Raw genomic sequence first — 72,089 nt, 5'->3', positions numbered from 1 at the left:
GCACCCCCTCCTCTTCCTCACCAACATCACTTTATCTTCCTCACATACATCCTTCCCTCCTCCTCACCAATATGTTCTTATAAACAATCTGGGTTTATACGATACACTTTTCTTTATAGATACACACAGGGGGGTTTAATAAGGGGGGTGTCTCTACCAATCTGAAGCACAAAGCAGGGTTGGTCTCTCTGTGGGTTGTAGTACAAGATGCTACACAAAAGACACAAGCTGATCATGTGAATTATATGTCCAAGTACAGGTTTTCATACGTCATCAGTGCGCACATAGTATGAACACAAACGTGTTTGATAAAGACCTGTGATTGATCTACAACCCCACACAGCTCAGCAAAACACCCTCTTCCATGCACACCAGCAGCATTACAACCGTGAAGGCATGTTTGTCCTGCTCATATCTATTTGTTCTGGCTTATGTTTCCCATTTTTCACTCCCATCCGAACAGTAGGAGCACAGGATAGGAATATTAAAAGAGGAGAGGTGAAGAGGTTATTTATCTGCATGACACAGATAGACTGATGTCAAATCCTTTGATGTCAATCAGATCACAATGTAACCCCCATATTGTTGTACTACACTCTTCTTTATTGAAAGATCGCTCTTAGAAAAACAAACAAACAATTGCCAGCTATGTCAACCACAACCCCTGTATATTCTGGGTTCAACTCTTCAGACACCCCTGTGAAGTGCCTCCTTTGGGTAAGCTGATTATAATAATTGCACACATTTCTATTATTACCGTCATGGAAAATCAATCAGCAACAACTCATGCAGTCTGTGAGAGTAATCATGCTTTTAGTAAGTTCCTTCCTTCCAAGCCATTGTTGCAATATTCTTAATTGATTGATATGAGCAGTCATTAGCCTAAGCATTCATTAGCCTCATTAACACCTGATTTCAAATAGCAAGGTGGAATGCACTAACCATATTACATAACAGCTGATTGAATGTTTTGATGCTCTTCTCTTCATTGGAAATCCTGACAAAAACATTTTTTCTAAAGGTTTTTGCGATGAGATCGCTAACGAGATCGCACATCGGAGTATTTGAACGTCCTCTTGTCACGCTTATCCTGTTCCTCTTCCGTATATTATAGTAAAACTGTGATATTGACAGTGAAAAAGACATTATAAAGGTGCTGCAGGAAGAAGTATACCATTGGGTATCCTTTATTTGGTACAAAGGGACATTATGGAGCATTGCACAGATTTTCAATTGTCTGCGTTTTAACCCAGACTAGAACAACCGAGACTAGAACCTTTGAAAACACCTATGGTCAATTAGGAAAACTCTGTTCCGTTTCAAAGGCCTTTGCCGTTGAGTCCCGTCAAGTTGGCTGCCCGTCAAAATACGATGTCTCTGCAAAACATCCTTGTTGGCCACACATTACCCAAACAATGTAATCGGCCACACACTGACATTATTTCTACAAACATTATTTCTGAAAGAATAAAGCTGATCCATATCGACGATTCAATTTTACGTAACATTAATATAACACACAACTAAACTCTTTATATGAATACACTTGACTATATAGAGAATGAATGGATGTCTGCAGTCGTACTAATAATTCAGTGCGGTTCCTTTCACCGCTTGGTCACATTCAGTTGGAAAGCTGTGGGAAACAGAACTAGGCCACAGAGGCGGGGTAAGGGGTTTAATTAAAAGGGGAGGCTAGCATTAACCAGCAAACAAAACAATGGGATTAGCACGCCCCAATTTAGCTTCCCTGTGGGCTTGAATTGAAAAAAAAAAGAAACGCCGTTGATCAACCTTTTAAAAGAGGGATAAATAGAAAGAACTGAGGTGGAGGTACGTGAATGGAAGAACTTCACCTTACCTTATTGTATTTTAATGTAATGTTGGCATCCTTCATAAGCCCTCTGGGGTTTCTTTTGTTCCACCCATGCATTTATGTATGCCTATGTGCATCTTTTTTAATGTGATTTATCTTGCACAAAAAAATAAAACTAAACTGAAAAGAAAAATGGAAGAAACAGCGTTCCGCTCTCAGGGTGAAGAAACAAACAGTAACCGTGCGACGTGACGCAGTGTTTACGTTGCCCAACCCATGAGTCTCTGCGTGTCTCGCTGTCGTCTCTCAGTGGCTGTCGACTCACCACCTCAAATTCGATCTGGAATAGGCTGAGCTGCTCTTGATCCCAGTGAAGGCATCTCCCATCCACGACCTCTTCAACCGCTCTGTGGTGCATGCAACGAAGAACCCACGGGTGGGTCACTGGATGGCCAGCTTTCCATCGCTGCGCCCATCCACTCCTGAAGATTCATGCTGCATAACATCAGGAGGATACGTCTGTTCCATCTGTTCCCTCGTCTAGACTGCTGCAGCTCCCTTCTGGCTGGTCGCTGGCCGATTCAAGTCACTGGTACTGTTCTTTGAAAGGGTTCCTGCCCATCCTACATCCAGGACATGATGAAACCATACACCCCAGGGCGTCCCTTATGCTTCAACGACTTCATCCTCCTTCAATACGAGGGGACAAGAGGAGAAGAAGGGGAAAGGACATGCCATGTAGTGGCCACCATACCACCAACAAGAAAAAAATAAAAGACCAGCAGAAGAGTGATAAAAACATGCCTCATTTGCATAATTAATATAAATATATGGGTAGTAAGAAATAGTAGTTTGATATCAAACATTTCCAAGTATACCGTTTATGTTTTTGACACTTTATGAACCCCCAATGATAACAATTCGTGGCTACGCCACTGGTGCGTTTCTGCAGATGAATAACATAAGAAGAGTTGGGTCGTTGACTTCACCAGCGCTATTTGTAGAACGCTATAAAATATCGATTGTTTGCTGTTCTGGCTCCACAATGGTCGAGCGAGCTCCCCAGTGACATCAGGAAAGCTGAAACGCTACACATGTTCTATCGCAGACTGAAAACTCTTCTGTTAAGACTGCATCTTGGTCAATAAAAATAATTATTTATCTATAATAGTGTAGGGTTTAAAGCAGTTTGTTTTGCTTATTTGATGAATAATTCTTGAATGATTCTTGCGCTTTTTGGGTTATATTTTACTTGTTTAATGCACTTATTCCAAATCGCTTCAGACCAAATCTTCTGCTAAATAAATATAATGTAATGAAATTGAAAAGAACGGGCGATTGCCTACACCACGATTGATCGACCATGTATTGGACATGTGCACCAGCATAGGCAGAATTTGAAGAGCAGCTGGGGCTCGAAAATATCAGATGGGCCTAGCCCGGTGAAACCCCTCATACACCTCACACTACCTGCGATGAACAACCCATTAATCATCTGAGAATCGTTACAGTCAGCAAGACGAGCAGTAACAAGCCATCACACAACTCCTTCCACTAGCCTGGCAGCAACATAAGCATCCTCACACACACACACACACACACACACACACACACACACACACACACACACACACACACACACACACACACACACACACACACACACACACACACACACACACACACACAGGCTTCTTGTGGCCCTTTTCCCTCCGTGCCGAATCAAACCATGCCGTGTTGATTTGCGTCTCCATTAGCGATTTAAACGAGTAATGCTTGTTTGAGTTTTGCTCTTGATGGACCATCTCACACACCGCACTGATTTCATAGCAAGACGATATTCACTTGCAAAACAAAATAGCAGGACAATCATTTGTGTACTGCCGGTAAAGTGAATCCGTTTTTTAGATTTTTTTTTTTATCCTTTTTATTGTAGGCCTATAGTGAGATAGACATGAAGGTATGGGAGATAGAGAGGAAGATATGCATCAAAGGACCAGGTCTGGTTGTAAATGGTACGTGCTCTACCCGGTGAACCAGCGAGGTGCCCCAAATCATTTAGTTTAAAAGACACTCAACAAAATGATTGCACACTAGATCGCTGATGTTGATGCTATCGTGTGGCACTCATGTTGGGAAAACATGTTGAGCATTGTCCAATGTGTAAACAAGATGAATCTGAATGTAATCTTAATTAATACCCGTGGAAGGGTTGTCGTCTGACTGAGCCTCAAGGGCAGGCCATGGAAGACAGTAGCGTGATTTAGCAGACGCCTTTAGCTATGCTACGTTAGCTATGTCTGAGGTCCTAATCCACTGCTTATCTTGACCGTTTAATCAGATGTGAATCACTTTTTAGCCTCACTTATCTTTTGATTATGTATTCATTAATGCATTGGTCAGGAGACTCCCGGAGCACACGCAACACTAATATCAATTGATTAAATAACTTTTGAACATGCATATATTTTCATGTTCCAGTTAAATAGCTAATTGCAGCTATCGCTTCAGTTTTAAAGTTATTTTTATATCGTGTGTGTGTGTAAAGCATACAAAGTGCAGCAGTAAAATTAACCAACAGTTGAAATCCTCTAGGAACTGAATCCAAGAGAAATTATTTGCAAACAAAGCCTTGTAATAAAGTGCAGTTCCAACTTCCGAGTTACCCAACTGTTCAATTACATTACCCGCGGTTTGACGATAATAATTAGAGGTGTAGAATACGCAAAAAGCCTCTCTCTTCTCCTACCTACTGACCAAGGTGGTAGTAAGTGGCTCAGACAAGAGCCCCAATCACACACTTATTATACCACGTATCAGCAAGGCGGTTTCTGCCTGGTCGGGCTTAGAAGATTTCAACTGAAAGAAGGGGCCATGAAAGTATAATGAGAAGTCATGCCTACAAATCAATGGGCTTCTTCATTCCCCGTTAGACACTGAATGGTAATGAGCTGCCGTGTCGGAGAGATGACGGCGAGACACAAGGAAATGTTCACGTTTCGGGGTCAGATGTCCGTGCGTGTATCGGATAGATAAGGTCCACTTATATTTCCCGTTCTCTGCATTGACTCAAAGCACACTGCTACTAATGTTTTGTGTTTCGGTTAGATTCTGTGCTGTTGTGAACAGGACAGGACAGTGGTTTGAAAGGCAGGGATGCTAGTATACAGCTAGTATGGCACCCATTGCACTCCTGACACTCCCTGGAAGGAGGGATCCCCCACTCTGCATTCCTCCTCTGCAAGATTTCTTCCTTGCTGATTAAGGGAGTTTTTTCTTGCCCCCTGGGGAGCCAGGGTCAGGGTTAGTCATGCATACATGGCCTAAGTCATTTGAGACTGTACCTGTGATTGGGCACATACAAAATAGGGCTATACAAAAAAAAATATCGGTGAATTTGAAGAATTTATGGGTGTCAAAGCGTATTCATGTGCCAGGGTTAGGGTTAGGTTTAGGGTTAGCATACCCTGTTGCACAACCCATTAGTTTGCATCTTAGTTTAGCCACCTGTTTCTTATCAATCCAGTTTCTGTATATTTGCATTGGGTTTGGTGTTCAGCGGTCTCAATGTCCATTCCTGACTTGGGCTGTCACAGTAGGACTACAGGCATATTATTAGGAAACATTTCTCAGAATGCTAAATCTGTATCATCCCCTTGTATTTCAACAACCTTCAGTTTGAGGACTATTACATGCATACATTAATAGCCTACCCTAACCTCTTTGCTGATAATTTATTCATGTGCACACAGTTTAGATGAATGTGTCTTGCTTTGGGGCTTTCTAAATATTCCATTTCCCTCCCTTTTGAATCTACTCTTAAATTAACATTACTGGAATCATTGGAACTAAGAGATAACATCGCATCACTTTGGGGGTCTATGGCTTGAAAGGATGACCTAGTAGTCAATGGTGGGTAAGGTAAGATAATGAAATATTCAAAGTAGCCCACAAGTGAGACACAAACACACGCAAGACAAATTGTTGTCTTAATAATAATAATGGAAGACCTAAGGCCAACATGAGTTCCGTCAAAGTAAAAATAAAGCAAGTTGCAGCATTACTTCAGGAAATGGAAAGGCCAAATTTACAAGAGGTCCACACTATTGTCCTAAGCGCAGGGATGTAGCAACACACACACACACACACACACACACACACACACACACACACACACACACACACACACACACACACACACACACACACACACACACGAGGGGGTGAACCTATCAAAGGCCAGGTCCGAGACAGCTTTGGCAGAGAACAACCTTTCAGTACATTGCCATCGAGGTGCTCTGAGAATCCCCCTGCAGATATCCAGATAATATCCATGTTTGTCAAAAGTGTTTTCCACATGATACAAATTTGAAACGATAGCATAGAGACAAACAAGAGAAAACGTTAGATGTTAAATCCAGAGAAACAAACATCGTGGTAAACTTTCCACAGCAAATGTATAGATATCGAGTGGGGAAACCGCTTCAATAGTCGGTTATGAGTGTAAACAACCAGCCCTGAGGTGTTCACTGCATGCGTGTCAGAGTGATTACATTTACAGTGCGCTCAGTAACAACGTTAGAGGGGGGGAAGGATTTACACAGAGTATAGGCAGTTCTCACACTTGTGTGTCCTCATTCAAATGACCAACACACACACACACACACACACACACACACACACACACACACACACACACACACACACACACACACCCCAGAGACAGCATGCGAGTAGCGTTCCTCTCCCAATTGAGTTTCCAATTAGCAATTCCATTTCACACAGGCGCTGTTGCTGCTGCTCCACTGGTGATTTATTCATGGTGGAGAGAATCCTGCAATGTCAACAATTAGACCCGTGATCACCGCCCAGTCGATCTCAAGGGCAATTCTAGACTGTCGCAAACACACGAGGAAGAGACCCAACCAAATCCCTGGCTGGTTCACTTTTAACTACAGCCAATATCCAGCGATTTTGGTTTTTCCATCCCATAGCCTAGCCTGGCAGCACCATAACCATTCACACGCACAGACACAAACACACACACACACACACACACACACAGACATACACACACACACACACACACCCAGGATCGGCCAATCAGATGTACCAGGCAGCTACGCGCTGGGCTGGATGGTGGCTCCGCTGTGGTGTTGGTGGCTCAGCTGTTGCTCAGCTCACGTTCTTGCTGCTCTTCTCACCTTGCTGAAGCTACAGGTCAGGAAAGGCCGAACGTCCTTCGCTGCTCTGAGACAACGACGGGAACCAACGGGAATGCTTTTGTCATGACATTAGCCGAGCCGATGTGTCTAATACGGAGGCATGAGAGTGCAGCGCCATATCAACAATTAGACTGATGTCTCAGAGGGGCCCCGTAGTGGTTTGATCTTCCCATGGTCAATGCTAATCACATCGTCTCTCGGGGACGGAGCGATGTAAGAATCTGATTAATTAGGGGACGAACAAGCAGCCGCGGGCTGCCTCGTTTGTCACTTTAACCGGATTAACATCGACTGCTACTTCTTCTCCTTCTTCTTCTTCTTCTTCTTCCGTTGAGTGCCGGGAAATCCGCCCCGAGCCGTCCTCGGGTCCCTCACCCAGAATACCACTTTAGGGGCCGGCACCGGCACTCTGGGGGCCATTTAGGTCAGGGAACCGGGGGTGTGGAGGAGGGAGGAGAGGGAGGGTGGGAGAGAGGGGAGGTAGGAAGGACGGGAGGAGCGAGGGAGGTGGAAGGCACTCAGGGGGGGGGGGGGGGGGGGGGGGGGGGGTGTGAGAGAGAGAGAGAGAGAGAAGGAAGGAACGATGGGGGGCTGAGGAAGAGATGAGGGAGGGCGAAGGAAGGCAGTTGGGGAGGGAGGAGGGGAGGGTGGGAGAGAGAGGGGGAGGGTGGAGAGAGAGGGAGGTTGGGGGAAAGAGAGGGAGGATGAAAGGAAAGGACAGTGGGGGATTGAGGGAGCGAGAGTGGGAGAGAGGGAAGGGGGAGGAAGGGAGGATCTAGGCAGTGGGGAGGGAGGGAGAGAGGGAGGGAGGGAGGGAGGGAGGGAGGGAGGGAGGACCCTTGGGCTGTGGTTTCTTTGCCCTTTCATATTTGCAGAGCGTCTTCCCTTCTCCCAATCGTCCACTTCACGTTCTCTCTCTGCAACAAGCAATTGTCGTTCTGTCTTCTCCATCTCCTCCTCGCTACTTGTTGAGACACACTCGCACTCTCTTTTTTTCATCCTCAATTGTTCCTCTAATGTCATCTTTGTGTTTTCTCTGAGTGCTGCATTTCTTCCTCGCTCTTCCTCTCCCACACATACAACCCCTCGGATACACTCACACTCTCTGCCTCACTTCTTTGCATTGCAGGTCTTTCCTACTCCCACATTTCGCTATCTCCAGCATGCCTCTTGTGCCCAACCTTCCTGCGTCAGACTTTTTTGTCAGAGACACTCCCCTGTTCTATCTGCTGGCCTTTCATTATCCTCTTGCTACTATTTCTTGGAATAATATACTACAACATGTATCTAACCCTTTTAATTTATGATCCCATGCCTGTTTTGCTTGTGTCTGGTCTCTCTCTCTCTCTCTCTCTCTCTCTCTCCATCTCTCTCTCTCCCTCCCCTACAACCTCCGTCCAGTCTCTCATTGGTCTGGCATTCATGTTCCCTCATCACCTCATGGGAACAATGTTTTTTGGGTTCAACACACATGGAATTGGGCTGCGTGAATGCGAAGGCACGCATGCATCATCACGTGGTTTCAATATCTACCTAGCGTGGTTTTCAAACAAAAGACATTTAATGAATTAGCTTGGGAAGGAACATCAAGAAGACAAAAAAAAGACAGCGGGGAGATAGAAAGGGAGAGGGGGGAAGGGGTGGTTGATTTATGTTGGCCTTTGATGGACCGAGTAACCCTTTCAAAGTACTTCCTTAATTAGAGGAAGGATCAGAGTGAGTGACAGGATGGACCCTTCCTTTAATTAATCTGTCGTCTCTCTTCCCGCTGGAACGTGTGTGATATACTGAGGTGCATTTCCAACGTTCCTACCCTAGTAGCGTCCTCCTGTTGCGACGATGCTGTACCGCCGCCACAGATCAAACCCAGCCTTTACAGTATGTCTCCGGCATGCACCTGGAACATTGGAGGGGCAGTTCAGTCCAAAGCTAGTTAAGCGGCTCAGTGCTTTCGTGCACTCAACTAAACCACAGGAGAAGAGGCATTGGCGGTTTGCGAAGACTGGTACTTTACTTTATTTCCTCTGTTGAGGAGTGTAGGAGTGAACCGAAGCGCATGAGATCACAGCGCTTCCTTTTAACAGGGGCCTTGTGATTTCCACTTGAAACGGGAACACAGAGGTAATGTCTGCAGCTTTCTTCTATTGATCCGGATCCGTTTTATTTAGGAGGATGGTCGACCGTATACACCAGCCAGGAGGCAGGTAGGAGTTATCGCATACAGTAGAATGTGTGTGTGTGTGTGTGTGTGTGTGTGTGTGTGTGTGTGTGTGTGTGTGTGTGTGTTTGTGTGTGTGTTTATGTTACTCACTTCAAATATAATTTACAAACATAAATATTGATTGACATTAATGCGACATCCACCCTCAGGACATGAACATCCGTCCCCTATTTGACCGGCATCAGAATGCACAACATCACGTCCATGTTCACATTAGCGGTCCGGATACCACAGCTTGGGTTTGATTCCTATGTCCTTAAAACAATGAGATCTCCCCCCTCTGCCTTGCTCTGCTTCAGGGCCGGGTCACTGATCACATGAGCTCTGATCTGGCCTATGTTCCCGCTTCCACCACCTCAGGGATTAGTTTCTACATCTGTCTGATGTAATGTTCTTCAAGGGATGCTACGTGGGTTTACATACGTGGGAGCAAACAAATACCCTGAGGCCAATCGGATCAATTGACCTCGGATGAATGAATGTTGACCAATGCTGTGTTAGAAGAAGTGTGTGTGTGTGTGTGTCCCAGTTTTTGCAGCTATGCAGTGATGTTTTTTTTACGGCCTATGGTTATATTTTCATTTCTGTGACATGAATGCATATTTCCTGTCTGTTTTATACGAACATGAACAAAATAAATGAAAACAATATTCACAACCAGCCCTAAAATGATTGGTTCTTGGTTCCTGTGATAGGAACGGCAATGGGGATGTGTTTAAGAGTCACATTCTCACTTCACCAGCAGAACGTAGACAAATTTGAATTACGTTTTTTTCATTTCCCTTTGTTCTTTTTCCCCATCCCTGATTTCTTAGGAAACAAAGTAGGTCATAAAATGGAATTTAAAGTTCATATGTTAATCAATTTCCTGTGTGTTTGTTACTGTTGGGTAGTTTTGGAAAAAAATATCATCTCCGAATATTTTTGCTTGCCTTTCAATAAAAGTCAACATAAATATCAGGCTGTACACACTTAATTCGAGACATGAGCTTTAAAACTTAATCATTCTGACAGATTATACTTTATGAACCATGTCTTTGTACCTTTGTGAAAGACATTGCGATAGGAGATAGAATTTCATCAAAGAAATGTCAAGTCGTTATAAGGTATTCACAGTATCTTTGGAAGGCTATGGTTATTGTAGGGCAAAATATATTCGCATTCCTGGTAGGTGCCCAAAAATGCATCACTTTGCCTGCAGGAGCCCAAAATAACACATGGACAGACACTGATTGAAGATAAGATGCCGTCCATCCGTCCGTCCGTCGATAGCTGAACACCTCGGAGGACAGCTTGGAGTCCTAGTGTTGCGTTGTTGTTCTTGCGTCAAGCTTGTTACTCCAAAAGACCATCAGCCCTTCTGCACATTGCTTGCTATCCCATGCAACCCAATAACACAAATGCAATGTCAATGGATATAACCAAACCTATATTCCATGTGTGTTGGTGTGTGCGACGGCCTCTCCTCAATTAGATCCAAGCTCAGGCATCAAGGAGATCAGTGGAGCGGATTTGCCTGCTCCTCCGTCCTTCCTTCTGAAGCAACGCTTGTTTGAGCAGCTTAACCCCGCTCCAAGACAGGCCTCAGAGCCGAGAAGGAGGAGAGGCGAGAGGCTACCGCAGTGGATCAACGCACTCCAAGTTTTCTCCCTGAAGAAAGGAATCCAATCTGTGTAACTGGAAGCTCTGATAACTCACAGCTCAGGTTCTGCTCTCCACAGACACTATAGTCCGGGTGTTACTATTAAGGCAGATTACATGGGGGCCTACTATGTACCCGAGTTCAATGTTTCCTAGTGAATACAAGTACGTCATTGGGAATGACAGAAACCAAGAGTTTAACAGCACAGTGATGTAACACGATCCTCCACAAATACTTGAATGTATACATGTCTTCATATCGTTCATTATGTTGGGATAAATCTTCATGTTTTAATATGATGTATGATGCACAACCAATAATAAATGTCCGTCCAATGACAGGCTTTGGCCTCAGGCTTTGGCATATACAAGACGAAATGAAAAACTATATGCAGGATCTGTGTCATCAGTGTTAGTTACACCGTTCTCTGCATATTTTGTGCTTTCACACAAAACCCGACCGTAAGTCGTGTTTTTCCGACCGAAAAGCCTTCACAGTCATCGCCGCGGGCTTCATCCTCGAGTGAGAGAGAGAGAGCGAGAGAGAGAAACGTGATCCTCGGTCGTCCTATGTCAATCTCTCTCTTTCTTTGACTCCCTACCCTCGCCCCCCCCCCCCCCCCCCCCCCCCCCATTCCCCACCCGCCCACCCTGCCCTGCAGCTCGTTTCGTATTCTAATCCCCAGTGCTGCGGCTGCCATATGATAAACTCACCTCTGCCCTCTCAATTCTGTAGGATTATAACGCACCTAAAAACACATTTTTCATTTAAGCCGCGATCGATAGGCTATCTCCCTCCCCAAAGCGAGCTCACCGTGGCTTGTGCGGGCTCCCCACACAATCCAACCACATCTAATTCCATTCCCTGTAATCCTCATCTTCTTAGTTACCTTCTTGCACCGTGAATGCAAGTTTTATAGAGTAATGAATTGGATTCAGTTAAATTATGAGCATTGTTGTGGTCGTAATTGTTGTTTCTCATTAAAAGGCAGAAACTAGTTATCCTTTCTATAGACAATTTGTTCACTTTGTTTGTCCACCCTGATGCCCTTTCCTTTACTTAAATGCAGTGCCTTGGTGACCCAGGTAATGTAGTCCCTATAGCCTATATAACAGCCTCAGAACTTCTTCCAGTCCTTTCCAAATTGTATTTAAATTTAAACAAAAATAAAGTGATATTATCCAATATGGCTGTTTTGAATAAAAATCGTGTATGGCTTCTAAAGAGTTTATGTAGAAGTTGAGTTCAGATTCAAGGGAAAGACGTAAATTAAAACTTTACAGGCAGGAAATGTGCACACAGTTTATGCTGCTCTACTCACGTTATAAATGATACGTTTAAATAATACAAATTATGTACCATATCCTGATTGTACAATACCCGTTAAGTTCTTCATGAGCTGCTGCTCTCACAGACAAAGAGAATACATTCAGATTTGTTTTGTCCAAGCAAAAGCACACAGAATGTAAAAATTCAACAACATTATTTACCATCTGTCCCACCACAGCTGTGTGCTTTGGGCTTAAAACAGCAAACACAACGTATAGAAAATACAAAAATTGCAAACAGCAAAAAAATCCAAACATCCCTGCAGTTCAAGAACATAACAGCAATGCTCCTTTTGAATTAATCCCTTCTAAGCATGCTTTCTATAAAATGATTGACAATATCACGGAAGAGAGGTTCGACCGGCTAATGGGCACTGGGTAATTAGGTTGTCGCTTCGTCAGGGACAAAGGGACCCCTATGGTGCTTCTATGGAATGAGAACAAGTAGTTTGATGTGTAGCATCTAATATCTGCCTGCTGAACACATGTTCTCCTGGTTTGTCCCCCCCCCCCCCCTCCAAAGAAAATGATATTCTCCAATCTGTCTTGCTGCAGAAAAGAACTTGACACCAGGGTCGATCTCCTTTGGGAGGGAGAGGAACTGGGACATGCTGGTGTGATGCTTCATTATCATCTCCTTTAGCCCTGTACGTGCACACACACACACACACACACACACACACACACACACACACACACACACACACACACACACACACACACACACACACAAAGTTAACTAACGGGTTCAATTGAGGGCTTGTTTATAGAGTAGTTTTATATGGATTAAAAGGGAGTGTACAAGAGAGGAACCAGCAACAACACAGTCTCGCAAACAGGTTACGATATAGAAGCCATTCCCAGCATTAGGTTTTACCATTGTTGTGTCTGGTAGACCAGAAGACAAATCGAGGCTCCTGTTCTGGTCGAAGTGCTCTTGTTTGTGTTAAGAAACTCAAACCCAAGCTATCAAACCTGAAAACACCTGGTTGACCTAGTATCTCCACTCATGGTGCGGACTGTTGGATCGATATTACGAGGATATAATCTAGTAGTCTAATAGTCTGTTCCCTTTGTGGATAATCACACCTCACCATTGCTGGGTGATTTATGCCATGTGTATCTGTGAACTTATCTTATTGATCAGGAACAATCAATCAAACAAGCAATATTAAACAAATCCTTGAAAAATTGTCGTTTTAGTTTTGTAGTTCTAACAAAGCAAAAATTGTCCTCTTTAAGTACGCCCTTGAACCTCCTCATTTACCCCCTAGGTTGTGCGAACTCAGGTTCGGGACCACCACTCCGGACCAGTTTGACGTGTGGGAGCTGACAGTCAAGAGCTGATTCCTACGCGACTCACGTCCCTCTGGATTCAAACGTTTAGTAGGAAATGAGTAACCGCGTCTGTCCCTCTCAGGCTGTGATCATGATCCATCTGGACAACCTTGACCAATGGGAGCCACTTATCCAACTCGACTCGCCAGTTCTTCCTCCATTACATAATGCAATCAGAAGGTGGACAAAGCGGCAGAAATGGATGCAAGCCAGCTGTGCTTGTGCTGATGAAAAACACCGCCGCTTTTATTGTGGTTGCAGCCATTTGGCGAACCACAGCGTGAGCCGATCACACACCAAACTAGACACCATTCACTGCTCTCCTGCAGCCAAAGATGGTGGCTCTAAATGGCCGCTTCACTGGACAAAGCCTAGTCTTTGTCTGCAACCTGGATATTTTGTTTTCTTGCCTTGTATTCCTAGTTTATTATTTTAAATTGCAGAGAACCTTCTATAAACTTCCTTTGGGTGCATGCATACCCTCAGAGGTGTAATGCTACGAGGAACGTAGCATTACACGTAGCAGAACGTATCAGTCCTCACTAATTGATGGTGAAGCACATGAGCTTCCCCTAACGTCCTATATGACCGGACAGCAGCGCATGACCTACCTCGCTGTGTGCGATGCACATCTATGAAGCACGCTTTCTTATCTATGAAGCATGCCTTCCACACCTTCTGTCATTTTATCTTCTCCCTTACCTGTTTTCTTCTCTCCTTTATTGAATACATTTTAAAGCTCACCCCCGCCCCCCCCCCCCAAGCAAATGAAATATTTCTGTTGCTCGTTATTCCACGTGTTTCAAGGCCACAACACAGTACCTGCGTTGTGCTCGCTGGCTTGAGCCCAGCCAGCCTATCTCAGATGAGATCATAGCGTAATGGGTAAAGGCACGTTGTTCTTTTCAACAATGTCTGCAGTTATACTGCAGACATTGGGGATTAAACCAACACTTCACTATCCTGCATCCAAAAATGATCCGTTTGCCGTCAAACTCTAATGTTCTTCAGAATGGTCTTTGGGTTAATTCCAGCATCTCTGATGACTAACTTGGGAAGTTATTCTCTGTGAATCCTCCAGCGGCTCAATCGGTGTTAAAGCCCCTCTGAAAGCAATGGTGTATGTTTATGTTCCCTCTTAAAGTTACCTTAATACCTCTGCATGTTAACGCGTCCTAACGACTCACAGAGCAGTAATAGAGCCAGAGTAAAAGCCAGGTGTTCCCATTCAAATAATCCACTTTGATTCCAAAGTTTCAGCGTTGGTCAGCAAAGACTTCCCTTCCTTTTTGAATGTAAACAATAAGTGTTAACCACTCTTCATCTTTAAAAGTCTGCAAGACTATTATTATGTTTTCTTAACTTTAAGTGTGAAAAAGTACACATCACTAAGAACTTGTCTGTTAACAGCGGCGGTCTGGTGCACAAATGGATCTCTGCAGCTTTCAGAACAATTTAAAAGCAATGACAAGCTAATGACAGAAGATAGGGCTACAATTTGCCCTGAAACCTGCAAATTGAAGTGCCCTGTGAAAGCCATGTCGAAGATAAAGGAAGTACCTTCCTTTAATGAATTAACTAAATATTTGATATATAAATGCGATGCATGCAATTCATTATATTAAAGTTACATACATTAAGACATACTGATAAAGATTGAATTTAAATTGCTTCCAACCACTGAATAATGCAAATGCTTTGAGAAAATTTTTGCTCGTTAGCCTAAGTGGATCGTGAAGTGCGTCGAAAGGGCATCGTAGAGTTTTCACCGCGTTTCCCCGAAAGCATCATTGGTAACGAACGTCGTGAAAACGCTCGTAACTAACGAGTACTTCAGGGGTACTCGTAGGACGCTAAGAGCAACATTAGCCTACTATAGCCTCAGTGGCGTCACCATCGGACATTCCGTGTATTGGATGCGTTTTATTAAAACGCATTGCGCCTTTATGTTCTTAGTTTGGTGATTAATAAAGATTATTAATTAATTTATTAATAAAGATGTTAAAATGGCCAAAATAAAACAGTCAAGAAGACAGTCAAGAAAATGTTTGCGCAGGCAGGACACTCAAAATGTGTGAGAGAAAGTGGGGGGATTTGTGCAGACTGTGACATAGGCTACTCATAAAACATAGCCTAAAATAACCCAAAAAATTAAAAATTTAACAAAATAATGAAAAGAAGTGAAAGAAAAAAAAAATAAAATAATGAATGAAAGAAATGAAAAAAAAAATTAAAGGCAAAAGGAGCAGGCAAAACGCTGGGATATGATGGGGATTGGTCACGTTGACGGGGATGTTTAGTGACATGGGGAGGGGGGGGGGGGGTTAAAAAAAAGCCGCGATCACTCTTCGGCGTGATTCCAAACCCGCAGCGTAATCCGGGAGGCCGTCCCGAGACGACAGACATTGGGGATTAAACCAACACTTCACTATCCTGCATCCAAAAATGATCCGTTTGCCGTCAAACTCTAATGTTCTTCAGAATGGTCTTTGGGTTAATTCCAGCATCTCTGATGACTGACTGGGAAGTTATTCTCTGTGAAACCTCCAGCGGCTCAATCGGTGTTAAAGCCCCTCTGAAAGCAATGGTGTATGTTTATGTTCCCTCTTAAAGTTACCTTAATACCTCTGCATGTTAACGCGTCCTAACGACTCACAGAGCAGTAATAGAGCCAGAGTAAAAGCCAGGTGTTCCCATTCAAATAATCCACTTTGATTCCAAAGTTTCAGCGTTGGTCAGCAAAGACTTCCCTTCCTTTTTGAATGTAAACAATAAGTGTTAAACACTCTTCATCTTTAAAAGTCTGCAAGACTATTATTATCCTTTCTTAACTTTAAGTGTGAACAAGTACACATCACTCAGAACTTGTCTGTTAACAGCGGCGGTCTGGTGCACAAATGGATCTCTGCAGCTTTCAGAACAATTTAAAAGCAATGACAAGCTAATGACAGAAGATAGGGCTACAATTTGCCCTGAAACCTGCAAATTGAAGTGCCCTGTGAAAGCCATGTCGAAGATAGGAAAGGAAGTACCTTCCTTTATTGAATTAACTAAATATTTGATATATAAATGCGATGCATGCAATTCATTATATTAAAGTTACATACATTAAGACATACTGATAAAGATTGTATTTAAATTGCTTCCAACCACTGAATAATGCAAATGCTTTGAGGCAAACTAATTTGAAAATCACCTTAAAATTTACTTTTTAGCTCTGTATGTACTCATTTTCCCAACCAATGTTAATTATTCATTTTAGCTTTATTCTGCATTTAAATAAAGATGACACATCTTTATGCCTTCTCCTTATGAGCCAATCAGGGGACAAGATATTCTTTCAATTGTTTTGGCTGTTCTATTGGTCTACTGGATTCCTTCCAAAATTCAATCCTTGTTTATTCAGGTGATGGACCTCAAGGCTAGGGCAACGAGAGAGAGAGAGAGAGAGAGAGAGAGAGAGAGAGAGAGAGAGAGAGAGAGAGAGAGAGAGAGGGAGAGGGAGAGGGAGAGAAAGAGAGAGAGAGAGAGAGAGAGAGAGAGAGAGAGAGAGAGAGAGAGAGAGAGAGAGAGAGAGAGAGAGAGAGAGAGACACCTGTATGGAGCTAGAGAGACTTAGCAGGAAGCGTAGCAGCCCTAAACACGCAGGAAATGTCTTAAGGCCCAGTTTGACCTCTGACCTTTACCCACCTCCATGTTTATACCAGGAAACACGTGCGTTATTAAGCAATCTACAGGCTCCAAAATAATAACAGAGGTGCATAAAGACCCCCACCCAATAGGCGAAAAAACTTTGTTTGTTCATAATGAGTCTGGCGACTGTGTCGGGGAGAAGAGAGTGGGGGGAGCGATCAGGGCTGGAGTCGGCTGATTGTCCTGTAGTGTGTGTGTGTGTGTGTATGTGTGTGTGTGTGTGTGTGTGTGTGGGGGGGGGGCCTGGCTCAAGATAGGCGATTTTGCCACCGCCTGTGGAGCCTGGAGGGCAAAGCCTTTTATTAAACCGCTTTGATATTATCGGGCCCGACTCGCATAGTATGGGAGGGGGGGGGGGGGGGGGGGGATTACCGAGCCTGAAATCAGTGATTAAGGTAACAACAGCCATTGGGGAAGAAACAAATGGCCTGTCCCTCCGTAACGGATTGACTCGTATCTGGATTCAAACGTAATCCCATCATTTTCTTCCTTTTGATTTAAAATGGCTTTAGCCGCCGCTTAAGTATTTACCAGAGAAACAGGTCCTTCCGCCTGACCTGCATAAACGCTGTCTTGAAACACCGTCTTGAAACGGCGTTTGTTTCTGTAGAAAAGACGGCGTCGTTCGTTAGAGTGGCCTCGATATTTACAGCGGTCATGATACAAATAGCCCTTGTGGACCTCATTCCCGTCCAGGTACTGAGACGCTTTCCTATGAGATCTAACCAGTTTTCAGAGAGGTCGTGGATAATTGGAAAGTAGAGACTTCATATGGGAACCCCCCGCACATTCCCAGTTCCCTGGTGCGGACCACCAACCCGCTGGCCAGGCAAGACCGATGTTCAAGACCAGTCGACTCTAAAAGTCACAGAGCGGGAAGGAGCCTTAATGAAATTTAGGCTGAAAAAAATACCTGATGGTGTGAAATCTGTTAGGAAGCAGTTGAAAGGGTTTGAAATGCGGCCAAGAAGGATAGGAACCACGATCAATAACACAAGAGCCTCAAGCTTCTGCTCATAAAACCACTGACCGGATAACTTGCTCTGCTAGGTAGTGCGAAATTGAATAGGAAAATAAATATCTGCTGGTGTTGTTCCAATCGTCTGCCTTGTGTTTTCGAGAACAGACCTGATATGTCTTTTATAATCAACTGACGTTACCCTCCAGCCCGGGTGCTGTTGCCCTGGGGAACCCCGGCAGACTTCATCACCGCAGTGACCTCTACTGTGTATTTGTTTAACATGGGGTGTCTGGAGTGGGATGTCAGGCCTGTGCCGATTGGCTGATGCCTATTGGTTCAGGAGGTACTACTGGCCTTGACAGTCAAGATGTCAGTCACCGTGTAGTCCTCCATCACCACTTAGGGAAAGGCTCATGCCTCAGACCGGTCAGAGGTCAGCATGCTCAGTTGATCTATTGAATCCTGGGTTTTCGCCTTAGACCCTCCAGATTTATAAATCCAACCAATCCAGACGATTCTTAACGATAAACGCTCTCCAAATTAAAGTATTCCGTCCCTCTCCACATTCAACCTGCTGTAAGAGAGAGGTGTGTGTGTGTGTGTGTGTGTGTGTGTGTGTGTCTGTGTGTGTGTGTGTCTGAATCACACCAATCTTGACCTGAGGATTAGGATGCGGGACGAGAGCCGAGGGGGATGTATCCGAAAATGTAGAAGGTGGCAGATAAACCGGGCTATACTCACAAACCATCTTCCCACACACACAAACACACTACCATCACCCCACATGCACACTCCCATCTCTCCACATGCACACTTCCAGCCCAATCTCCCAACACGTACCCTCCCATCTCCCCCCCCCCCCCCCCCCCCACACACTCAGACTCCCATCTCCACAAGTTTGTCCAGTTCTTTTCCCCAACAGAATGATGTTGAGCTGAGTTTCCCTACCCAAGCTCCAGCATGCAGCAGTACCTGCCAATCAGCTGCACACACCAGAACAACAACCACCGTCACGAAGACCAGAACAAAACAACAACCACCAGAGCAACGACCATAGAACAACAACCAACAAAACAACAACCACGACAACAAGGAAAACCACCACCACAACGACCAGAACAACCAGTAAAACATCAACACTGACTAAACTACAATAACCACCAGAGCCATAACCCCAACAACCACCAGACCAACAACAATCACAGCAGCATCATCTTTCTCTAGATACCAGACATCCAGCCAAGCTCCGGTCTGACTCCTCAGAGGTCTGGGCCTCGTTTCCCGAAAGCGTCGTTAGCCTAAGTGGATCGTGAAGTGCGTCGAAAGGGCATCGTAGAGTTTTCACCGCGTTTCCCCGAAAGCATCGTTGGTAACTAACGAGTACTCCAGGGGTACTCGTAGGACGCTAAGAGCAACATTAGCCTACTATAGCCTCAGTGGCGTCACCATCGGACATTCCGTGTATTGGATGCGTTTTATTAAAACGCATTGCGCCTTTATGTTCTTAGTTTGGTGATTAATAAAGATTATTAATTAATTTATTAATAAAGATGTTAAAATGGCCAAAATAAAACAGTCAAGAAGACAGTCAAGAAAATGTTTGCGCAGGCAGGACACTCAAAATGTGTGAGAGAAAGTGGGGGGATTTGTGCAGACTGTGACATAGGCTACTCATAAAACATAGCCTAAAATAACCCAAAAAATTAAAAATGTAACAAAATAATGAAAAGAAATGAAAGAAAAATAAAATAAAACTAGAACTGCAAGCAGTTATGCAGGGGTCCAAGAAGTGTGCATTTCGCCGGCACAACGCGACAAGAAATGTGCGTTTCGCCGGCACAACGCGAAGCATGTGTTCAAAACGCTACCCTGAACCTGTGGATATAAAGGTTTTGACTGTGGGAGCTTCGGTGTGGGAGTTATAGCCTAAAACGCGTTTTCAGAACATTGGCCAAATAGGAGATAGACAATGTCGTCGTTTTTTGGCGCCGCCCTGTGGCGAAATTTTCCAAGGACAATTTTCCTTTGCCAAATAACTCCCGCCCACATTAATAATTCTTGGCCATATTTTCTATATAGACTCGGGTTTGCCCCTTGATGGTTTCCCTTGAGTTTGAAGAACATTCCTTTGGCCAATTAGAAGATATACAATTTCCTCGTTTATTGCGCCCCCTAATGGCGAAATTTTCCGAAATTTTTATCGAACGACATTAAGGTTAGCACCAACATGTGTGTAAAATGTGGACTCGATCCGATGTCTCATTTTGGATTTCTTTGGATTTTTGCTATTCCACGTCTAATTTAGCTAATAAACCAATATTCAAAACGCTACCGTTTCGTCGTTGAAGGTCGGATCAAAAAAGTTTCGTGCATTCTTTGCGTGTGTGTCTGAAGATGTTGTGTGCAAAGTTTGGTGTTGATTGGTCAAGAAATGTGGGAGAAGTAGGGAAAAAACAGTTTTGCGTTTTTTGCAATTTTGCGAAAAAAAATTATAGACGCAAATGGGCGTGGCCTATGCCAAAAGATGCAGCAGACTCCAGTGAATATGTGCGTACAAGTTTTTGACTGTGGGAGGTTCGGTGTGGGAGTTATAGCCCCAAACGCGTCTTTCCTTGGTATAGCGCCACCTAGTGGCCGGCGTGTCTGGATTTTGTCGTCTGCCTAGAACTCAGGGACCTGGATCTAGTCATGCAATTGGCGTGTCGGCACCATTTACGGTTTGGGCTGTGGACCCACTTCTAGGGGGGAAAAATAATAATAATAGGAAACTAGAACTGCAAGCAGTTATGCAGGGGTCCAAGAAGTGTGCATTTCGCCGGCACAAGGTGACAAGAAATGTGCGTTTCGCCGGCAGAACGCGAAGCATGTGTTCAAAACGCTACCCTGAACCTGTGGATATAAAGGTTTTGACTGTGGGAGCTTCGGTGTGGGAGTTATAGCCTAAAACGCGTTTTCAGAACATTGGCCAAATAGGAGATAGACAATGTCGTCGTTTTTTGGCGCCGCCCTGTGGAGAAATTTTCCAAAGAGAATTATCCTTTGCCAAATAACTCCCGCCCACATTAATAATTCTTGGCCATATTTTCTATATAGACTCGGGTTTGCCCCTTGATGGTTTCCCTTGAGTTTGAAGAACATTCCTTTGGCCAATTAGAAGATATACAATTTCCTCGTTTATAGCGCCCCCTTAGGGCGTAATTTTCCGAATTTTTATTCGAACGTCGTTAAGGGTGGCGCTAACATGTGTGTTAAATTTGGACTCGATCCGATGTGTAATTTTGGTTTTTTTTGGATTTTGGATTTTTCACGTCTAATTTAGCTAATAAACAAATATTAAAAACGATACCGTTTCGTCGTCAAAGGTCGCATCAAAAAAGTGTTTCATGCATTCTTTGCGTGTGCGTCTGAAGATGTCGTGTGCAAAGTTTTGTGTCGATTGGTCAAGAAATGTGGGAGGAGTAGGGAAAAAACAGTTTTGCGGTTTTCGTGATTTTGCGAAAAAAAATTATAGACGCAAATGGGCGTGGCCTATGCCAAAAGATGCAGCAGACTCCAGTGAAGCTGTGTGTACAAGGTTTTGAATGTGGGAGGTTCGGTGTGGGAGTTATAGCCCCAAACGCGTATTCCTTGGTATAGCGCCACCTAGTGACCGGCGTGTCTGGATTTTGTCGTCTGCGTAGTCCGAAGAGATCTGGATCTAGTCATGTAATTGGCGTGTGTGCACCATTTACGGTTTGGGCTGTGGTACCACTTTTAGGGGGGTAAGTATAATAATAATAGGAAGAAAAATCCTTACAAAAACAATAGGGATCCAACCTGTTGGCTTGGACCCCTAAAAAAAACCTTACAAAAACAATAGGGATCCAACCTGTTGGCTTGGACCCCTAACAAGAAGTGTGCATTTCGCCGGCACAACGCGACAAGAAATGTGCATTTCGCCGGCACAACGCGAAGCAAGTATTCAAAACGCTACCGTGAACAACATGTGGATATAAAGGTTTTGACTGTGGGAGCTTCGGTGTGGGAGTTATAGCCCAAAACGCGTTTTCAGAACATTCCATTGGCCAAATAGGAGATAGACAATGTCGTTGTTTTTTGGCGCCGCCCTGTGGCGAAATTTTTAATTTTCCAAAGACAATTTTCCTTTGCCAAATAACTCCCGCCCACATTAATAATTCTTGGCCATATTTTCTATATAGACTCGGGTTTGCCCCTTGATGGTTTCCCTTGAGTTTGAAGAACATTCCTTCAGCCAATTAGAAGATATACAATTTCCTCGTTTATTGCGCCCCCTAATGGCGAAATTGTCCGAAATTTTTATCGAACGACATTAAGGTTAGCACCAACATGTGTGTAACATTTGGACTCGATCTGATGTCTAATTTTGGATTTCTTTGGATTTTTGATATTCCACGTCTAATTTAGCTAATATACCAATATTCAAAACGCTACCGTTTCGTCGTCAAAGGTCGCATCAAAAGAGTGTTTCGTGCATTCTTTGCGTGTGCGTCTGAAGATGTCGTGTGCAAAGTTTGGTGTTGATTGGTCGAGAAATGTGGGAGGAGTAGCGAAAAAACAGTTTTGCGGTTTTCGCGATTTTGCGAAAAAAAATTCTAGACGCAAATGGGCGTGGCCTATGCCAAAAGATGCAGCAGACTCCAGTGAATATGTGTGTACAAGGTTTTGAATGTGGGAGGTTCGGTGTGGGAGTTATAGCCCCAAACGCGTCTTTCCTTGGTATAGATCTAGTCATGCAATTGGCGTGTCGGCACCATTTACGGTTTGGGCTGTGGGCCCACTTTTAGCGCGGGAAGTATAATAATAAAAATCCTTACAAAAACAATAGGGATCCAACCTGTTGGCTTGGACCCCTAATAATGAATGAAAGAAATGAAAAAAAAATTAAAGGCAAAAGGAGCAGGCAAAACGCTGGGATATGATGGGGATTGGTCACGTTGACGGGGATGTTTAGTGACATGGGGAGGGAGGGGGGGGGTTAAAAAAAAAGCCGCGATCACTCTTCGGCGTGATTCCAAACCAGCAGCGTAATCCGGGAGGCCGTCCCGAAACGGATCTTCCTCGTCCTCGTCCGGTTCACCCAACGCCACCCCAGCCTTGGCTGCAATGTTGTGCAACATTGCTGTCACGCAGATCACACAGCGCACGACTTGGCTGGCGCAAACTGGAGCCCTCCGCCGGACTTGTGGAGGCATCGGAAGCGCAACTTCCACCTGCCGATCGTGCGCTCGACAATGCAACGGGCCAGACGGTGGGCTTCGTTGTACTGTTCCTCGTGGACGTCTCCCGGGTTAGCCACTGGGATGAACAGGTGAGGCCTAAGCGGATAGCCACTGTCTCAGAGGAGCCGCCACTCTCCCCTGGAGGCTGCAGCCACCCGTCCGGTGGAGGACTCGCGGAACACGAAGGAGTCGTGAGTGCTTCCAGGCCATCTCGCTACGACATCCAGGATGATGCCCTGATGGTCGCACACCACCTGGCAGTTGACAGCGGCATATCCCGTACGACAGATGTAGACGTGGCCATCAACGTGGGGCGTGAGAATTGGAATCAAAGTTTATAGCCAATCAAATGATCAATCAAGGAAACTTAAAATCATCCCATTAAGATAAATGTAGTTGTCACACAAGCTATTTTTAATTTTTTGTCATATGGAATTATTTCAGGGGGGAAAATGCCGTGAAACGCACAGTGCATTCAGGATTAGGACTGATATATGTCGGCTTAAGCCTAATCAATTGTGTTTTAATGTCTTTAGCATTCATATAATTGCAGTCTATTTTTTTCGTAGGCTACTCTGCTGTTGTCCTTGATGGGGAGATATTTGAACCCTTTTTAACACAATTTCGAAAGATCCATCGGGAGAATGATCTTACGAGCGAAGATCCATCGTTATCGGGAAACGGGGCCCTGGTCTGGTGACTGCTCTGTCTCCTCAGAGGTCTGGTCAAACTCCTCAGAGCTCTGGTCTGGTGACTGCTCTGTATCCTCATAGCTCTGCTCTGTCTCCTCATAGCTCTGCTCTGTCTCCTCAGAGCTCTGCTCTGACTCCTCAGAGGTCTGGAGGTCTCATGTAGCAGTCCTTGGTCAGGAGAGCTGCTGCTATTTTCGGGTCTGTGGTCCAACCCTGCGGGGAACGTGCTATGTAAACTATAGCCATCCTGCTGTAAACCTCTCCTTTGGAGAGCGAGAGCGAGACTTCAACCATTAGATGTCCTAAAAATCCGCTCCATTTCCCTTGGGCAGGTTTATTATACTTCAGAAAAAAGTTCTATATTAATGCAGCAAAAGAAACAACCGTGAATTGGACTCTCACTTTAAGGCCATCTCCCTCTGCGGGTTTATTAGACCGGGATGTTTGGCTCTCTCTCTATCCGTCTCCCTCTAGCTCCATTTCTTGTTCCTTTTTTTTATGACTGAAATGAGGGAGGTTCATGATCAGAAAAGAAAAAATCCCATCCCTGAATTACACTCTGTCTTGCTCCCTTTGCGTGTTTACTAGACTAGGGTCTCTGGGTGGGTCTGTCTCTCTATTTAGTTCACAGCTAGAGGAGAGATGACACAGACATAAAGTGATATGCATACATTTTTGACAGTTTTTGACAGCAGGAATTCAATACATTTAGTTGTGGATAACATAATTGATGAAAATAGGATTTAACAAAGTAAGTTAAGCTCCCTAAATCACTGTATCACATTTTCAACAAACACTCTTTGTATCAGTTCTCTTTTCCTTTTCAGTTTTTGCTAGTTGTCTGACAAGTATGTTGCATGATGTATTAGTTCCAATAGGAAGTAGCTACATTTTAGAGTCCGGCCAATCACAAACCCTTATTCAATACGGGGCGGGTTCAATTAAATGACTGTGCCCTTTGGGAGTAACAAATTTTTTTCTCACGTTTCGTTGCTCTAGTTGGTTGAAGGTCCATCCAATTGCATCCAGAGGCATTTTGCTCTGTGCCTGTTGATAACTGTCCTTGGAAATTAAAAATGAACTGAGAAGTTCCAGACGAATACGCATTTGCGAATTTCCGGGCTGTATGAAACCAGCTTCATGCCTTTATTTTTTTTATTATACCATCTATAACAGAATGGTTCGACAGTGCTTTTGAAGGTCAAAGCTTGCTGCATTCATCAACTAAATGTATCACACCAAAAGTGACAAACTGAAATTCCGGGCCCATATCCACTATCTCCATTAACATGCAGACAGAATTGAAAGACTCAAAAAAAGGGACATTTTATTTTTCTCACTTTGCTGGTTCGTTCCTTGAACGAGTCAAGAGTGCAATGGCCCTGCTCCACATTCAAATCAGGGACTTGGGCTCTGAGTATTCTTGTACCATTGCACTCACCAGCAATATATAGGGACTCAGCAACAAAGCTTGTGACATGTAGCATACCGCAGAGAAACTCCTTATTTGTTAGAACAACACTGAGGAACCCAGTCCCATAACCCATGCATGTTTCACTTGAAAATGTGTAACATTATTAGATGAATTATGCTGCTTTTATGACCTCTGCAAGAAATTTTAGTATCGGATCTTAATTGTTGTTTTTTAACTCAGGGGAGCTTATGAGTTGTTTTGGAGTTTTGGTACTAAGTGAGAATACATATTACTGCATCCAGCCGTTTCAAGCAATAAAAGGCTAATTTCCATCAAGGAGTCAAATTAGAATTGCATAGACTGAAGATTGAGGACAATGACTCCATACTATCAGTATGTATAAATTCTTTAATCTAGGAAAATTTGATGGGTGCAAAAGCAATCTAAATTTAATCACAATATGTCTGTGCCACTCAAAGGCAATGCAATAAGCATCCAAACGCAATATACTTTTTGTTTTTGCAATAGGAATTTAGAGTTCTGGTTATTCAGGTATCAGATTCCTTGTTCAACAACCTAGCATGTCATTTCAATGCTTTACATAACTCCGGTCTGTTGCCATGCCACCTAATACGAACTAAAAGCTTCTCACCCCTATGTTGTCTGCAGCGGACATAATGGAGTGCATTTCCATTTATCCTTCATGTCCTTGCTGGCATTATATACTGTATACAACATTCACACACACACACACACACACACACACACACACACACACACACACACACACACACACACACACACACACACACACACACACACACACACAGCAAGGATCACTAAGTGCAGATGTCCCAGTGCCGACCTAACATAAATACAACTCTTACTTAATGTTTCGTGTGTTGTGCCCCTTAAAGGCACCATTGAAAATCTAATGACGCAGGCAAAGTGGAATATCCATGAGTTCTCTTTTCTCCTCAGACATACATCAAGTTGTGAGCTGCTAGCATACTCAGTGCAAGTTTGCTATAAGCTGGTTAGTTCTCTGGAAACACTCGCGTTGGCTTTAGGTTTAATTGCAGCACATTTCTGTAATGTGTTGTTGTGTTTTTGCAATGCTGCTCTGCAGTCAAGTGAGGGGGCAAAGCAGTTATTTTCAGTGTGCTGAATCAGTCCATTAAAAATATTCCTTCAAAAGATTCATTCACCGAATCATTCAGCGTTCGAACTCACTGAACTGAAACATGGCCCCACGTCATTTCAGCTCTCTAACTATACTGAATCCCTTCATTCATGAAGGAGAAGCCAGTGAGCATAGAATTGAGTTGGCCATGGATACCGTTTGCCAACTGAAAGCTACAATGACAAAGTCTGACCCTATAATGTACAGCACGTATATTTCCGTGACCTAACCTCATTATTCAATCAGGTATTTAAATATTTGGTAATATTTTCTACTTCGAGACTTCGAGGCCGTCTATTACTCAGTGCTGAAACACACACACACACACACCACACACAGACACACACACCAAATCAGCTGTGTATTTGCTGTCTTAAACACAAGCTATTCCTCCTGCGAACGAACGACTGGACTTATCCAGTGAGTGAGTGAATGAATCCCAGCAAACAAACCATGTTCGCTCACAACTGAAATAGAGCTCAACAGAACTGAGGAATGAACTTAGGAAGTTATTCAGTTCAGTTCATTCAAACTGAAAGTCATGTTGAAAAACACAAGCTTCTGAACGAATCGTTCAGGAAGGAGACACCACTACTGCATTCAGAATCCTGAATTATCACACTGCCTTAAAGGCACCCAGTGAAACTTTATGTAAACATTCAATGAAAAATAAACATTCAATTTCTAGTCTTTTTTACACGTAGTAAGTTTCAATAACTCCATACCATTACATATCGACATTCAAGGAGCAAAGATGAGACGTCGTTGTGTGGTGAGAACTGATAGAAAATCGTAAACAACAACAATCGCCGGTGGGGAGAAGCCATTTTTCCATTGACTGAAAGCCTGCTTTATTTATTGTAGGTTACAAAAAATAAAGAAAATGGCGGCATTGTTGTTATCGATTTTGTATCAGTTCTCGCCACACAACCGACGTCTCATCTTTGCTGCTTAAATGTCGGTATGTAATGGTATGGAGTTATTGAAACTTACTACGTGTAAAAAATACTAGAAATTTAATGTTTATTTTTAAGCCTCGAAAGTTGCACTGGGTGCCTTTAAAATGCAGCTATTCCTCTGGATGAATCTGTAGAAGTTCATGAATCGACATGTTGAACTGCTAAAAAAAGTCCATTGAGGGGAAGGTCCGAAGATCAATCCAAAAGGAATAATCAAAGATCTCTTCCTTATAATGTGATATTAGCCCTTAAACTAAGTGTATTTATTTTAACTAAGCTTTTATTGTGTTTCTCTATCTCTCTCTCTCTCTCTCTCTCAACCTCTCTCTACCTGGCAGCCATCTTGTGAAGTGTACCCAGGACAATTACCTCCACCTGCTTTCAATTACTCCCCTCTGCCATCACAACACAAACCACACACAATGCAAGTTCTCTATGGAGAGGGGAGTCGATGCAGTGTGATCGCTCGCACAAATCGACTTCCCTTTTGTTGTGACTCCCTGATACCATCCCTCCTCATCGCTTCAGACGTTTAGCCTGTGAGCAAGGCAGTATAAGACCTCCCCATGCTGCCTTATCGAAACCTCAGGGAGAAATAAACAAGAGGACACCAACCACAGAAGTATCTGTTTTGGCAGGTTCAGACAGAAGTTTATATTCTGTGTCTCCTGGCCCAACATTTCATGCATGCGTACTCGTGAGTTATCACAGCAATACACTCTGGTACCAGGACTAAAAGGCTGCCATGAGCCTGGCCCATTCGTCATCTCATCCCGGTTCTTTAATATGGAGGTTCTCAGTCTAATAACTCGCTCACGGTCAGACTGCTCATTTACATACGTCCTGGGATTCCACCGTCATAAACTGAAGTGTGTGGGCGGAAGTGTCATTCTGTTACTAATCCAGTCCAGGCCGTATATTGGCTGGGCCTCCATAGAGAATATGGTAGTGAGTTTGTGCGCAAAGGTTCCATTAGTGTTTTAGTGTTTGTGTTCTAGTGTTTGTGTTCTAGTGTGTGTGTGTGTGTGTGTGGATGTGTGTGTGTGTGGGGGGAGAGATCAAGCTATATCAATGTTATCTGTCGCTTGACGATACACATTTGATTGTTGAGATGGTACCTTTACAAGCAGACAGAAATGAAACTATTTAGAGCATTAACGTATGATCTTCTGCAGGTCAATATCAACTCAAACCTCCTTGATAGTTTCCAACATCTTGCCAGGCTAAAACACATTTGGGTGAAGTAATGCCCTCTAATAATTAAAGTCAGATTTCCTCAAAATAGTTCATGTTGATAAGGAATATTGAATGAAGACATGGCCCAGATTATTCATCTGAAATCACAAATCCCTAGCATTTCTTTAGCTTAACATGGAAAAGCCAAATGTTCAGTAATTGAAGAAAATGTATTGTGTTGTTACCTTACACTTACGTTTCCTATAGAGCAGGGGTTCTCAAACCTTTTACCCACAGGTTTGCATCTGATTTTAATGGAGATCTACTCAACTCACTTATTTGGATAGAAAATGTATTCCAAAAAACTAGACGCAGAAGGTATTATCGTATTCATAACACGAGGTACAGGCCGGGTTTGTAGTGACAGGCCGTTCTGTCCAGACTATTGGAGGTGTCCTGAGATAGAAGAAAAAAAACACAGAACTGTTGACGAAATCACAACATAATAGAAAACAAAACGGCCTCAGCAGCAGAATCTAGGTGGGGCCGGGATTAACAAAACAAACCAAACGCTCACACAGCGAAGAGACGCAGGCCTCTGGCAAAAGCTGTCACTCCATCTTCTGTTCAGAGGGAATTAATGATCAGGTTATTGAAAACATGGGCAGATATCTTATTCATTGTTTTTTTTGCAACTCCCTTCAAAGCTTGTTTGGTTACAAGCCTTCTATTTATGGTGTATATTTTGAATCATACTGTATGTGTGGCTGGAGGCAAGCTAAGTCAGTCCACTCCACCAACCACATCGATGAGAGAGAGAGAGAGAGAGAGAGAAAGAGAGAGAGAGAGAAAAGAGAGAGAGAGAGAGAGCGAGACTTGTCTTTCGTCGGATAACTACAAGCAGAATAAAATTAACTACTATACATTCTTGCACATAAGTAACAGTAGGCCACAGTAAGAGAAGAAAAACTAATTCTCAAGGGCATAAAAGAAAAAAGAATAACTAATGTATTCTACCATGGAGAGCCAGACGTTGTGGAATTTATTTGAGAACTTTTCACATATTAAACGGAACACGACATTTTCAACAAACGTTGTTGTTTGAAAGGGAATTCAATGTCTGTTGTGCAGTGGGGCAGCTGGGGCAAATGATTAGGCTACTGCTTCCCGAACCCGTCAACAATCAGAGTTCCGCAGAGTGATGAAGCAAACACTTGCTCAAAGTTTGAAGGCTCAAAAGTTCCCCCAGTATGAAACACAAACCAGACATCCATTGAACATGTAAACAGAACAATAAAATACAGCAGGACAGGAGAGGGGAAAAGCATGAAACAAAAGAAAAAGCAACAGAAATTCACACGATAGAAAGACTGTAGCAACACAGTTAACAGAAATCCATCGGTCAAGGTTCTCATGATAAAACGTGGTTACATCGGGCCAACAGCAACGAGTTTCCTCTTAGCACTTAGTTTGAGTGCAAGGCATTGGAATTGAAGCCGAAATGACAGAGAGACGTGGAGAAGTGCGTTCTACCTACCTGAAAGTGGGTGGTGTATGTCGATTGCTACTTCAGAGAATCCAAAGGCATATCATTTTGAACACCGATCTATATACTATCACAGGATGTCCAAGCCCTTTTCCCGCACCACAGCACTCTCCACTATTAGTAACAATATCAGTTAGCCTCAGTGAGTATTTACTCTGGGCCTCAATCTGCAAAAACACTGCTTTTTAGTTGTTAAAAGGGGTGATAGTATGCCACCAGCTGTGAGCGTGATTAGCCATCAAACTGTTTGAAAATCTGCCTTTCCTGTGTTTTAGTGACTTCAAAAGCGGGACAGTTCACCTAGATTTATGATAGATAGATAAGCAACATTTGGTACAATCCACTAGGTAGGCTTGTAGACTACCCCTTTAAAAGGTAGGCCCTAGCATCTCTGTTCACTGCAACCTCCATCTCCTTCAGCTCCCAAGTTGCACTCCAGGAAACGACCAACCTTCTGGCTAACAGCAGCATTTAGACCATATGTGATTGGGAGATAAGGGAAGTGATCTTTAGATCCATGACCAACTGGAGACCTGAGCCACTGAATTAAAGGTCTATCGCTCGAGTGACTTCAATAAAAAAAGGACTCGGAGAAATGATCAACCATCAGAGGAAAACAAAGCTTGACGGACACACACACACGCGCGCACACACACACACACACACACACACACACACACACACACACACACACACACACACACACACACACACACACACACACACACACACACACACACTATACGTGTGGTTTCAAATCAGTCTTTACCACTACAGGACACCATTAGCTGTCAGGCTGGGACATTTCAAATTGAAATTTTGAAATGTACACTGAGCCAAACATCCTGTTATATTGTCATGCATGCGTTGTGCCGGCTATTTCATTAGAACCAGATTGTGGTAAGAAGTAGTAAAAGTAGTGCATGAGCAGAGGGCAAGGGCGAAGTCAGTTTAATATATATTTATTTGGCATTCACCACCATAATCTCTTCAATTTTTGCAGTCATCGTGTGAAAAAATAAATCAAATACATATTATTAGCCGTAACATTAATATAACTACTGAATCAAATCTCTGGTGCTGGCCTTGACATAACAGGACAACTACATAATCTTTCTAGTGCCGGTTGTAACATAACATAACTACATAACTAGCAAAGGAGGATGCTATACCTAGATCATTTTTCTGGGCTCCTCCACACACAAGGATGCAGGTTGAGGATGTTAAAGACGGTTTATTGTAAGGTTCGTGGCTAATGACGCATGGCCTGTTGCTCCATGTTGCCATGTAGGAGATCTCTCCCTGAGTGTGTGTGATAATGGCTGGTTTAAAGGGTTTTAAGATATTACCGCCAGGTGTGAGTCTGATTATCCATTACAAGCCGTACGGAAATCTGCCCTTTCCTGTGTATTAGTGACATCACAAGTTTGGAGTTTCCATCTGGTCCTAGATGTATGCTGGCTATATCAGTCTACCAGCCTACCCAGTGGATTGTAGTAAATGTTGCTTATCTATCAAGCATACATCTATGTATCGATCAATGTGCAACAGGTGTGTAGACTCCCCCAGCCCTTATAGTCCAAGCAGACTCGGACAGGGGAGGCTGATTATACCAGCCATCATCCACACACTCCCACAATAACATATCAGGGGCCGATCGTAACATAACTTGACACCATAACGTGTCCGGTGCCAGTCATAACATTACATAACAACTACATTGGAAAGAGAAATAATAAAAAGGGCTTATTTTGCACCAGGATCATCCAGTCACTACATCTACAGTGAAATTAACCCAAGTATCCAATAACCACTGCTATATTTAAGCAATAGATCACGCCAGGCTGTGGTATGTGCTCATTATACCACTGTTAAGGGGCGTTGTCCGGCCCCGACGCGCAGCGGAGGGCCGGCAACCCCCTCACAGTGGTATAATGAGCACATGCCACTGACTGACGTGATCTATTGCTTTTATACAACGGTTACTGTTATGGCGAAACGAAAGTCATAGACACACTACATTTAAAAAGAAACCAAGAAAGTCAAAGTATCCGTTTTATTAAAGACTACCAAAAAGTAGTCCCTCCTGGCTGCCGCTATGCATCGACGGTCGCTATGCAACACACTTTAGCGTCCCTCCGAGAGAAGGCTCCGATAGAGCGGTTCGCCGGCAATTTATCCTATGGAGCAGTTCACTCTCCGATTTTAGGCTTCAGTGAACGGTGCTATTGCTTTTATACAACTGTTAAAATTATGGCAAAATGACTCCACACACACACACTAGTAAAAATACGGTTGTATTCTTTGACACTTTCCACTTCAAGGCGCGGAGTGATACTTTCACAAAATGATCGGGCGTCATAGCAGTTATGTATACACTCATTATACAACAGTTGGGAACCAATCAGATCGCTGGATTTAGGCCCCCCCGTTGTATAATCCCACATAACCCATAGGCTAGGAGGGGGTGCTGTGTATTGTCGGTCTGGTCAGCTGGGATCCCTTCTACTAATCGAAAAAACAATTTCCATTCTCTTCCTTAATGGGAGCTTTGTGCGTCGGTAAGCGGTCCCGAAAGCAGCAAGAACAGAAGACAACGACCAGAAATACGTTTTTTTTTTATGAAACCATTTGGCACAAAGCGAAATCAAAAACATGCGATAGAACCACATATCCCTCACCCAGGTGTTCTGTCCCCCTCTCTCCCCCCACAGAATAGACATCGATGTCCCTTCTTCACACATCCCTCTCTCTTTCTGTTCCCTTCCCGCCCATGCGTAGCGCATCGAGCTGCAGGCGTCCTCCGTGTAGAGATGAGGAACATGGTTACATCACTCACATGCTGTTAGCAAACAACCATGGCACACACAAATAGCATGTGTGGGAGGTGATGCTTGATTACCAAATTAATAATAATATGCTCTGGCACTTCCTCTCCGAAATCCCTTTACGTAGTTTATAATCCTTAAAGTTAGCCAATCAGACAATACCAGAGTAAGTGTTTTTCCGTAGATTATTCTACTTTATAAATTGCTTCTGCATCCCATTAGTCCAATGTGAAGCTTTGCATGCATTATTTAATGGGAACATTATTTAAAATGCAGACGTTGCAGTACTCACTCACTGACTTACTGCCTTGCAATTAATTAATTAATAAGACGCTTTAAACAATTAACGATATTCATATCAACCAATGGGATTTCAAAATGCATGATTTGTCCTGTTTGTGTCATGGATCTGAATTGTGTGCGTGTGTGTGTGTGTGTGTGTGTGTGTGTGTGTGTGTGTTATTTTGTATTTGATAGACAGCCATCTGCACCAACAGATGCAGCAGAGACATGATTCACACTTCACACATTCTTGACCACGTTTGGTATTCAAGTCTTGAAATCGAAGATGAATTATTGTGTGTGTGTGTGTGTGTGTGGTGATGGATGTCCCCTGACAGTTGCCATAGTGATGTCATCAACTTCTCTATCTCCTCATTTGCCCTACATTAATACAGTTTCCTTTCAGTTAGGTGGGAGGGAATGGAGAGATTAGTTATTCTCCGTATGTTGGTTGTACAATTTATCAGGAAATAACTTAGATTTTGCACGTCCGGAACTCATCATAATTGAGACTGATGATAAAATGCATAAAAAATATTGACTTTATTCGTTTCCCACTCAATTGAGGGACGCGATGTACAGCTGTGTGATTTTGTCATGATAATATATATCATAATAATAAATCCATTTTCCCTCACAATAATACTGGTCCTCAAGTTAGACGTCACATTAGTCCACATTTCCTCCTTTAATATAACTTAATGTGAGAACAGTGAAGTCAAATCCACGTCCACCCGGCTGTGAACCTTCACCGTTCCCTGAGTGCTGCTCCACTGGGTCGGTCTGCATTGGGAGGCTCTGCAAAGTGACCAGGACAATGAGTGGGGGATTGAATGAAGCTTTTAGAGGAGGAAACAAAAAGCAATGGCACAGACACAGACACACACGCACAGGAACATCAACACACACACACACACACACACAAACAGAGAAACATACACACATTTGTAGCAAATTTGTGACGATAAATAAATAAATAAATATTAGACAATAAACACTACTAATTAATGTCTTCCTTCTCTCCGGCCCCTCTCCCTTGCCTGTTCTGACACCTGCTCTGCTCATTAACACAACCAGTATTAAAGAAATGACCAGGCAGTTTCTTTATCAGTATTACATTTCAAATCATCGATATTGCAAACACTGCTTAATCTACGGTTTTCCATTAGAGGCAGCTCAAGATACTGACGTTCGGACATGAATTCCTACCTGAATCCAGATCTCTTATTTACCATAGATATCTGAGAGTTGATAGCAAGTTAGCACAGGCCAGTTGGACTGTTGTTACTGCGCAGTAGAGGAAATAAATGATTAAGCCATTAGTTGAAGCTGCTCTATTAACCACATTATTACAGCCGGTGTGTAAATGTTTCTCTTCTAATCTAGCCTGAAAGGATTATGATATTAATTATTCATGTTTGCAACCGGGGATATTAATACCGGGGTTCCGCGTGTGTTTGAAACAGGGAGCTGAAGGTATTTCCTTGGGCCGGTGCTGGCCTTCTCCCAGTGAGGCTGACTGAATGTCAGCCTTGTCCATACTTTTGTCTATCGAGTCATTTAGGAGACTCTATTATCCCAAGCAATTTTAGGGACGTTCAGAGACAGCTCAATGAGCTGTGGTTATTGGCGTCGTGCTCTAGGCTGCCTACAGGGAGTATGTGGACATGGGGGATCGAACCCAGCACCTCTTGGTTGGGAGTCAAAAAAAACAACCACAAATAGACTTCTCATTAAGGGACTGGTGGTTCAGTCACTTGTGCTCTAGGGTGCTTGCAGGTAGACTGTGGACATGGGGGATCGAACCCAGTAACTTTCGGCTGGGAGTCAAACAGCCCAACCACGACCCTATCCAGAGGGGAGGCGATGACCTCTTCACTCACTCCCGCATTTCATTCGCCCGTCTTTAAACCTCACTCAGATCACTTTGCTACATCCCCCTCCTTCCCACTCTTCTATTTCCTCCCCCGTGTCTTCCCTCTTTCCTCCGGGGCCACCAGTGATTCTTTCTCTTCCCCTTTGAGTATTTCCCCCTGCAGCCCGGGGCTTTGGAGCCAGTGAAGCCATCAAAAGGCCCTAATCAGTCCATCCAAACCATAACCTCCCCACAGGGGGGGCCCAAACACTCCCCCGAGCTCCCCCTGAGAGACCCCTGCAAACACAACATACCCTCAATCAAAGCCATCTCAATGCAGGGAAATATTACTCCACCGAAACGAATATCCGGGGGGATGAGTCCGGGCGCCCGAAGGACAGCATGACTCCACACTCACGGATCAGGAGCCGTACTTCATGCTTGGGGAGGATTTTCTCGCGTCGACCCGAGTTCCGCGGGAGATAAACAGCGGCGAGGAGGAGGTTATCTGCACAAGAGGCAGGAGGACGAACCCCGAGCCAGGAGCACAGCACACTCTCGGCTTTTGCCGCAATGGATATATTCACCGACAACAAGATATTAGCACTCATCAATTTTCAATTTGTTTCAATTTTTCTTCGATTTGTTTCATTTTTGTTTTTATCAAGGATAGATGTCGGTTTGTCTGTCTCAGGCATTGTACCCTAGAGAGCAAAATGAATGACACTAGAGGGGAAGGAAGTGAGGAGCGTTGTGTTATTAGAGTCACTCAACAGAACAAGTCATTTCTGCCCAGCTTAGGGGAAGCCTGACGCATGTTATGTTTGCGGTAACTGCAGCTGTCCAATACCGGAGTAGCAATCATCTCTCTTTGCGTGACGTCTATCAAATTACTCGCTAGATGACTACCATTCCTCTGCCTCAGTGGGATGGATACGTGGTAATAGTCTCTGATAATATACCTCATAGTATGATGGAGAATTCTGTAGGATTGCAACAATTTAGAGATATTAGAATTGTTTACAAAGCAGCACTTCTATCAAATTTATCAAAACAAAGAAAGTACGGTAGAGTGGATAACGACATGACGAGTTATATTGTGATATATTCATGCTAAGTAGCGGTAATTACATCACATTGGGTTTTAAATCAAATCTCGACACTGTGCTGTAAAAAGGTGTGCCAGAAATATATAAAAAATAACCATGCAATGTGATGATTTGCTGAACTTATTAAATCACAAAACACACTTAGTGGGAACAATCCATTAGCTGGTACAGAATCTCTCAAGCGTTTTGGCTTCTTCAACTTTGCTACCAGAACCGTCATTGTTCCTCCGTACATACAGTACGAGTACCTTAACGACATGATGCTACATAATGCATAAGGTTAGCAGAAACATGATTAATAGGTTCAGAAGGGCCCACAGACGCAGTAGTGTGGTTGTAATGAGAGGCTGCACACTCTCTGGCCTCTCTCCAACACACGGTCGCTGCTGACCACCTGCTGTGCTTCTGTGCTCACGTGTGTGTGTCTGACCGTGTGTGTGTCTGACCGTGTGTGTGTCTGACCGTGTGTGTGTTTGTATCTGTTTGTTTGTGCGTGCCACGTTATCATTCTTTTGGGGCGTCCCCAGTTTGTCGTGTTTATTGTTAGAACAGCCACCGCATCAAATAAATAAGGAAAAAGGTTTGAGAGAGAGAGAGAGAGAGAGAGAGAGAGAGAGAGAGAGAGAGAGAGAGAGAGAGAGAGAGAGAGAGAGAGAGAAAGAGAGAAGCTTGTCTTTCGTTGGTAAACTACAAGCAGAATGCAAAGTAGCGTTATATATTCATGCACATAAGTATCAGGAGGCAACCGTAAAATAAGAGAAAACTCATTCTAAAGGGCAAAAAACATGAATTACTCATGGTTTCCACAATGGAGAGCCAAGAACAAGAGAGAGCGCGAGAGAAGGAAAGGGAGAGAGAGGGAAAGAGGTGGGAAAAACGAAATAACAATACTGCCGACCGTACTTCTGAACTACTGTGTGTTACATCTGGATATTACCGCAGCTATAGTTGAAGTGATGCCAGGTGCTTGAGCGTGTGTCAAGAAAACACTCCTTGGGCGACCTAGCGTCCGGCCCTCTGTATCTCATCCGCCCTGTGTTGAAAGCGATGTGTTTCTCCTGGGGTGGCGCGCCTGGTCTTTGACCTTGACCTGTTGTGTCTGCTTCTTCCTGCCTTTGTTCCGTTTCCACTCCGCTCCCCTGGAGGTGGTGGGAGGAGGTGGGGACCCTCCCTGGATCTGTGGACCCCTGCTGGGTGCTACTGGAGCTCTTTGATCCAGGATGTACACAGGAGGCTCCAGGGTGTAGGAAGTCTGATCGTGAGGGGGGGGAGGAGGCTACTGGGTGACCTCCCTGGAATGTGTGTGTGTGTGTGTGTGTGTGCGCGTGTGTTTTCGTGTGTGTGTGTGTGTGTGTGTGTGTGTGTGTGTGTGTGTGTGTGTGTGTGTGTGTGTGTGTGTGTGTGTGTGTTCATGCACGTTTATTTATACAGCTCCCTTCCAACACAAGGCCATTCGAAGGCAGGAACCACATTTAAAAACATTTTAAGGATAACAATTAAGAGACAAAAGAGCAATCATTTCAAAGAGAAATGAGGATTAAAAAAACATGGTAACACAGTTCAGCAGAGAACATCTTAATGAGGAGAGAACGACATTGCGAAAGAATGGGAAGAAAAGAGAAAGAGAGAAGGGTAACTCAATGTTATCTTTGTCTTTTTTCCGCCGTTTACAAAAACACCTTCAAGGTATCGACAGATGGAATCAATGGCAGCCATCACCAAACGCTTGGTAAACAACAAAGATGGCCGCCGGATCCCAAACCACCAGTAAGATTATGTATCTGCGGAGGATCAATAGACAAGGTTGTCTCTGCACAGGGATGCCAGAGGGATGGGGGTTATGGGGGATAATTTGCAACCGCAAAGCTGCAGATTTTAAATCTTCTGACACTTATCTTGTAGGAATGAGCCTAATTAATACATGGACACGTTAAAAGCCTGAGGCCAGGGAACACGGCGTTCAGGGCAGTTACTTGATATGATGTCCAATTAGGAGGAAGAGCAGGAATGTGCTTTGATGTTTCTGGATTTTGATTGGATTGTGTAAAAGGGAGGAAAAACAATGACAAGTCCGTTTGAGGCTTCATATGAATCAAAGTGGGGGAAACACGTTTGGATATAATGGTTATTTTAATGATGTTTTTTAAAATAAGAAACATGATATTCATACTTTTATATTCATTTTATATTTAAAATGTAATACTTTACATATTTTTTAATAGCTTCATATTGCTATGGAAATAGGCGGTAACACTTTACAATAAGACTACATTAAATAATAAATTAAGATTAGTCAATGCAGTAATAAGTATTATAGCATTAGCCTAGGGGGTTAGGGTTGGGTTAATGGGTTAGGGTTAACCCTAACCCTATTAAATTATATATGCATTAATAATAGTTCAAATGAACACAATTAATAAACATGAACACCATGCCTGTAGCCAGCACTATGATGTCACCAAGGTCAGCCGTGAAGAAGCTCTCAGAGATGATTGCATGCTTTATTCAGTTTTTTATCCGAACCAACCAGTCTCTATGGAAGTCAAAGCTGTAACCACGTGTTCACAAGATATAGAATATTAATATAATAGTACTGTTAATAGTATTACCACTGTAATACTATGCCATATTTAGCCTTCTCCGTCCCTTTTCCCCCATCGTTCTCAAGCGGTGAAAGTTGTTCCAAATTCCATGTAATCATTCCGACAAATAACCCTCAAAGTTAGTTGAACGTCTCAAAGCCTTCTATCGCAGATGGCTGAGATGATATTGCGTCACTTTTGTTTTTATTTAGCAAGCTGGGAACCTTTGTTATGTTATTTATAATGGCAATTTATGAATAGGTGGATGGACGATTTTCCAAAGATATCGGGAGACAAACAGACTTAAACAATAAGGACTCTTGGGAAATTAAGATTTAGTTTTTTTCTTGTATTTGCATATTTATGAGGCTTATCCTAAAACTTGCTCTATGAATTGTGGCTTCAAAGCCAAGGCTGTTGCATGCAACAGTCCATCACGCGACTGCACTGTTAACCACGCATGCATGATGAGGTTGATTTGTTGTTGCCTATGCAGTGAACAGACAATAACTCGACTCCATCATGGGCGTGAATCAAATCCTTCAATGGGAGCACTTGTGTTGCTGTCCCCACCAGGATTTTTTTACGATGTTATTCATAACATTATCAGGCGTTCCATCTCCGCCCGCTGCTAATGAAAGTAGCTTTGAGTTACACAGCACGGCAGTGCCTTCTGGCCCCTCAGCAGGGTACGGCTGTCAGCCCCCTTGAGGGCTCCCCCGAGGGCCCTTAATCACTCCCAGCAGGGGTCCTGCCCGTTTTTATCACCCCAGCCCTCCGCCGGAGACACATTACAATCCGGGATATAACTTGACGACGACTTTTGATTTGATTTGATTTCATATGCTTGTTGATCCCATGGTGAAAAAAACCATCCTCTGCATTCAACCCACCCTAGCTAACATGGAGCAGTGGTCTGTTATAGGGGGGGGGGGGTGGGGGGGCAATGGGAACCAACTCCAGATGTAGTGCCCCTGCCTTGGTTATGGTCAGGGCACGAGTGGTGACTTTTGTTGCGTTTTGTATGTTCTCCGCAAGAACATACAGAGATCATACTTTTTTTCTTTATTTCAATGATTATGGTGTGTGTGTGTGTGTGTGTGTGTGTGTGTGTGTGTGTGTGTGTGTGTGTGTGTGTGTGTGTGTGTGTGTGTGTGTGTGAGTGAGTGGGTGGATGGGTGTTTGCGTGCGTGCAGTTGTGCGTGTCTGCCAGTAGCTGTGATCCTGTGTGTCTTATGTCTCTGTGAGTGTCGGGCCAAAAATAAAAAGGATGCAACTCTCACACTCCTTTCATACAAACACCATCTCCCACCTCCTCTCTCCATTTCTCCACCCTCCTTGGAGCAGAGTGGAACTATACACAGATAAAGTTATGAATGAAAGTTTACAAAAAAAGATAGACCGTTGGGTAAGAAGCTAGTAGATTGGATTACGTAAAGCAAGTCGGGGATGGGGTGGAAAGTATTGGAAGAGTAGATAACGCACACCCACACACAAACACACCCACACACACACACACACACACACACACACCGAACAACATATGAGTAAGTAGGGGAAGAGGAGCCGGTCACAAATAACCACAGGGCCGGATCATACACACGGCAGCCATTTTCTTCTTCTCCGTAGAGATGTGGCGTCGGCTTAAGGCAGCTTGGAATTAGACGAGGGGACCGAGGGAAAGGTTCGAGCTAGAGAAATGTAACACTGTGATTTCGTCTTTCAGGAGGGTGGAAACCCACCTAAATCCCGGGTCATTATCACCATTCAGCTTCTGGCACACTTGCTCCACCCAGAGAGGAGAGTCCCCATCTCAGCGATCCGGGGCCAGGGATAATGACGCCGTAGAGGAAGGCGTCAGGGAGATTAGGGTATGGGTAGGAGTGAGTGCCAGGAGGAAGCAAACATATACCGTGTGGTGGAGCACGAGAAGCCACAAAAGGTGTCAGCTAGGCACAGCTTAGCTTCTTCTTGCTCGCCGGAGGTCATTCACTTTCTATGGGCAAGAGCGACCAAAGCGACCAAAGCGACCAACGCTACCAGCGGCCAAAGTTGAGCGACCAGAGCGTCAAAAAAAAGTTGAAAACTTTTTAACTTTATGCAAATGACTATGACGCGCTTCAGCGGCCAAACACTGACAGCCAATCGGAATGTAGACACTCTTCGCTTGCGTGGATCCCAGGGAACACCGGCAGGCACTTTGGTTCCTACCTACCTTTATTCACTCACTGAACAAAATGTCGGCTGAAGTATTAATCGCGGCTGTAACTGGGCTCCCGGTGTTGTACGAACCAACCCTTTTTCAGTTCAGAGATCGAAACGCCATAGTGGTTTGGATACCAAGTGATGATAAGCGGAAGTATTTATACATCTAGAACGTTCGTATTTAAGCGGGAATCATTTTCATTTGCTCTCCATGCCACCAATCTAACCAACCAATCGCGTGTAGCATGCTTTAAATAAAACCAACTTTTTTTTTTGAAATCGTCACATAAACAAACTAATCGACAAGACGAGGGATAAATGACAAGGGATATATATCTTGTATTTTATACCTCTATTCCCCACTATTCACGGAGCCTGAGGTGAATAATTGTTAATTAAATAGTCTAGATAGATAGATAGCCTAGTCAAGTCTTTATTAATACCAAACGACACAAATCGTCGGGAATCCAGCGATTCCCGACCACCTCGTCCTGTGTGGGCCGAGGTGTTTCGGCCCACACAGGACAGTAGCCTACAAGACCACACAGAACAAGTCTGACTGGACATACACACAATACATCACATTAAAACTCGACACGCGTTGATAGATAGATTGACAGATAGGCCTAGATAGATATGTTCCATTATTTGCCTTGCGGAGCCAACCAGTCCTGTGCACGTATGCAAATTAGCCATGTGCGCCAATGTCTATTTGTTTTGAGTGCGACGAATGAGTGCAGATCATGATTTGCAGATGCAGATCAGTGAAACATATTTTAACTAGCCTACTACAGCACGCAGGGTTTTTTGTTCTCGGTTGTAATTAGCCTACATTTTAGGATTTATATATATATATATTTCTTTTTTTTTTGGGCTGAAAACCTACAACTGAAACGGTAGAATTCCACCTTTTCTCCTGTTTCGATCTTCTACCAAATAGAAACATTCTTTTGTAAGTGGCTGAAGCTTTCAGCCGGGGATTTGAATAAGTTTACTTCTACTGGCTGGTCTACACGGTTTTGATTTGAATCCGTTACAGACACTTTTTCTAAGAATAGAGTGGCGAAGTCACACCCCTTCCGGTAGAGCCCATGGGACCTATGAGATCGAAAAATATGAATGGGTTCCAATGGAGAGAAAGTAATTATTTTCTGGTCCCAGTATTTATACGCCCCAGATTACACATATGTTGTTTTTGGATTTAAAGGATCATTTTTCATGCAAAGAAAACTAAAAGATTTCGCGAAGAAGTTTGATACAGGTTTTGTGTGGGACCAGCGACGGCGCTACACCGGGGCTAAGGGGTGCTATAGCCCCGGCAAAAAAATGTGTAGCCCCAGTTAAGCCCCTCTAGCATTTTAGCACTGTTTTGCAAATGTCGAGGATGATTTGAGAAATGTACCAAAGCGACTGAGAAAAACTGTAAAGGTTCATATGTATGCATTCTGTTCCAAATCCACGCTTGCGTGTTTGTACTGCGCCCGCCCCGTACCCCGTTTACCCTATGCTGCGCCTGCGTGTGTGTGTGTGTGAGAGAGAGAGGGTACAAGAGGGGGGAGGGCGGGGGGAGTCTTTTGTTTATATCACCTATTTGTTTATATATACTCGCGCGTTAAATAAAGGTTAATAAGGTTAGCTGCAAATGGATGTTTAAATAAGGCTAGCTGAAAATGAATCGTTGGTTGATCAAGAAAAGAGTGCAGGTAGAAAATGAAGAACCAATGAATGAAGTCTCCCAGACGGCCAACGAAGAAGAGGGAGATTCGAAAAATGAATCTGAGAGAGGAACTCCTGAGCCAGGACCAGAAGGAGCACCAGGGAAGTCCATCGCTGCTATCAGCTCTACATCCCCCGTTAGCTGCACTGCTGACACAGACACCAGCCCCTCTGATTTAAGCCAGTCACCTGCTAATGAACCGAGACGGCCTCTTCTTCGGCGTTATCCGGCCACCAAAGTTGGACAGCAGGATCGCTATTTTAATCGTAGATGGTATGAGGATTACAAATGGCTTGAATATTCCATTTCAAAGGACCGTGTTTTCTGCTTTGCATGCCGCCACTTTCAACGTCCAGGAAATCATGGCGAGAAGGCAGCATTTACCCACAACGGCTACCAGAACTGGAAGAAGGCGACAAGTTCCTTCAAGACACACAATGTTAGTGTGGAGCATAAATATGCTATTGCAGTGTGGAATGAGTGGACTATTCAGAAAGAGTCTGGCTCAACAATTTGCAATGCTCTGAGTGATGGACATGCAAAAATAGTAAACGAGAATAGAGAGTATATGAGAGCAGTTGTGGAGTCATTGCGTTTCACCGCATACCAGGGACTTTCACAGAGAGGAGACACAGAGAATGACACGGCTGTAAACCAGGGAAACTTTCTTGAACTTTTACAGATGATGAGCAAATTTGACAAAACAGTTGCACAGAAAATATCTGACAATCCAAGAAATGCGAAGTACACACATCATGACATACAGAACGAAATACTGGACATTATGGCAAATATGATAAGGAATCAGATAAGTAGTGAAGTACAAGATGCTGAAATGTTTGCTTTGATGGTAGATGAGAGTAAGGACCTGAGTAAAACGGAACAAGTGTCTGTTGTGTTGCGCTACGTGAAAAATGATAAAGCTGTGGAAGAATTTCTCCATTTCACACCAGCTGACGGTTTGGATGCAGAGTCACTTTTCACTACAATCAAAGACACTCTGAGCAAATGTAACATTGATCACACTGCCTGTATTGCTCAGTGTTATGACGGCGCTGCAGTGATGTCCGGTGTTCACAACGGGGTCCAAGAGAAATTCCGAGAAGAGGTCCCTCAGGCAATCTACATCCATTGCCATGCACACCGCCTCAATCTAGTTTTGGTGGACCATGTCCATTTCGTTAAGAAGCAACGGGAACTTGAGCCCTCTCAGCAGCCCATTGAACTCAAGAAACTGTCCGATACGCGCTGGTCCTGCCAGTATCACTCGCTATGGGCAGTGCAAAAAACCCTACCCGCCATCATTGCATCGTTAAATGACATTAAGGCGCAACCAAATCCACGCAGATCCACTGATGCTCAGTCATTACTCGCACTCATTGATGCTGAATTCATCCTCCACCTTGTTCTGTTTGAGGATCTTTTCGTACAGCAAAGTTCATGTCTGACACTCTACAGTCCCCCGAACTTTTGCTGGAGATTGCCACCGACCTCGCGCACTCAGTCATCACGGGCCTAAAAGAAAAACGCACAGAGGACTCTTGGAGAGCCATATGGAGCAAGGCAGAGGCGCTCTGCACCAAAGTCGGTGTCGCAAAACCACCGCAGCTCCCACAACAGAAGAGGCAATCTCAACAACCTCACCATCTGCAGGACTATGTAGTTGAAGCTCCAGTTCAAACAGAGCATCCATACATGTCCTCTCTGGATAAACTCCGAACATCCTCATTCTACCCTGTCATTGACCGACTAGTGAATGAAATGACACGACGGTTTTCAACAGAAGCAGGTGCCGTTCTCATGGGCACGTCAGCCCTCAACCCCGAAAATGCCACATTCCTTGAAAAGGAGAGCCTTGAGCCCATGGCGCAGTTGTATGGGATCAAAAAGGATGACCTGCTGGCCGAGGTGCACCAGATGCGCCGGCTCTTGGAAAGAGCCGGCGAAAAGAACAAGGTGAAACACTCAGCAGCACACTGGAATTTCTGTCCATGCTTAAACCTTACAAAGACTCCTTTGAGGACATCTATAAACTTTTGCGCTTTGCTGTTACACTGCCTGTAACCTCCGCTTCATGCGAGCGCAGTTTTTCGTGCATGCGGCGCGTAAAAACCTACTTGAGGAACAGAATGGCAAACCCTCGACTCAGCAACCTTGCCTGCCTGTCCATACACGCAGAAAGAACCAAGGCCCTGGATGTCCAGAAAATTATAGACTCATTTGCACTCAACCACAGCAATAGACGCATCGTCCTTCTGTGAGTTTTTTTTTTTTTTTTATCATTCAAACAAGCTGTTCGCACTTCTCGTTGCGGCTGCACTTTGTAGCCTATGTTATGAGTTTTACTTTTAATATAATGTAAGTTATGATGTTGTCAATGCATAGTTGTTTGTTTTCATTTAATACTTGTTGCAATTTGGATGTTTTGTCTGGTTATGGGCAGGCGCATGGTCGCTGTCCGGATCTGAATGTCACCTTCTCGTTGCGGCTGCACCTTGTAGTTATGAGTTTTACTATTAATGTAATGTAGCCTAAGTTATTATGTTGTGATCCGAGACAATATTGTCAATGCATAGTTGTTTGTTTTAATTTATTATGCATATGAAATAAATACTTGTTGCATTTTGGATGTATTGTCTGGTTATGGGCAGGCGCATGGTCGCTGTCCGGAGCTGAATGTCACCTTTGCACGCACGTGAAACATTTCCGCCATAGCCCTTGTATTACATTCTCGTGCTGTGTATCATAGCTTCTTTTATTGAAGAAAAAAACCAAGAACCTCTTTATAAAGTAAGTGACGTCATGAAAATCAATTATTTTCTTAGCTACCCCACGTATCGGTCAAGCCCCCCCTTAGCACCGGGAGAGAAAAAATCCTGCCGCCGTGCATGTCACACACACACACACACAGTTTGTGAAATACAGCCCCTTTCTGCTCTTGACGCGAATGATGTACGTCACCACCACTCCGGTACAGACATGGCAATCTCCCTGCTCCACTTCACCGGAGGGGAGTAGGGATTACAGCATCGAAGGAGGTGAGAAAACAGTCTAAGTTGGGGCATGTGGAGAGTTTCAGTTATGCAGATGGGGAGATTGTCGGTCTTGTCCACGCCGGTCGCAGGGAGCGTGACATCACATACGAGACGTGTAGTCTTTCTCATTTTTCTCTACAGCCTTTAACTGAACAATTGCACAATAAACGGTCAAACTCTTCACATGAAAAACGATCATTTAAATCCACAAACAAAATATGTGTAAACCAGGACATGTAAAGACTGGGACCAGAAAATAATTACTTTCTCTCCATTGAAATCCATTCATATTTTTCGATCTCATAGGTCCCATTGGCTTCGCCAACTATATATCGGAGTCCAGACTAGCTTGGCTTCCTATTGGAGGATTGAGTTGAATAGGGCTGGCCGAGTTCATGTTCACTTATTGCGCACTCACAGATGCCTACCTCTAGCAAAACGATTGGTCGAAACAAATAAGAAGCAAAATTAAGTGACATTTTCCGTTGAGCTAGATTTTAGCTTGTCTGCTATAATCAACCCCCCCCCCCCCTTTCTCATCGCCCCAACAGTGAGTTTTGGTCCAGTGAGCAACAGAGTCGGCCTTGTCAGGAAATGAACAGTGATCCCCTTCAAGGACCCGGTTACAATTGCACTGACTCATCTCATGGAGCCTCATTGAGTATTATTCGCATTTAATTTATTTGGGTCCACCTCGAATATAGTTTTAAATGGATGGATACAATGTTCTCACTCTGCTTACATAGAACACCAACACCTGTGAACGTGCAGCCCTCTTATGTTTAATACTCCTTCCACTAGATGTTGAGCCGTACTTCTCCTCTAAACCCGCTATTAGGATCCAATTAGAGGATATCCACCTCATGCTAATGAGTGAGATCAAACATGACTAAAAAAAAGCAAAGCAAAAAAAGGAGGCAATTATGCCAAGCGATGCGCACGGCCAGCCGAAAGCCTTAAACGTTTGAAAGGCGGCAATACTCTGGTTTAATGGTCCCACTTGCTCAACAATAGACTATGTATGAGCTATATATATATATATATATATATATATCTGTACTTTAATGAGTAAGGCATATAAGAAAAATCAAACACTCAAAATTTAATAGATTTGCTAATGAATGGTAATAGTAACTAGAAAATGCTTTTCCTGCAGAAAATGCGGTGAGTGCAAAGTGAGGTTGAAAATATTTTATAATAAAGCCACATAGATTAAGACATAAAGAAACGTTAAATGGCTGAAATCAAGTGAAGGGATTTGAACAAAAGTTCAAAAGTCTAAATGGAGTAAACAATGTAAACATGAACACCATTTATATAAATGGTTGGAAACAAATAAAGTGACGACTGAATGAAAAGCGCAAAGCATTGCTAAAAATGCAGAAAGATAAAATGAACTGAAGAATCTGAAAGGTTGTGTGTGTGTGTGTGTGTGTGTGTGTGTGTGTGTGTGTGTGTGTGTGTGTGTTCGTAACTATCGTAACTATCGTTCTATTTCATCCTTACTGACCGGATGACCCATACCAAAAAGGTCACAAAGAATCCAACACCCACCTCACTCATTGGAGGTAGCAGAGCTTGGCAGTAGGTCCACACTCATCGGGTGGGGACTGGCGACGTTGACGCGGTAAAACCTTGTAAAGGTGCCCGGTGACGTCCATGATGCCGCGGCACAGATTGACTTCAGGGGTACACCTCTTAGTGCGGCCCATGATGTCGACACGCTTCTGGTGGAGTGGCACCTCAACCCGGATGGCGGGGAGCGGCCACTGGCCACATAGGCGTGTTTAATGGTGTCGACGACCCAGTGGGACAGCCTCTGTTTAGACAAGGCAGAACCTCTGTTAGGGCCACCGTGACACACAAACAGTTGCTCGGACTGCCGTATACCGGCCGTAGCAGCAATGTAAGCCCTAAGCGCCCGTACCGGGCACACAGCTGGATAGGCTGGTTAAAATAGGTGCGTGAAAGCACCTTGGGCAGGAACGCCACATTGGGCCATAAAACCACACCTGAGCCATCAGGGTTCCACCGCAGGCATGTATCTGCCACGGATAGGGCGTGCAACTCCCCGACCCGCTTCGCAGTGGTAATGGCGAGCAGAAAAGCCACCTTCATGGACAGCCACTTCAACCCTATCTGGGTCAGAGGCTCAAAAGGAGGTGATGACATGGCCTCCAGCACCAGGGGCAGGTCCCAAGCTGGAGTCCTCAGAATCCTAGGGGGACGTAGCCTCAGGGCCCCCCTAAGGAAGAGGGACACCAACCTGTGGCACCCCACTGTGGCTCCGTCAACCATCTCATGTCGGGAAGAGATAGCAGCCACATAGACCCTCAAGGTGGAATGAGAGCGACCATCATCCAGGAGGGACTGCAAAAACTCCAGAACGGTGGCCACGGAGCAACGCGCTGGGTCTACTGCCTTACCCCTACACCAGTCAGAGAATAACTTCCATCTGTTGGCATACTGTGCTCTGGTAGATGGTGCCCTGGCATTCAGAATAGTATTTCTGACGGTCTCAGTGCAAACATTCAGCAGTGAGTCGGGCCCTGCAGCGGCCAGGCCCAGAGCTGGGTGCCAAATCTGGCCCCCCAGCTGCGAAAGGAGGTCCTTCCTGCAGGGGAGGCGCCATGGAGAGCTGCAGCAGAGCCTGCGCAGCAGTGGAAACCAGAGTCTCCCTGGCCAGTAGGGGGCCACCAGAAGTAACCCGTGGCCCTGCAGAAACGCCCTCTGAAGTGTGGGGAGAATCAGGGGCAGCGGTGGGAAGGCATACAGAGGACTCTGTGGCCAGTCGTGAGCTAAGGCATCCTGTCCGAGGGGGCCGGTCACCTCCGTCCAGGAGAACCAGAGGGGGCAATGTGCGGATTCCTCTGATGCAAAGAGGTCCACCCTGCCAAAGAGACCCCACATCGTCTCCACCACCTCCGGATGAAGCCGCCACTCCCCCGGTGGGGGCTTCTGCCGCGATAGAAAATCTGCGACCTGGTTCCGTTGCCCCGGTATGAAGACCGCCCACACGCTGGCCAGGCGGGGATATGCCCAGGCCAACAAGTTCCGAGATACCCGGAGTAGCCGTGAAGACCGGGTCCCCCCTTGGTGGTTGATCTGGGCAAAAGCTGACATGTTGTCGGATCGAACCAGCACATGCTTGCCTCTCAAATGAGGCAGAAAATGATTGAGTGCTAGCTGTACCGCCCTGAGCTCTAGCACATTGATGTGAGCGTGGTTCTGGGCCGGCCACTGCCCTTGGGCAGTGGCCTGCCAAACCGCACCCCATCCCGATAGGCAGGCGTCTGTCGTGACCAGCTCCCGACGGGATGGAATGGTGCCCATGGGTACACCCACAGACATATACAACCTCTTCCTCCATGGGGACAGAGAGAAGAGGCACTGCCGAGACACTCTGACCTTTCAGTGCCTGTGCCACTTGGGGTCCAAGTGGAGGCTGTTCAGCCACATCTGCATAGGGCGCAGAGACAGCAAGCCGAGGGGCACCACAGCTGAGGCAGCTGTCAGCTTGCCCAAGAGCTGCAGGCAAAGAATGAATGGTACCATCCTGCCATACCCGAAGCGGGGGAGGCAGAGGAGGATGTCGGTCACACGCTGAGGTGACAGATAGGCCCTCATAGCGTCCGAGTCTAGGACCATCCCCAGGTATGCGACCCGTTGGGATGGGTCCAGGCGACTCTTCACAAAGTTCACCGTCAGGCCAAGCCGGGCCACGTGCAAGAGCAGCAAAGCCGTGTCCCGGGGCGCCTGAGACTGGGAAGGTGCACAGATCAGCCAGTCGTCCAAATAAGGCAGGACCTTCATGCCCTGCTTCTGCAGGGGTGCGAGAGCTGCCGCCACCACCCTGGTGAATACCCTCGGAGAGAGGGAGAGACCAAAGGGAAGTACCATGAATTGAAAGTGCCGGCCGCGAAAGGCGAACCGGAGGAAGTGCTGATGGCGCGGTGCAATTGGGACGTGGAAGTAAGCGTCCCTTAGGTCCACCGTGAACCATTCTCCCCTTGCGACCACCCGCAGCGTGTCGGATGCGGTGAGCATGTGGAATGGCAGGACCTTCAGGAACCTGTTGAGTCCCCTCAGGTCGAGAATTGGGCGAAATCTGCCATCTTTCTTTTTTACCAGAAAGTATCTCGAGTAGAATCCTCTGGGGTACAGCAGAGGATCCACTGGCTCGATTGCCCCTTTGGCCAGGAGGGTGGACAACTCCTGGTCCAGAGCTAAGGCCTCTGCCGGGTCGTTGACGACAGTCATTTTGACCCGGCTGAAGGCTAGGGGCCGGCGTCGGAACTGTAACTCGTACCCTTGGGTCAAGGTGGAAACCACCCAAGGGTCTGAAGTACAGGCAGCCCAGTAACTGAGCTGCTGATGGGAAAAACTCCCGACGACCGGCCCGAGGGCCTAGCGCCTACCCCCCCGGCCTCCTGAGGCTCTGGGGGGGCGTCGGTTGGGTTGTGGGGCACGGAGCTGCCAGGAAGGTAGGCGTTCGGGGGCCCGAAAGCCATCCGCTGGCTGTTGCGCTGCCCGCTGAGACCTACGTAGGCCACCGGAATAATCAGGTGGCTAAAAGCGCCGCTGGGGGACTGCCAAGGGGCCCCCAGGCCTGCTAGGAGCAGACACACTCCTATTTAGGCCTGACAGTTGCTGCCTGGTCTGCCTAGCTCGGGCAGCCCCCTCCAGTGCTTCCAGGGCAGCTGACCCAAAGAGCTCCCCTGGTTCCACCGGCACCGCACGAAGGACCCTCCTACATGTCTCCGTCAAGGGCGACTGCGCAAGCCACACCTGGCGGCGAGTCTGCACGAGGGTGGACATAGTGCGCCCTAACTCCCTCGACATGAGGGCAAAAGCCTGCAATGAGGCGTCACTCAGACTCTGCAGCGACGGCTCGACCTGGGCCTGCTGCAGAGAGGTCGAAAGACCCAGCAGCAGGTGGGAAAGGGAGTTCCCAATACGACCCATGCGCGCCGCTGCGTCGTAGGCCTTTGACAGGAGGTCGTCCGTGACCCTGCACTGTGGCCGAGGGCACCTGGCATTTGGCCTCAGAGCCTCATCAGGAGCCAGAATTAGGGAGGCGATGCCAGGCTCGACTGCTGGCATGCCGCCCAGCCCAACCTGTGCCGCATTCTGCATGGCAGCCAAGGCCCGGGCGTCCGACGTCGAGTGGGATAGGGCCCTAGTGTCCCTCCAGCAAGCATGGAGCTCCTTCAGATACTCCTCTGAAGGAGGGACGGAGAATGTGGCCGGGACAGGGTTGCGCCTGAAGAAGGCGCTGGCCTGGGCTGACTCCGTCTGCGCCGCGTCAAGCTGCAGGTGAGCCAGAGCGGTCCGCAGGACGGCCGCCATGGAGGTGTCTGCTGCCCCCTGCAGGGAGCCTTGTGCCGAGGAGCAGGAGGCCTCATCCAACGTGTGGGAGGCATCGCCCTCGGTCATAGCCTCATTAAAGAGGTTAGCCGAAGCCGCCAGAGAGAGGGCATCGCTTTCAAATTGGGAGGAGGGAGGGCCAGGCTGTAGCCCCGCCAGCCCCTGACCAGTCCCAGGCTGAAGGGCCAGGAGGAGGGACCGGATTTGCTCCATGTCGGACGCCAACCCGTCCACCCTAGCAGCAAGCCCGCCCCTTGCCTTCTTTTTGGGGGGGGCGCCCATAGCCGCAGCCCCATCATGCCGCTGCCGCCCCGAACGACCGGGCTGATTGGGAGGGAGGCTCATTAAAGCAGAGGGGTCGTTGGCTGCTGCCCGATTCTCCAGCTCTGCTAGCCTAGCCACTCTGAGCACCCAAGGCAGGAGGCTGCAGTTCATGCAGGCGCTGTCCGTGAGGCTCTCCCTCAGATGCTCGAGACCGAGGCAAGGAGGGCAACTGTCGTGGCCGTCCTCAGGCTCAAGAGGAGCCGCACAGGCGACACATAGGTGAGCCATTATAGAGGCAGCCGGTGGCTGCCTCTATATTAGGTACTCGAAATGCGCATGCGCGAGGTGGAGATCCAGTGCTTTAAGCACCGCCTCTGGCGGTCAGTAAGGATGAAATAGAACAATGAGACCAACTGAAAACGAAGCAGTTATGAAAATAAAACTGTGATTCTGAATAAAGTTTAAATGATATCGAAATTCCGTTTAGATATTATTGAAAATACAAGTGTGTAGATACGAAGATAAACGGTTGAAATTTGATTTAGTTACGTCTTAAACAGTTGAAGTACTAGAGGGGGAGCCGTCCTCCCATTGACTCACACGTTAAAAAAAAGATAGTATTTTAGAAGTAGAATATCTTAAAAAGTATGAAATAAAAAAAAAATCTGAAAAGAAGCGCGTGATTCCAAGCTATTCTGAATATTTTACAATTTGAATGCAGTCTTTAGGTGAAAAATTGAGGAAGGAGATAGGTCCCAAAGTTTTTAGAGAATGATAAAGAAAGAAAGAAAGAATAAAACTTATGAAGAGGAATAGTTGAGCGCTGCATGCAGCCCTCTCCTAACTAAAACTGTGATTCTGAAGAAAGTTTAAATGATATCGAAATTCTGTTTAGATAGTATTGAAGAAGGAGATGAAGATACAAGTGTGTCGATTTGTTAAATGGTTTGAACGAAGATAAACGGTTGAAAATTGATTTAGTTACGTCTTAAACAGTTGAAGCTCTGCCGTCCTCCTATTGACTCCCATGCTAAAAAAAAAGATAGTATTATAAAAGTAGAATATCTTAAAAATTATAAAATATTTAAAAAATCTGAAAGGAATCATGCGATTCCAAGCTATTCTGAACAATTGAAAATGTAAATGGAGCCTCTAGGTGGAAAAGTTGAGGAAGGTGATAGGTCCCAAAGTTTGTAGAGAATAATAAAGAGGAAAGAAATTTAGAATAAAACTTATGAAGAACAATATTTGAGTGCTGCACACTGCAGTCACCTAATAACCAAGCTCTTGGCAAGAAATACAGTTCATTAATAATACTGAATACAATTGATATAGAATGTGTATATTAATTGGATAATAATTGCTGGCCCATAGAGAATAAACAGGTATATGGTTAAACATGCGACTTCATGCAATTATCAACATTTGACTAAAATGTTGTGTGCTCGAGGGATGGGTGTATTTGTCACAGATAAGTGATAATAACCGTTTTGCTGATGATGGTTTGGAAATGTTCAACCGTTCCTGGAAAGACACAGACCAGTGTGTTCTGAGTGTGGAAGCACAGTTTCCCCTAAAAGCCTCCAGCAGTGGTGCAGTGCCACTAAATGTAGGAAGAAAGTTGTAATACATTTTAATAAATAATAGAAAGCAGCATATTGGATTCTTTGTAGGACATAAGCAATAGTATTATGATGCCCAGACAAATTGCTGACTGAAAAAAACTCTGTTTAAGCTGACATCAATGCAAACATAAGGTGTTGTGTTATATTGTTATACCATTGCTGTTGGAATGCACCGGAGACCTACTGGAATCACTGATTACACTTCAACCTCTCTGCACTTGCACACATCAGCACCGTGCACACACACATCAGCCACGTGCACACACTTGAGCACTGTTTGCACGTGCACATCAGCAACGTGCACACACACATCAGCAATTGTTTGCACGTGCACATCAGCAACGTGCACATACACATTAGCAACTGTTGCACGTGCACGTCAGCCACTTGCACACACACATTAGCAACTGTTACACGTGCACATCAGCCACTTGCACACACACATCAGCAACGTGCACTAGGGATGGGCGATATGGCCTAAAATCCATATTGCGATATACATTGCAACCTATTGCGATAACGATATATATCACGATATATAAATCATAATAGAACCATTTCAGAACAGGTTACATAGACTCTAAGGAAAGCCAAACTGCTAAATGTATAAAACAAAAGAAAGAAACTTAGTAGGCCTATGTCGTTTTGAGAACATTTATTGTGCAAAACTGTAATCATACAACATAATGTTGTAGCTGCAGATACTTTAACAAAGAAAAAAATCTTCTGTGTAATGACGTATGCTTCTCTTAATTAAATTAAAACTGGTGGTGTCTTGTTAATAAAGAAACGGATTCTGTGAATTAGGGAAATACGTATTAGGCATGGCCATTTTAAATAAAGAAAAATCTTCCAAGTGTGTGCACAGATACTTGATATTAAAACATAAAGGTGCAAAGTGAACGCATACAATTTTAAACTGAACATGAAATTAGGGCAATCACCAGCTCCTCCGTTTCGCTTTCAGCCATATTTGCTTAGATGACGATGATGCGTTGAAGCCAGTTGCAGCTCATGGCTCTTTAAGTTTCGAGGGTCGCGGATGATGCGTTGCAGCCGGTTGCAGCTCGTGGTTCTTTAAATTTCGCGGACGATGCGTTGCAGCCGGTTGCAGCTCGTGGCTCTGTTTAAATTTCGAGGGTCGCGGATGTTGCGTTGCAGACGGTTGCAGCTCGTAGCTCTACCCATGACCCGCTCTTTATATTTCGCGGGTCATGGATAGATCGCGTCAAACATGCATTATCGCGATAGGGCAATATAACTAAAATCTCTATCGCAGACCATTTTTTATCGTTTATATCGTATATCGTTTATATCGCGCATTCCTAACGTGCACATCAGCACCGTGCACATACCTCAGCCACCTGCACACATATCAGCAGCGTGAACAGTGGAGGTCTTAGCATAGAGGCAGAGGACGTAAGGCCGTAGGGCGGTAAGTATTTGGCCACGCTGCCAAAGATAACACACTTTTTTACGGCTACTGTTGGGGATACAGACAGGAACAACAACGTCCAAAGCATCTTGCACATGGGTTTGTTTGTAGAATGATTGAAATTTCAATCTCAAGTGCACTACAAATTGCAACCTCACTCACACATACAAAATAATAATTCAACTTGGCAATTTTTATTTGCTGTACATCACAAACAGCCAAGTATATGGCTGTTTGTGATGTTTTGCTAAGTATACGACTGTTTGTGGGGGTTTACCCTAACTACTTGTCTTGCTGGTTATATTGAAATTGATTTAATCTTAAAAAGAAAAGACAGTGCTGATTTTCCTGGCATTTTGGCAAAGACAGGCGTTATCTGAAACCTTATTCTCTTTTGGGTTCCATCGTGACAATTAAGTTTGTATAGTACTAGACTTTTGTGTGTTCTCTGTTTTCCATCTTCATTTTGGAGTAAAGAAGTGAATGCAGGGCTTAGAGGGGAAGGTTTATTTTCTCATCTCCAACCTTTACTTCTGCATAAATTGGCTTTACCTGCCTATCCAACATTCAGTCGTACATTTTTTTTCTCTGTTTTCTTTTAAAGATCGGATGAGGTGGGCCCCATGAATATCTTCGCCTTGGGCCCCCAATTTGCTAAATCCGCCACTGCCTGCACACACAAACATCAGCGCTGTGCACACACACTTCAGCACTGTTTGCACACGCACATCAGCCACATGCACACACATCAGCGCTGTGCACACACACATCAGCCCTGGGCACAAACAGATCAGCCACATGCACACACACACATCAGCCACGTGCACACTCTTCAGCATTGTTTGCATGCACCGTGCATCTGCACCGTGCACACACACATTAGTGATGTGCACACGTACATCAGCACCGCGCACACACATCAGCCCTATGCACGCTCACATCAACATAGAGCACCTCACACACAACTCAGCACCTCTGCTGGAAATACATCTTAGTGGAGAAAGATGTTTACAGATTTGACAGATTTAGACTTTAGCGACATTAAGAGTCAGAGCAGTATCGGTTAATTTGATGTTGACTCCAATTTATCTATAAATATATTCAATATTTCGACATTTTGCAATATACATCGCATTTTAAGCAGCATTTTCCATTTGCTAAACTGTGCAAACTGTACAAGCATGACATTTCTATTAGCTGGGGAACAAATTTGAGTTAATCTGTACAAAATATAACCATCCGCTTCAAATTCTGATTATTTAGAAATCTTTAGAGTATGGTTGACATTCTTGAAAAATAATATGTTCAATAAACGTCAAGTATGTTGTAATCCCCATGGGGCTTAAAATGGATGTTAAATGGATATATGTAAATCCAAATCTACTCCCTAAATTAATATGCAAGAATCTATGAATATGCTAATGTTGCACAGCCCCAGAAGCTATATCTTTCCGCATAGCCCATTGACCAATGCTTCAACTTTCAAAACAGTCTGGGGTAAATTTGTCACTACACACAAAATATATAGCGTGACTTGAGCAGACAGATCAAATCACTCTTTAAAAACAAAGAAATTGGTTTGTGGTAACTGCTGTGAAGGCAACGAAAAAGACAGCTTTTACCAAAACATTGACAGATTTTGATATTGTTCTAAGGCTTATTTCACCACGGATCAACAAACAATATTGTTGTTCATCAATCTATACTGCAATAATGTAAAACACTGACATTTTCTATTTCCCATCATAAGCAGCATATTATTTGTCTCAAACCTCCTCAGCCTTGCACATTATACCTAGCTTGGATGCAAAACATTGTTCCCTGGTCAATATCTTAAAAAATAATCAGATTTGTCCGTGGAGAGTATTGCTTTTCGTGGTGACTGGTAAGTCCTTATGTTATTACTTCCACAGATGAAACCTTGCATATATCTGAGCTGTTTGGAAACCAACATGTTTTTATCCTCCAGAGATCCAATCTAATCAAATCTAAGGCCTTCTGGCTACAAAGGCGAAACGTTTCTATTGCCATCAGGAAATATATCTGAAGTCTGGAATGGATCCTGTGTGATTGGAGTAACTGTATTGGACGGACCCTCTCTTACATCCTGTTTGGGGTCCCTGCTTTGGTGTTGATATCCCTTGATCACTATCTTCACATTTTGCTGTGGCGAAAGCCGTTGCAGTCGGCTGTTTTTGTAGTGGATGGTGTGGACACTGACAAGAGGACTCAATTTCACACCTCAGGGGTAGAATCGAGATACAAGCCTTTTCTTGAAAAAAGGTTTGGTGAACGGATCAGTCAGGAGATCAAGCAGAGAGATATGGCAAGGAGGAGACAATGGCGTAGTGATCCACTATCAGGAACACTAAACTCAAAATTGCACGCATGACACAGGGTACAGAGACAAACTGGCACAGAGGGAAGGAAACAGACCGAATAAATACATGGGGAAGGTCAGGACAATGCCCTTCCCCATGTACTATTCACGGCCAGGGGGGACAATCAAAGCGGGGGGAAACACACAAGGGCAGGAAGCGATGTGTCTAAGGAGCAGGGAAAGAGGCGACCATCTTCCGATGGCCAAGACGATTTTTAGTGATGATTGATTCATGAGTATTCCATATTGTGATCATTTAAAAATAAATAAGGCAACTCTTGACATACATTTGAGTATATCCTGTCTGGCAGTGCAGAAATCCTCTTATACACTATTGTATGCAAGATTACATTATGGAATTGACTGTTATTATGATTATTATGGGAGTGGGGTTTGGATGACCGTTCTGCGTACCGCCGGCGCTGCCACTGCAAAACTCTTTCCTGTACATTTCATCTCACAACTTATTTATCTGATATGGATGATATGAATGAGGGCTTGCATGTTTTTATCGAGCGAGGTTGGGTGCTGGCGTCCTTTCAACTCTAGTGGTTTATGCCTGAGGTGATTCCGCGCCAGATACCTCGTCTAATCCGCAAGTACATTCATCGAATGTAAATGCAGAATGGGAGCTGTTTGGGATTAGGGTTTGATCAATTCTAACATGGTTGACATGGAAATTAAAAAAGGAAGCTAGTTCTGCTGTGAGACTTACCTTTACTTACTAACAAACCCAAATGCCCCTGATGTGGTTTTTTTAAGTTGATTTTGTGCAAAAAGGGCAAAGAAGAAGGTACATTTCCTAATATATATATATAAATATATATACACACATATATATATATATATATATAAACATATATATATACACATATACATATATATATATACATATAAATATGCACATATATACATATAAATATACACATATATATATATATATAATATCTCAGCACACATATCTTAGAATGGTTTATTCTGCACTTTAAAAAAATTATTAAAAACGAATATATTCTGTTGAATTAATTTGAGAATATTTTATTTATTGGACAACGTTTGCAGCAGTGTCTTGAAAAAGCCTTGAAAAAGTCTTGAAAAAGCTTAGGGTAGGCTTCGTTATTGGATCATCTCAAGATTATGAATCATTGCTTCAGGATGGAAATGTATATATATATTCGCTCATGATAGGTAGCGACCGTAGTGACAAAACTACTAAGTTGAAATTCTGAAAAGCAGCTTCTATTATTTAAATGATCAAGTTTTTTAAAACCAGAACATTGATAGCCCAGGCCAGACCCCAAGTTTGGCACAAAAAATGACCACGGCTATAATTATGCATTGTCCGGAGTGATGCCACTTAGGCCAACAGCTGGAGCAGCAGGAAGGAGCGGGCGCCATGGCGACGGGTCCCCGCCCACTGCCACCTGGGGAGACAAGTAGGAGGCCGGTCTACCTTTCATCCCCCGGGCTGGCTGGCGGACGAAAGCCACTATCAGGCCGCATCTTTCAGCCATAAAAGGTGCTCTCTACATCAGACGCCCTTCAGCAAACGTTATTTACACTATAAGGTTCCCCTTGCCATTTATCCTCGCTTGTTGTCCCTCCTTGGAGAGTTAAACTGGCTTAAAGCATCACTGGCACCATTTGTTACAGTTCCCCTTTTACTCCTTCCCTTGGATGAAGAGCAGAATAGAGAAGAAGGGGCGAAGGAAAGGAAATATAAGTTTGCCATCCATTTATTAACACTGTTGTCCTTTGTTTCATGTCATGGAACACTGGGACAAACTTTCCCTGCTTGTTTGGAGGAGAGTATGCGTCAGGAAATGAACTGACGCAATACTTTTAATTACCAGTTTCATGGTTGGCTGTTCGAAAAAATAATCATATTTGGTGTCGTCGTGAAATTAATTGAACCTTTTTATCAATAGGGTGATTTAAATGAGGAAAGAATGGAGAACCAATGCATAAGGCTCTAATTATAGAGACATACTGGTCTCGAGTTCAGCACTGCATAAGGTAGCAGGCTGGCCCAGTTCTTGGAGATGCCGTCTGAGGATACTTTGCTCTGAAACTCTGCAGGATGACATTTAAAAAAAACACATTGGAAATCTCTATTTTTGGGTCCACAATTGAAAATACAAAATACAAGGGCATACTCTGATCATACAAGTAACCATGCCAGGAAAGAACAGCACTAAGGCAGTAGAGTATCATGTTCTGTCAAGGCTCAAAATACGATGCTTCACTGAAACCATAGCTAAACAGGAAAACGGATTACGGATACACAAAACATCTCCTACAGATGAGTCTGCTGCCAATTATAGTGGATACACTATAATGGTGAGTTGTTTAGCCTAGAAAATTAGAATCTGAAAATGCCCCAGCCTTCCAAAAATAACCACAATATGTTCACGTTTAAGCCCAAGGTGATGACGGAATGTATGAGTGGATGATATTTGAACAGTTTTGTCAGTCGTGCCTCTTCCATATTAGAACCAGAAACTCTTTTTGACACTCTTCAATGACAGTGGAATGACCCATCAGGTGATGAAGCCTCCCGTGTAGTTTGGGTGTTCGGACTAGTCTCTCTCCCGCTACAGTGCTGTTGTTGTGCAGGACGTTCCATTGGCGTGTAAACATTTCCCAAAAGGTGTTGTACTTTGTTAAGGCGATTGGTCGGATGCTCTTCACTTTCATGAGCAGTGCCCGTCTCATCTAAAGCGAGGACAATCTAAGCCTTGCCAAGCATTTATGGATGACATATAAAGGCTGGAAATGCCCCAATAAGCAGTAGTACCCAATAATAAGTACTAAATCCTCACTTTAGATGAGCGTCTTAAAATCGCCAATCCCCATTCAGGGTTTTTTTCATTTGTCCTTCAATTTATGACTTCTGCTTGTCAGAAAATATGCTGGCATCCAGCAACCAGAGTCAATTACAAAGTGTTCATGAAGTGCCTCTTCATTCCTGTAGGCTGGCAACACGGAGATCACCGCCATAAAGTTGGGACATCTGGGTTGTTGTCTTTTTTAAGACAACATCATGTATGGTTTTATGGATCTGAGGTAAATCTGACCCTTAAAGGCGTGGCTTCTTTCCCATCTTGCCCATACCAATATAGACTCAATAGTCCTTTGTCCGGCAGATGCTTCATAAATCACAGAGTGCATAACCGCTTACCTTGTGTCTCTGAGTAAACACATTATTGTTGAACCTTTACCACTCTGTGAGTCGTACCTAACCCCGAAACCACCAGAGGCATCAAGATCACGCTTGGGTCATTAATGGCAGAAGACTCTTCAAGTAGTAAAGGCTAAGTTATGGTTCCACGTTGACGCACCGCTATGACCAAGCAGTTGCTTCGAAGCAGTCGTAAACCTGTTTTTGTTCTGCATCTGTTTTTTTTTGGGAGGTGCACTTCAGGGCCTTACGCAAGGAGGGCCTGCAAGGACATAATGGGTCCCTAAACTCCATGGAGGTGGAACCATAACTAGGCCTTAAGTGTGTACGCATTGAATGTCTCTGGGACAGGGGGCTGGGTCGAGGAATTTACTATTATAAATAATGATTTTTATAGGGTTATACCCACAGGGGACAGGCGCATCAGAGGTAGTTTCTCCGGACTCTTCTGGAAACTTTAGGAATGGCAGCATTCACGTTTTCCAACAGTAGGGGGGGAATAAGTTGAAAATCCTTTATCCATTTACTGGTGTTTGCTGAGCAAGCATGGCTGTTGCTGCAGCCTCTTGGTGTACAAAGTTATCTGAAGGTCCAGTGTTCTTCTGAAAGTCCAGTGTTCTTCTGAAATCCAGTGTTCTTCTGAAAGTCCAGTGTTTTTCTGAAAGTCCAGTGTTCTTCTGAAAGTCCAGTGTTCTTCTGAAATCCAGTGTTCTTCTGAAAGTCGTGCACATATGTGGCAAAAAAGTGTGTCGCTCTTGCCCTTGTCATCGGCTCCTCATCAGACCATTGTTGTTGGTTGATTTGTTGATTTGTGTTGGTACATTTGTGAAAAGTCAATTTATGAAACTAATTTGTTTGAAGTGAGAAGGTTCTGATCAGTAGCACAAAAACAAAAGTTTTTTCATACAATGTTACCCTCAGCTACTTGACATGATTAACTGGGTTTAACAGCCTGTCTTGCTTTCAGTTTGAAGCCAGAGAGAGAGATAAATATGTTTTAGTGACCACTGATTAAACCCAGGCCATGCACCTTCCCCACAGCATTTATGAACCACTCTATGTTAGAATAGACAAGTGTATTCAGACAAGTGTGTGACATGATATGGTTATTCACGTGAACAGGCTTATGTTTATCAGACAACAACAAAAACGTTCAGTCCAAGATGGTTTCAACTGTATATTACTAATTCAATATGGCAAACAGCATCGGTGACATCTAGGCAGTCAACCGTATATGTTTGAGCCATGTACTTGGAGACGGGAGAGGAGCCTGCTGTAGCACCCCAATGTCGAGGCTATCCATTCATGTTTTACAATGGTTCCCTACCACCACACAATTAGCCATGCTTCCAATTGTTAGCCGAGAGTGGTGTGAAGTTCCTTGAGCTAATTTGGAGAGGGCATGCACACTTCAAGACTACAGATTGAATATGCTGCGTCATGCCCTGCAACTTTGTGGGGGATAATAACAGGGAAAAAGGGTAGCCATATCAAATCAAGGGGCTTTATCAACGAGTGCTGACCGAAATTCCTTTGGACACAATTAGATGAACCTACGGAGCAACGAAACGCGTCGAAACACGAAACGATGAAAAGCGGCAGCTGTCTTGGTTCTTTATGTAAATGCCTCAACTGCGCTCCAATTGGTTGCTCCTCAGCATAGACATCGTATCAAACCCGCCCCAATTAGATAAACGGTTGTGATTGGCCCGACCCGGCCCAGGTCTGCTGGAAATCTTTCTGAACGGGAGGGGGCCAGATGCAAATGCCTGAGCAAATAAAACATGAGTTTGAAGATTTGTTAGGTTCCCAGGCTCTGTAAAAAGGGGCTTTGGTCACACAAATACCAATGTGCATAGTGAAAGCCTTGGCACAAAAACGAGCTGCGCCTAAAGAAAGTATGTTTGTGAGTGGAGGGGATCTTCAAACCACAAACATAACCCTGCACACATCTGCAGAGGAGGTTCGCCATGCATTCAGTGTGATCTGACGAATAGTTTTGCTGAGAGAGAAAATACCGGAAAGATGTTTTAAGAGAGAGGATAATCGTCTTGACAGTTGTGTGATTCGTGGCTGTGGGACATCTCGCCGGAAGCATGGCAGATAGCCAGGACACGCATTTATAAAATAATTTAGGGTAAGAGGAGCAATGGAGAGAGAGACAGAGACAGAGAGAGAAAGACAGAGACAGAGAGAGAGAGACGTAGTTGATACACTGCAGGGTTAAAGTCTGAGATATATTAATATATTTATTTGCTTACTTAGAACTACTTTTGGGCATCACTGCAAGAGATCCATTTTTAGTGCAAATGATCCACTACAGTATAAATGATTTCCTTGGTGTTGTTGGTTTTGCTCAGAACAGGTGAGTCAGTGGCAGGTATCAATGTATGAATATCCTGAGGAAACGGATTGAGCTGTGAAATACATTTTACTGTAAAAAAACTCTGTTTGGGCTACAAATAAGAGCTGTACTGCTGCTACTGTTTGAAACCCTGTGTCTGATACCTCCTTTATAGTGGTGAGAGGAAGCTATTTGACATACCTGCAACCACCTATCAACACCAAACTAATGGTAACCTCCTTTAATTGGTAAATTATTATTACCATTGTTTGTATTACTATTATTATAATAATCATTTCAACAGACTTAACCAAGGAGCCTTCTGCAGCGACACTATTAGATTTGCTTTGTTTGTTTGCAGAGGTGAGAATACACAATTTAAAGTCTGGTGCAAATTGAGGATTCATAGCGTGGTCTGTTTAGAAAAAGCACGACTAAATCGCCTCTGAAGCAACAGAGGAAACCGGCCAGGGGTCGATTTAAATGGACCGAATAGGTCGGGTGTGAAAATGCCCCGAAGTGCTTTTGCTCCATGGTATAATTCAACAATGTGGTTCGGATATCTCGGGTTCATATGAAACATCCCAAGACTTTTAAACATTTGCTACAGCAGCTATGTTTGTCTGTTTACACATAGCCAACACAGAGTCTAAATTTCAATATTTACATATAATCATTCTGATAATCGCTTTTTAATTATTCTGAACGCAAGGTGCTGTACACATATCTAATATCACTGGATGTCTTAATATAATAGCCTAACAGCTGGGTGTAAATGATTTTCAGCCCCATTCCGCTTTTATCTCTGGAACTCATGGATCCTGTCGGATAATATTTTCCTTATTGTTTTCATCATATCCCTGCTAATAGTGCACCTGGTCCTTTTCCAAGGGCCTTGTCGTATCTTTTGAATTAGGATATGATCCATGGTTCTACAAAATGCTAGTGGTAACAGATATAATGATGTTTATTCTTGAAGGCAATGCTGCCACACAAACTCAAACCACCGTATCTATGTAAACAGTGAAACTAAGAAAAATGGCACTAAAGTTTGACTATCCAGACAATTTTCTAGGTTGATGAACAATTATTCATTAAAGAATTTGATTCCTAAAAAGAAAAACACTTACGTTTTTGATGAGAAATGCAGAAAGACATTCTGCCTTTTTAATTCTATAAATATGTATAGGGAATAATACAAAAGCAAAGTGCAGCAACTAGTGTTTCAATTCACAGTTTTATTTTTTGGAATATGTACCAAATATCCCCAAGATTACAAATTAACCTCATCTTCATCGCTATCGTCATCAACACCACTTAATCTCTAACACTTCACTGGTGATCACAAAGTACCAAGGAAGACTGCATGGGGAGACTGCAGATATTGTGGTCTGCCTTGGTTTTCAGTCTGATTTTGAAGTAACTGGAATAATTGGAACAAGATGCTTCGTCACAAGATAAGTATATTGTGTTCCCTCTTCTTGACCCAACAGAAAGGACCCAAAAGGCAAACACATTGTCTAAGTATTTCAATATTGCCGTAAACTCAACAACCCCAACTAACAAAAACAAAATTAAAACCTTGCTCCTGGCGACCTTGGTACCCACTTCCAAACTCAGTATTAAAATTAACAAGCTGGATCGTGTACTGATAGGAATTTCCTGAAATACATGTAGTGCCCTGGCCTGTCCTGTCACTATCGGAAAGAAAGTGGCTCAGGGTTAAGTTATTATAAACCAATTTCTGAAAACATCATGCACTTCCATCGCAACTCTTTTCTTTTTTTTTGTTGCATTTTCCTGCTTTATTATAGAGTGAGATGGAGAGGAAGGTATGGGAGATAGAAGGGAGGACAGGCAGCAAATGACCGGAGGCAGTAATCAAACCCGGGTCGCTGCGTTCAGGACTGAGCCTATATGGTATGCGCTCTACCCAGTGAGCTATACCAGGACACCTCCCTAATTCACACCTTTGATAAGAAAAATGACCTTTCTTCTCCAATTTCATCTTCAGCCTTATATAAGGAGCCATCACATCTCTCACCAACACTGCAATACTTTTCCATGGAATTTTGACCCGAGGTGGAAGCAAACCAAACTTTCAATATTGCTGAACAATGGGGTGGGTTTTCAGCTAGGCAATTAAGGAACGACACTATTTTGTCCGGTATGTAGGACATTCCCAAGTTACTGTTACTGTTGGTCTTTGATTAAAAATGGGATCGATTGGAGAGACATGAATCAATCTGGAATAGACAAACAGTGTAATCGATATTATGTATGACTTGATTATGTACCCACACAAACATGTGCATGGCTCACGGCACCCGCAAACCCTAGAAGGTACAGTATTTGGATGACCTCCGATTTTCCCCTCATTTTTGTGTTTTAACTGAATTCAAAACACGACTATATTAAGCCCAGTGGTGACCTCAGTAATGGCACCACTTCTATCTAGCACGTACCGCTGCTTCTGACAGATGCCCCAGAGCACTCTGGCCCCCTGGCACCTAGTGCACTCCTCGGCGTGATGCTGGAGGGGATCTCTTTGGTGGGTCTCATCGGTTCATGAATGTGATACCTATTGAGAATATGACTTGGAAAAAGGTTGAATGCAGGTAAAATTCACCCTAATCTTTTCTTCAATTTGCTTAAAGTTGAAATAATATTCAGAAAGGACACACAATACATGTGATCCAGTGCGTTCTTTTCCCCTATTGATCTTACAAGTCAGTTGCCACTTCAAGTATTGCTACTTCTATTCTCTATTGATTTGAATTAAAGGTATGTACTATTTATTATATCCGTGTGGAGGGCAGTTGCGGGCTGATACACCCATCGGACCTGAGCTTCTGAAAATATATGAATGCATAAATATTGGTCTTATCCAAGCCACCATATTAACACTTTGCTCTTGAAGTAAGTAGCCTTGACATTGAAAATGGAATTCAAACACACACAAAGACATACAGGGAGTTGATAGTCAGCATAGAGTTGACCTGTCTGCATGTCTCTGTGTGGCTGTTTGACTTCCTTCGGTTTTAATCGATCCAGACGCTGGAAATCAATTATTTTCATATGAGCAAACACACTTTCTCTCTGACTCACTAACTCACTCTCACTGACTCACACACTCTCAACACACAGTAATGAAGATGAAGACCTTCTCCTACAGACTTGACATTCATCTTGAATTCACAAACACAGACATACAAACGAGCAGAGAGAGGACATTGTGCTCCATCTGATTCTGCTACTGGCCTTGATTAACGTGTGTTGCTCTGTTCTGTACAGGGCACTGCCTGTACCTTGCCTCTCTTCTCTATCTGAAATTAAATTAAAAATCAATGCAGAGGACCCATAGTTACAGTATTGTTTTATTTAAAGAAAAATATTAATAACTGCACCCAGTTTTTGAAATATTCACACCTATTTCTCTATTACATTACAGGTCAGTTATCAAAGTCAACACACTGCAGATTTATATTTCATTGAGTACATCGTTGCTCAGGTCATTATGTATTAATACGGGCACAAATTGTTAAGTGGATAACATCTTGGTTCCATTGATTAATTACTTACTTAAATCTCTTATCCATTAATATTATAAAGAGACTGAATATGAAACACAATAAGCTCTGTGATCGCCTCAGTCATTTCTCTTCTTTTGTTTTAAGAGATGTTATGCAAACAACTTCCTAATTAACTGGATATAGATCATCACACACTATGGATTATTATTACCTCCTCCCCTAATCAATAATTAAAGCACTTTGTGTTAGCCATTTGCCAATAAAAGTTTTTGGTTTATGAACTTCTTCCACAAGCAGTTACTCCAAAGAAATATACGGCAATATTATTGGCAATTTGGCCCCTCTTACTCTTTTCTTCTTAAACGCTGTCCAAGTCTAGCCCTGTGAGATCCTGATCCCATAAGGTCACAGTCTGGTTCTCCCTGCAGATCAGTACGGCCTCACCAGTGGAAAGCCTCTTTCTAAAGTGAAAAATGTACAGGACCAATCAGTGCTTGGGGCTAGGGCTATGATAATAATAATAATCATAATAATAGCCTTATGTTGAGTGCTATTTCTTTATTTGCTGGATTAAATCAATTGTTTTACCAGATATACAGCTATTAAGGCTTACATTTAGTAAGCAATGTTTACTAATTTAAACACTTATTTCATATTTAATATTTTAATACTAGTATCAAATATGTATACATATTTTTATTTTACGAAGCAAGAATTGCTTTGACATCAAATTACCTCTTTTTCGAGCGAGGCCTGGCCAAGATGACAGCAGTAAAATATAGTGAAAATATGAGACAAACCTAAAGAGAAAGCACAGACATGAGAAAAAAAGACAAATACAGTCCAGATGGTGAAGAAGGAGAAGGAGGCGGATACACCCTAAAAGCTCATTTTGGGATTATAACATACTATGCAGTGAAACATTTACACACTCAAAACTTTGCCATTAAAAAAGTTTAAAAAGCATTAATAGTGATGAGTTCCTGCAATTTTAGTGTTTTTCAAGACTGTTCCAGGCGGAGGGAGCTGATTACCAATAAATATATATTTTTTATATATTTCCTAATATTGTATGCAGTTTGGTCCGATACCATTTTCTTTCACTCTTTTTTGTCTGAGGCTGTTTGGTCTGACCACCTTTTCTGTTGCCCTCTTCTCTGGCACTATTTTATCGGCGGCCATGTTGTCAGAGCCTTGTCAGACGTTTTGAATGAGACACCATGCGGTATTGTGCAACAACCGAAAACCTGATTAACCTTTCCCCCAGGGACCTGAAGCGGTGTTGCCTGAATCATGAGATTTATGCTGTGGTCTGACTATGTCCTAATATTCACCTGTTAAACTTACTGCCACCCATATACACACACACCCACACACACACAGCAAAGCCAATTTCACATTCCCACCTTCCTTGCCGTCTGTCAGGAAGGCTACACCATCCCTGCATCACTTAACCCGGACATAATCACCTGGGCCAACTTTCTACTGTTGAATATTGCAAAGCGGGTGAATTATGTGGTGCTTTGGTCTGTCTGGTTGCCAGGTTGGAGAAACCCTTCACAAACAAAGTAAAACGTTTAGTGAATTATGTGGTGCTTTGGTCTGTCTGGTTGCCAGGTTGGAGAAACCCTTCACAAACAAAGTAAAACGTTTAGTGATGTCATGATGTATAAATATATCGCCAGTTCTTTTTAATGCTTTAAACACAACGATTTTAGGCTAAGCCGTCAGTTTTTTTCAAACATGATCAGTGCCAGAGCTTTCTCTCTGCCCCTTTCAACAACAGTGAGTTTCTATAATTGAAAATACTTCCTTCTGTTCACACCCACACAAGGTCACGGCCAGGTGTTCAGAAGGTAATTTGGCAAAAGTATTTGTAGGGGTTTCAAGCTGGCAGCTTGCAGGGTGGTTCAGTCCGTTCCTGAGGGTAATAATATGATGAATATAATATACAAATATATATTTTTGCCATTCTCACAGAAGGTGCACCAAAACCAGAAACAAACCGATACTTACATGTATAGGTTATACACCTGCTTACTTAATCAACTTCATGATATCCCTGTCAAAGAGAAGAAAAGTTGATACGAAACAAAGGAAGTTATGAGAAACACACAGGTCCACTTCTTGAAGAATTTTATATTAACATGCATTATGCAGTTGTTGTTTTTTTTGTCTTCCCCAATGAAGTAGCATTTTGTTGTTTATTTCCTGCAACCCCAAATTAGTTTTACACACCTGCACTGAAGCCTGCACCATTTCCCTATCGAAATAGATATCTTTTGCATGGATATTTAAAATGTGTCACATCTGACCCATATAATCATTATGTATAGCAAGCTTTTCTTGTCCTATGGGCCCCTTGGTTAGTATTAAAATGTAATAATAGTTTCAAAATCTGCCTTTTCCTGTGTTTTAGTGACGTCACCTGTGGGAGTCCACCTAGATGTGTGTCTGATAGATCAGGATACCCGGCAAACCAGTGGACTGTGGCAAATATCCCATCATACATCTATTTTCAAACAGCTTTATAATGTCTAATCAGAGTCACACCTGGTGGCATCATTTCACCCCTTTAAAATAATGCATGAGTATTATAGTATTTATTTGAATAACTTATTTTTAAACTTTGTCAATCGTGGTCCAGCATAGCAGTTATAATCATAAACTTGTAGGTGCTTTTTGATCAGACGCACATAATGGCCATCCCTTTAGAAACAGGAGTATGCCATTCATAATAAACCCTCCTGATTTATCCCTTTATTTATCAGATAGCAAACTTTATTTTCCCTTTGTGGATCATCCATTACTGTGTTAGGCGAATAATTCCCACAAGCCCAGACACCCACACAAGCCACAGCATTTTTACTCTGGTTTCCTTTTGTCTGGCCCTGGAGAGGAGGAGAGGAGAAGCAGGTACAATGGGCTGTAAAATAGGTAGCATACGTCTTTATTAGGGCCTCTTAGAGAGAGAGAGAGATGTATGGCTTCTCTTTTCCTGTACTACACTTTACTTTGAAAATCAACCAGGAAGGGACTCCCCGTTGACATGATCTACAGCCCGTAGCCGAATGATGTACGCCTCCAGTGTCTCCTTCTCCTCCATTCAGCTCTCCTCTGTTATCTTGCCTCTGTACCTTCGTTATTCTACTGTGTCCTCTATTCAGTTTGACCTCTATTCTCTCATCTCTATTCACTTCCTCTGATCTATACTGATAGTCACCTTTATTCTCTCCTCTATTATCAATATTCTTGTCCTCTTATATTATATTTCTTTCCTCTATTATGTTCTCCTGCGCTTTTCTCTCCACCTATTTTCTGTGACTACCCAGAGGGGGGAGATTAAGGGTGGGGTGGGGGGGGGGGGTGGAGGGTGATTGACAAGAGTGACGGAAGTTTTGATTCAGGGAGGTCTTTTTGTGGTAAACGCCAATCATCGGTGGGCATTCATGAATTCAGCTGTCACTTAGCCAAGGATATTTAATTGGATTCACAGCGATGACAAGTATTCATGGGAAAATACACCACCTGAAGAATAAGACTCTGATAAGGATAATTTTGGACATGTTAATAGATCCTCATAACCCGCTAGATGATTAGCAGTTTGTTTGCTGCTACAAATCCAGCAGGCAATCATGTTTGTTTACGCGAGACCTTAATGAGACATGCGAAAGCTTTTGTATGCAATATCCATTGCTTATAAGTAGCGCAATCTCCCGGGACCCCGCCCATAGGCCTACCAGGTGTACCCGCGGTTAGGAATCAAGAGAGATGGAGATAAACAGAGGTAACATAAGCTCCACAACCTCAATGGACTCATCTTCTAAATGCAGCAGATCAAGAACTGGATCGGATTGCAGATCCCGCAGCGATCCAGCATATTTGGCGGGAACTGTCTCCGCAGCTAACGAGGCTAATCTTTTCCCTTGCTGCGATTGAGAGAGTGAAGGGGGTTGAGATAAGCAGTTGACAGATGGTTATAGTTCACGTTGGGGCCAATCACTTACAGCATCCGTCCGAGTCTATCAGCTACCAAGTTATTGGCAGGTGTTGTCAATTTACTAATAAGGGGTCTTCTCTGTGTTCATTTGACTTTGCGTCCATGTTGTGTGTGTCGATTAGGTGTGTTTGGTGCATGTGTGTGTGTCTGTGTGTGTGTGGGCGGGTACGGTGTCTGCGGTTCTGCCTGCCTCATCATCACAAGATTATATGGCAAAATTAAATTGGCAGAATAAATTATTACAAACACAGACACAACCGCGAGAACACACACGCGGCACACACTCGATGTTATGAAAACACACTGCTGTTGACATGCGTCATTTGAAGCAATTGCTATGCTATTAGTTGATAATCATCGTGCACCCAATGCCAGCCAACACATACATAAATGAACAAACTTTGTGTGTGTGTGTGTGTGCGTGTGTGTTTGGTGTGCAACATAAACTCCTTCATAAATGTGTGTTTATATATATATACAGTATTTACCAAGATTCATCACTGATGTATCTGTGAGAAAGTCTGGTGAGATAACAATCCTTTGAAAGATAAGGTTCAGTTTATGGGTACTTTGCTTGGTTTGTAAAAGGATTTCGCTCACGTCAAGCATTGGAAAAGAGCCAGAAAGGTTAACCTCATCTCTCTTTGTCTATGTAATGACTTAATAGCTCAACATTTAAACAGCGTACTGAAACTAGCTCAAATATTGTTTTTTGGAACTTTTGAGGGTTTTCTTTCAGCCAAAAATGTATTAGGTTATATCAGGTATTAAGTCAGTTAGCTCGCAACTTATCATCAGTTATATAAATGATATATCTGTCATTTTAAATACTTTAAATATAATGATGAACCAAATTGTTGAATGTTTTCACTTATGGCGCAATTCCACCGGCAGGAACGCTTCGGCCCTGCAAGCCTAGTGAGGGTGTGGTAAAGCCCAGCTCCGTTACGGCTCGCGTCTCCACCGCCGACAGTACCCTTATGATAGGGCGGGGTTTATGCCAGATGGCGATAGCCGCGGCAGCTACGTAGGCATTCATGACCTCATAGCAACCCGACACAGTGTAGCCTGCTAATAAACTAAACTAAAAGAAAAAGAGAACGCAACACAATAAACAAAGAGCAACAATGTAGGATGTCCAAGAAGGACGACATTTTCTTCAACAAACCGCCGTTGTCCATAAATACTTTGCGGGTCCTGTGTTTGTTTGTTATTATCCTGCTGTCGCATGGAAGGGACAATCCGGTCTGGACCCCCGCCCACTTTTGGCGGTGGAAACGCGAACCGTGCCGCACCTTTGCATACTGAACCGACCCGCAGCCGCCGGCTGAAACAAGCCATAAAAGGTTCAGTGTGTAGAATTGAGGAGTGAGGTGGCAGACGCAACTATCTGAATACCACTCCAACCTCCCTTTCCACTTATGCCACGTTTCCACTGCAGGGTGCGGAACGGATCGGTTCGCAAAGGTGCGGTACGGGTTGCGTTTCCACCGCCAAAAGTGGGCGTGACTTAGCCGTACCCGTTTTGGCCTCATTTTCAGTACTCCTCCGTTGGGGTACTGAAAACGAGACGAGATGCCTGAAAGGGTCCCGGGAAATTCTAGCTACATACCCCCTCCGTTGATTGGTCGACAGAATCATCACTTCCGGGCGACGTGGGGATAAAAACAAACAAACAGTAGCCTCGAGGTATTATTCTTTACAATTAACATGTCGCGTAAAACGCTTGCTTGGGCGAACAAGGAGGTGGAGACGTTCGTCTGCATTCTTGGGGAGGAAGACGTTGTTTACGATGTTTACGTAGCTGCCGCGGCGATCGACATCCGGCCTACCTTAAAGGGTACTGTCGGCGTTGGAAACGCGACCTCGGAACTGAGCTGGGCTATACCACCCCCTCTCTACCGCACCTTTGC

This window comes from Gadus morhua, chromosome 4 (assembly GCF_902167405.1).
Source record: "Gadus morhua chromosome 4, gadMor3.0, whole genome shotgun sequence".
Taxonomy (NCBI): Eukaryota; Metazoa; Chordata; class Actinopteri; order Gadiformes; family Gadidae; genus Gadus; species Gadus morhua.
Note: the sequence above shows the minus strand (reverse complement) of the source record.